At 42.2% G+C, this 72,089-nt stretch overlaps 1 protein-coding gene across 2 annotated transcripts; it reads right to left on the bottom strand.

Moving 5' to 3' along the window:
* Positions 1-29,239: 29,239 nt before the first annotated feature.
* On the bottom strand, positions 29,240-57,519 carry CYSLTR2 (cysteinyl leukotriene receptor 2). 2 transcript variants are annotated; one of them, XM_004577665.4, is made up of 2 exons: positions 57,466-57,519; positions 29,240-30,480 (listed from the first exon to the last, which is right to left on the bottom strand). In XM_004577665.4, exon 2 carries the CDS (start codon positions 30,477-30,479, stop codon positions 29,436-29,438), a length of 1,044 nt encoding a protein of 347 aa, XP_004577722.2. In that variant the 5' UTR covers position 30,480; positions 57,466-57,519; the 3' UTR covers positions 29,240-29,435. The 2 variants fall into 2 exon arrangements, with proteins under 2 accessions (XP_004577722.2, XP_058526755.1); XM_058670772.1 differs by having other exon boundaries at positions 57,397-57,505.
* Positions 57,520-72,089: the final 14,570 nt, after the last annotated feature.

The following is a 72,089-nucleotide window of genomic DNA, read 5'->3' as shown; positions in this document are numbered from 1 at the left end:
TTTGCCTAATATGGCTGGCAGGACGCTGGATACCTGATTCTGAAAGGAGAGCTGTTTCGTACAGAGAGGCTCTGACAAGGTGAGACTTCTTCCCCATCTTGCCTGTAAGTGGGCACTTGAGTGCCATCTTGGATCCCAGTGGGCAGTGACGCCCTGCGATGACTACAGGCTCAGTCACGCTTGTGCTAGTGCGCAGACCACAGCTGTGTGGTCATGATATCACGGTGCCACATCTTCCCATGGAGTGACCCCCGACACCCAAAATTTGGAAGGAGGAACCTTATTTTCCCTTTAAACATAGCAGCAGAGAAGAAGAAAACCACAGTGATGTGGTACATGGAAGGGAAGGCTCCCTGCTGGGTGCTGGTGTTCCAAAGCATCCTGAAGGCTGGACTGCTGTTTCAAGGAACATTATCTTGTGTCTCCTCATCACATCTGCCCTCTCAGGTCCCAGGGATCTCATGCCCTTGTTTAGGTTCTTCTAATAAGATATGGCAGTGGGAGCCCCTCAGTCTCCAAGGCTGTGGCAGGGACCATCTCCCAAATCCTGGAGAGGTAAAAACTGCATGGCCCCTTGTTACAGATGATGGGAGGATCTGGTACCAATTTTTCCATTCTCCACCTGGTATTTGGCATCTGTTTAAACCTAATAGTTATGATACTTACAAACGTAGATTCAAAGTTCTGCCACTGGCTGTTTGAATGATATTAAATCATTTACTCAAAATATTTGGCCCTCATTATCTTCACTTGTAAAATGATGTTATAGTGAGTTTTGGGTTTGTCCTTAGGATTAATGACTATACAGCACTGAGAAGAGTGGTTAGCCCAGAGAAAGTCCTATTGAGCACTTGCTTTGTCCAATAATTATTTTTCTGATCCCCTATCATCCCTCCAACTGTGACCAAAGTCACGCTTACATCTAATTTAAGTAACATTTTTTTTTTTCATGCAAGTAGGGTACTAAGATGTTCACGGTATCCATTTGGGAAATAGATGCCTTTGAAGCAACTTCCTAAAGATATGGGACGGAGGAGATACACTTGGATACACCAGCTGCTGACTCGCACCTCCTACCATTCTCCTCCATGAAACCACACTGGGCCTTCCCTGGGCTTTGCTGCAAACGCCCAACTGTGGACACCTCAGGCCGCTGTGCATGTCTCTTCTGGTGCTAGCTTTGGGTCTTCTCACGTAGTCTCAAGCAGCCAACGTGTCTAATGTTAAACCTTATAACTCATGCTTACAGATCAACCTGCATTATTTTAATGATTATTTTTTCATCTCTCAGTCAGCGCTGCCTACTTATAGGTTTTTGAATAGAGATTGGATAGGCATTTGCCTTGGTGGTTTTCAGTGACTTCACAAGCCTGAGTGAAAGCCCACTATGACACACTCATCATTTGCTTCTCTTCGGCAACTGCTTTGTGCAATAATAACATGTTATTGTTTCTTAGTGATTTAGGTAAATTTTATCCTGCTGGAATAAGAGGTTATTTTTCTTAAAAACAAAGCTCTATTTCTTCAGGTATGATCTCATTTGTCTTATTCTTCATGGATATTACATTTTCATCTTGTCTTCTCCAAATTATGACAGAGGTCTCTCTGCCTATCAGCCAGAAGATGAGATCTTTCTTAACACAAAAATTCTTACTACTTGATTCAGTTCTATATTTTCAAAAGGCATACGAGACAACATGACCTCTTCACTAATGTTAGCTCCTTCAGCCTTGTGTGCAATGGAAGTGACCACAACAGACTTAACTGGAAGACATATCCTGCTGACTTCTTGATTGGGAGAATGGTAATTGAATTTGCTCTTCATTTTTGTTCACATCATGACATTTTGGCGTGAGTAGAAGTACTCTGAGCTGATTGAGAAAAGCACTTTAGCTCTGGGGGTATGATGCTTGAGCCAACTGCCGTAAACACACTCTTCTGGGTAGAATCTTTAGTTGTTGGATAATTTCAAATGCATGTGTATCACTTTCCCACAGTCAGATGGGAATCTCGCTGGAGCCTTCTTGGTTAGAGGGCGTATGTATCAGGTGCCTCACCCTGGGCTGGCTGTGACCTGGTTGTTCCTTGGCAACCCTGTGAGGTGGGAGCAGGCTGTGGGGGACACCCGACATTGCTCCCAAGAGCCCTTCACCCCAGCTGAACCGCCTTCTCCTGCAGAGTCTCTTGCTGCCCAGAACATGATGCTGCTAGACTTCACTTCCAGCTCTTTCTCTTTTTAATTCCCTGAGGTGAAGGAAAGATAAATAGGCAGCATTTTCTTTTCACATCTGGTTTCATTTTGATACTTCTCTCTCTATGCATCCATGATCTCAATGAACTTTTTTAAATACAAAATAAGATGTGGATGGGCTTTGTGCACAGTCTTTTTAAAGCTCATAGAAAATGCATATGATGAAAAAAAAAGATTCATGGATTTCATTTTTTTGGTACCCAAAATAAGCTTTTTTTAAATTCATTTTTCCATGAACTTTTTGAGGTGTCTATATTTACCAGAAACTATACAATTCTGATGAAAGAAATCAAAGAAGATCTAAAAAAGTGGAGGGACACATGATCACGGATCGGAAGACCCAACATAATGAAGCTGTCAGTTCTTATCAAACCTTCTGATTTGTAGGTTCAATGGAGCTCCTCTCAAAATCCCAGCAAGGTTTTTAAAGTAGCGATCAATGAGTTTATTCTAAAATCCATATGGGAAAAGTAAAAGATTTAAAATAGCTAAATTAATTTTGAAAAATAACATGAAAGTAATCATACTTGATTTTTTGAGAAGAAGTTTAAAAATATTTCATTGGAGAGGCAGAAACAAATAAAGTGTCTTTTGCTGATTTAGTTCCCAAATACCTGGGATATTGGAACTCAATCCAAGTCTATCATGTGAGTGGCAGGGTCTCAACTACCTAAGCTATCACTTCTTGGCCCCAAGGATATGCAATAGCAAGAAGCAGGATTCATACCAGGTACTTGACAACCATTGCCCCAAACTGCCCATCCCACATTCTACTCAGTGTTAAAACATACCATATATCCCAGCAATTAAGACAGCACGATATTGGCACATAGGCAAAACACCCAGATCAATGGGACTCTACACAATTGATGGGATCATAAAAAATTGAGAAATAGACTTGTACAAAAGTACTCAGTGGTTGCAGGCATTTGGCTTAGCAGTTAAGATACCTGTTGGGATATCGGTATCTCATATCTGGAGGTCTTTGCTTAACTCGTGGTTCTGCTTCCAAGTCCAGCCCATGAGAGACAAAGCTGGGATGGCTCATGGGGGTAGTTTCCCATCACTTTGTGGGAGACTCTAGGGTGTTCCCAGTTCTTTTTTTGACCCTTTGCTGTTGCAGGCATGTCTCTCTGTGCCTCCCTAATAATTAACTAAAATGCTCAACTGAGTTTTTGTGCTAAATAAAATATATCTGCAAAGTTATAGTCTTAATCCTTCTTAAGTGTGATTTAGTGGTTTGAAGTACTTTCACATGCAACCATCACAACCATCCATCTCCCCAACTCTTCATCTTTTAAAACTGAACCTCTGGGAGTCAATAAGCAGCCCCTAGAAACCTCTCTTATACTTTCTGTCACTATTATTTTGACTCCTCTAAGGCCATTTCATACAGTATTTGTTTCTGTGACTGATTTATTTCATCTAGCAAAGTAACCCTGAGGTCCTTCCAAGTTGTGGTGTGTCCTTCCTTTTAAAGGTTGAACAATGAGTTGTATAGACATTCTGTATTTCACTCATCCATTCATCCATTTATAGACATTAGAATTGCTTCAGTTTAGGGGATTATACATCAAGAAGTGGGATTGCTGATCATGTGACAATTCTATTTTTAACTTTTTGAGGAAATACCATACTTTTTTTTCTTCACCATGGCTGTACCAACTCTACAACACTTTATGTTTTGGTTTGGTTTGGGGGTATTTTGATGATAACCATTGCAATTGCTGTCAGATGGCATCTCATTATAATTGTCATTTGCATTTTCTGATTATATAGAGCATTTTCCATGGACTTTTCCGACATTTGTTTATATTCTTTGAAGAAATGTCTACTCAAGTCCTTTTCCCATGTTTTGGTAAGGTTGGCTTTGGGTTGTTGTTGAATTTTGGAAGTTTTTATGTATTGTGGATGTTATTACTTCATTAGATCAATTTGCAAATTCTTTGTCAATACTTTCTCTTTTGTGTTCGTTGCCTTTTGAATCACAACCAACTGATTTTTGAGGGAAGTACACAAGTAATTCAATGGAGCAGAGATGGTCTTTGTAAAAGAGAGAAAAGAGAGGAAGCGAGAGAGAAAGGAAAGAAGGAAGAAAAAAGGAGTGACCTAAACCTCACATTTTAAATTAAAATTAGCTCTTCAAAAAAAGATCATGGACTTTAATATAAGGTATAAAATACAAAATGTTTGAGTAAAAATAGGAGATATCTTCAGGACATAGAGTGAAAAGTTCTTAGATATGAGACCAAAAGCATGGTTCATAAAAGAAAAATATTGTTAAGCTGCACTTTGCCAAAATGAAATGCCCTTACTCTGAAGAACACTCTACTAAAAAATAAAAAGACAAGATTGGTACTGGAAGGAAATATTTTTAAACTATATTTTTGACAAAATATTTGCATTAAAAATCCATAAGGCACATTTAAAAATCATACACACAATATCCAAATGAGCAAAGATATTCCACCAAAGGTCATCTTCAGATGGTAAAAAGAAATGGGAAAATCTGTTCAACATCAATGCTATTATGGAAATACATATTAAACATCACTATGCACCTATAAAACAACTGAAACAAAAATATGATAATATCAGATGTTGGCAAGTGGACCACCCATAGATTATTTGTAGGAAGGCAAAATGCTACAAACCCTCTGGAAAATAGTTTGGTGGTTTCTTAAAAACAAACAAGCAAACAAATATCTGCTTACCTTATAACCCAGTAATTGTGCTCTTGGGCATTGATTCCAGAGAAATGAAAAGTTATACCACACAAGGATGTTTACACAAAAGGTTCACAGTGATTTTATTTGTAATAACCCCAAATTGGAAATAACCCTGGTGCCCTTCAATGGGCAAATGGTTCAGCAAACATGGTATCGCCGCAACATGAACAGCATACCACTCCGCAATAAAAAGAAACAAACTATTGATTCATGCATCAATTTGAATGGAGTTCAAGAAAATTAGCCTGAGTTAGAGGAGGAAAAAAGCTAATTTCAGTAGGTTACAGAGTGTGTAATTCCATTTATATAACATTCTTGGAAATTATAGAAATGGCAAGCAGATTACTGGTTGCTAGGGAACAAGGGATACATATGAATATAAAGTAATAACACAAGGGATTTTTATGGTGATGGAATCATTCTTTCTTAATATAGTGTTGGTTGCCTAAGACTATACATGTTATCAATTTACATGCAACTGTATACATATACCCACAAATGTGTATTAGCATAACACTAGTAAGATCTGAATAGTAACTATACACACTTAATTCAATTTCCCAGCTTTGGTATCCAATAATTATTGTGTAAAATGTAACCGTTGTAAAAAAGTGGATGAAAGGGACCCAGTTCACTTTTTTGCAACTTCTGCTGATTCTATAGTTATTTTCAAATAAAAAATACACAAGCAAATAGGGGATCCTAGCAGCCAATTATATAATACAAAAGCCTCCAAATAATGTGACACAGGACTGCCCCTCATCTGTAGGATATGGGTTCCCAATCCCCAAGTGGATGCCTGATACCTGAGACAGTACCGAGCAAACACTGTGTTTTGCTGTGACTATAGATTTCAGCAACTTCAGCACATGACTTTCTTCTTTCCTTATTGAGAGCTTACCCTTTTGCAACTAAAGGAGGCACTGGATGGCTTCCCTTTAACATGTCTCAACTGCAAACTTCACTACTCTTGAACTCCCAGGCCATTGTTATTTAAAATGAAGATGATTTGAACATAAGCATTGCAATACTGTGACAGTCAATCTGATAACTCGGGCAGCTACTAAGTGTGTAATAGGCGGTAGTGTAGGCTGAACACAGGGATGATTCACCACCAGTCTGAGACAAAGCGGGGGGAGGGGGCAAAAGAGTTTATTCCAAGAACGGTGTAAAATTTGAAACCCATGAATTGCTTATTTCTAGAATTTTCCATTAAATAGCTTTGGACTGGAGGTACCTGTGGATAACCAAAACCATGGAATAGGAAATCCCAAATACTGTGTCCTGTGTCAATTCCATTGCCTGATGATAACTGGATCCCTTTTGAAACTGTCCTTTATCTCCTATCAACACACACACGTGTAAGCTTCTGGTTCTTCTGTTTATTTTAAAGCTAAATGTATGGTAGATGCTGTCACCTGGTTCTCCTCCCTGCCTGGATTCTGATCTTGTTCACATTTACTGAGTCCTTCCATTTCAGTTCTAAAGTGAAGAGTTTGGGAGTTCAGCCTTCTGGATATCTGGGTCTTGCCCATATCCACTTGCTTGAATGCCTCTTATCAACATTAGCTTGAATCAATCTTGAGATCACTATGACAACAGAACGGCCCTTCTTAGGAGCTCAGTCATGGAGCCAGTCTTCTCCTGACATACACACCACTCTCCATACATCCCAACCCATCCTGCTTGTGGGAGTGCCGTGCCTGAAGATGAAAGCCCTGGGGTGGGCATTTGGCATAGAAGTTAAGATGCTGCTTGGGATACCTGCATCCCTTGTCAAGTGCCTGAGTTCTGGCTCTGCTCCCAGTCCCAACTTCCCACAAATGCATACCCTGGGAGGCAGCAGGTGACAGCTCAATTACTTTAGGGTCCCTGCCAATTGCACGGAGACCTGGTTCCCAAATACGCCTTGGCCCAACCCTGGCTGTTTGAGGGTATTTGGAGAATAAATAGGAGTTTATTCTCTCTCTCTCTCTCTCTCTCTCCTTTTCTAATTAAATAAAAAATTTTAATAAAAGATATAGTGTTTATATGATCTCAGCATCTTGATCTCCCTGACTTTTTTTCCAACCTCTCTGAGGAGAAAAGGGATTCTCGCTGACAGAGATTTGAGGGTACAGTTTTCCAAAGAACTGTAAAGAAATTGCACTGCAATATCTCATCTCTGAGAGTGGGTATATATGTAAATAGACACATCAGTTTCATAAACACATACAATTGCAGATGATAGATGTCTAATTATACAACACATAAATCTGGCCATAGATTTATCCTTTCACTTTGAAGCAATTTCCAGCACTACTGTTGGGACAGTCTAGGAATACATACAGTTGTCTAAATGGATAAATTCAAAAAGGATGAGGTCCCTCAAGTCAGGTCCTCAAAACCACAGCCAAGGTCCTGAGGTCATGGCTCCCCTGAAGGTAGCATGCCCTTATACCAGAGATCTGAAGGAGCCACAACAGGTATAAACGCACTCCTAGATCTAGGCTCCCCTTGAAGGTGACAGGAGACAAACCATTTGCCAGGCATAAACCCAGAGCGTGCCACATGCTTGTGGGCATGGATTGCTGCTTCTGCTCTGGGGTCTGGCAGCCCAGACCACCCTCGGGGGACCAAATGGCAAATTGCATCTTCCCGGCTCCCTGTCCCTCTGCCATCGGCTCCTTGTTCTTAGCATTCACCTGCTGGCTGCGAATTCCTGGGCTGTGTTTTACCAGCGATAGGCTTCCCTCCAGAGAGGCCGTTTCCTGGCACACACTGCAGTAAATCAAGCATTTTAGGATGTCAGCCCAGAATGCTTGATGGAACTGCTGGCCAAGTGGATACAGTTAGCAGCTATCGAGCTCTTGAAGTATGAAAATTAATTAAACTCAACTTGACAAATGAGAGTGATCACTTCAAAATAGGATAATGTGATAAATCACTCCATATAGCAGGAAAACAATCATTTCATGCCACAGGTGCTTCATTTTTGAAGACTAAAGACGTGCAGAAATCTAACTTTCTAAAGCGAATGATATAAATGATAATGAAAAGTCACTTGCTGGCTCTAACTTATTCCAGGGACAGACACCATGATCTACCAACTTTGTCTTCCAAGCCTCTGCCTGAGGCTGGGTCCAAACACGGATGATGGGAAGGGAAGGTCCAGGACGTTCACAGTACATCCCCTGCTGTTGGCTTCCAGCAGGTGTCCTCAAATCCCAGCTTGAGCATTTCAGTCCCTCAGCCTTTCCTGATATCTTCATGACCTTTGGGGGGATCTGCAGCCCCAGGGACTCCCCAGCTGTCAGACAGAACCCCATGCTACACAGAAATCCACCGGTCACAACTGCCTGCTTTAGACATGACTCACTGGACACTCCCTGGTCAGGTGCTGCATGAAGAGGTTTGTGTACTGTGCCATGGGACCCTCATCAAAATTTTGCTGAGATAATAATGAGTCCAATATGCCCTTTCTACAGATGAGCAAACTGAGGTACAGGCCAATGAGATGTGCTGTCTAACACTTCTAAGAGGCCTAGCCAAGACTCAAGCACAAGGCATTTGGACTCTCAAATCTGCACTTTCAGCTCTCATGCTTGTATTTCCTCTAAACGTGAGCATTTTCACGAGGGTAGAAAAAAAGAACCAAGTTTCACAGGGACTAAGTCACTAGTCCAAAGGATACAGAGCCGTGGTACCATGTTAGAACAGAGCTCGTTCTTTCTACAACAATTGATTTTTTTCAAATATGTATTTTATGTTTTAGAAAGACAAAGTGATAAAGAGAGGGAGAGATGATGAGAAAGAGATCTTCTGTCCACTGGTTGACTCCCCAAGCGATTGTAGCAGCTAGAGCAGGGGTCAGGATAAAGACAAAAGACTTGGAACTCTATCCAGGTCTCCCATGGGCATGACAGGGACCCAAGTACTTGGGCTGTCTTCCACTGCTTTTCTAGACACATCAGCAGGGAGCTGGATTGAAAATGGCCTACTAGCTAAAGATCGCACCTTGCATGTGAGATCTTTATGGATACCGGTTCTAATCCTGGAAGCTCTGCTTCCCATCCAGCTCCCTGTTTGTGGCCTGGGAAAGCAGTGGAGGATGGTCCAAAGCCCTGGGATCCTGCACCCATGTGGAAGACCTGGAAAAGGCTCCAATCTCCTTTTCAGCTTCAGATCAGCTCGGCTCCGGCCATTGCAGCCACTTGGGGAGTGAACCAATGAACAAAAGATCTTTCTGTCTCTTCTCTCTGTATATCTGATTTTCCAATAAAAATGAAAACAAATCTATTTTTTAAAAAAAGTGAAGCAGCCTGAATTCGAGCTGGCCCTCATATGGAATGAAGGCATTGCAAGCAGCAGCTTAACGTATTGCACCACATTGCAGGACCCAACAACTGATTTTTTTAAAAGTTACTTGTATGTCCTTATTTTGAAGAGCAGAGAGAACAAAACAGGCAGACAGACAGATAGAAAGATACAGCTTCCATCCACGGGTTCACTCCCCAGATGCCTGTGATGGTCAGAGCTGGAGAGAGCTGGAGCGACAGCCAGGAACTCACTCGGTCCAGAGCTCCTGCCACTTGTGCACTGAACCAGCACTACTGTCTTTTGAGGTCAACGTTAACAGGAAGCTGGAGTCAAGAATGGAGCTGGAGCTCAGATCCAAGCATTCCAGCATGGGCTGTGGTAATCTGAACTGCCAGGCCAAGTGCCCATCCCAAGCGTTGATTTTTAAAAGGAAGATTGGGAAAGGAGGCATTGAATGTGCAGAAATCCATATCTTGGGGCATGCATTGTGGTGCAGAGGGTTAAGAGTGTTTAGGACCAAGTCCCACCTCTGCTTCTGCTCCAGCTTCCTGCTTATGCACACCCCAGGAGGCTGTAGGTGAAAACGTAAGTTCTTGGGGTCCTTGCCACTCCTGTGGGAGACCCATTTATGTTTCATATATACTTTATATGCACAACCTTCAGGTAACTTTTGACATTTCTGTTGATTTTGTGTTTGGACTGCAACCTGAGATCAGGTGCGAAATGTACCATGGGTACCATGGAAAAAGTTTCATATTATGGAGTATTTTAGACTCTGGGTTTTTGGGACAGGGATGCTTAACCTGTCATAGTACCTCTTGGGACTGTTGTGCAGGATCAATGGGGAAAGGTGGGTAATGGCTTGTGGCTTGTGGCTGCAGGATGTGGTGAGTCATCAATGAGTGCCCACCATGGCTTCCGTTTGTCCCCTGGCTTACCTCTATGCAGTCTCCAGTATGGTCATGGCCAGCGAGGCTCTGTCTGCTTCCACCCAGATGGTGTCTGTCAACTCTAAGAACTCCAGTCCCTGCACTCCCTCCTTGCGCTTCACAGCCCATTCACTGCACCATTGCTCACCCGGGAGGTACTATCTGAATTCAGAGCACTGAAGTCCGTGTCCTCCCTGAGGCCATTAGAGCTTATCCAACTGGCCTGCTAGTGCTGAGGAATATGACAGCCAAGGGACTGCTTTAGGATGTCAATGGATTTGACCTAGCATGGCCAACATCCTCCACAGCTGTCCCACCTCCTGCTCCTTGCTGCTGAGTCTGCTCTCACATCCTTGCCCACTTGCAACAGCCTGATCCTCAGAAGCAAATACTTCTCTGAGACTCTGTTAGTTTCCTCGGGCTGCTGGGCACAACCCCAAACCTGGGGCTTCAACCAACACACATGGATGATGGTTGTGGAAGGCAGTGTCCAACATGGCTCTCCCTGGGCTAAAATCAGGTCATGGGCAGAAAAGCAAGGTGGAAGAGAAGCAGTTCTTGCACGTTTTCCCAGATTCCAGGGCTGCCTGCACACCTGGTCCCTGGCCTCTCCTGCTCCATTTGAAAGTCAGCAACCTGTCAACTTCAGGTCTGTTTAACACCTTTACCCCAGATCTCTGATATCACCATGGAATTACACTGAGGGCCCCAGGTAATCCAGGCTTTTGTCCCTATCTCAGATCCCTTAGTTTCATCCCATCTGACAAGTCCTTTTGCCACACAAAGATCCAGGGCATAGGACATAAATATCTTTGAGGATGGAGGCACTGTTATGCTTATAAAAGTGCTCTGCTTGCATACACTCCTGCCTGAAAGCCACCCAGAACAGGCTTTCCTTTCTGGGACCCCTGGGATGTGTCCCAGACCTGTGACTCAATCAGGCTGAAGAGGGGTGCCCCACAAGGCTGGTCCTTCACCCACAGGCTAAACTAATGGGTGCACATATTCCAGGAGAGAAACCCAACTTTGTGTACCCAGAAGTCATTTACTGGCAGGTGTGTCATGAGCCATTTGTCCAAAACCACAGGATGCGCAATGTCAAGGGGCAACTCTAATGGACACCTGGGACTCTGATGGGAATCCGTGGGTTGTAACAAATGCACCACTCCAGGCAGGTGTGTGTGCGTGTGTGTGTGTGTACACTTAGGGGGCATTGCACATCCTGTGGTTCACAGCAAAACTGAAAAATAGATGGCAGTGTTCTCTTAAAAGTGCTCTTGAAAATGGACCGTTTCACGAAGCGTATTAAGGGGCATGTGACATGCTCTAAGAAAGTTCAGGAGCCATTGGCACTCAACAGCAAGCCCCTTGAGAAGAGGCCCTGTGTTCTTTCACCCTCACCCTGCCGGTCAGCACAAGCACCTGCTTCCTGGTGGCAGCCAGAGGACCATAGGTGGAAGAAAACAGGCCGTGAGGTCCGGGCAGCCTCAGTCACTCTCAGCGGCAGTGACAGCTTGTGGCCTGGCAGTGGATGGCTACTCAGGCAGTCCAGGGAAAAATGCGGAATCAGAAACCTGCACGATTCACCTCTGTGCCCAGTGCATGTCTCGCTGCAGACCCTTGGTAATCCCAGGAGGCACCTATTCGTCTTTCTAGTTTAAATCTGCAAAGGACAGGGCTCAGGGAACTTGAGTATCTTGCCCAGCTAGAGGGCAGGGTCCTGGACTCGAATCTAGACTTGTAGGGGTCCAAGCTCCTCATGCCTCCTTCGCACGGGTGGTTCTGTGTGCTCTCTGAATTCATAGTGGGAGAAATAATGCCCGGAATATGGAGCTGCAGGCCAGAGAGGCTCCCAATCAAGGCTAGGTGTCGAAAGCCACCTTGCTTGTTTAGCTGAAAGGCTTGATACTGCAGAGGAATCCCCCGAACTGGTAAAAACGCGGATGGTGGTAGGGCGCTGGCGGGAGGCGGAGTCCAATTCAGCGGTCAGGCTGGACATAGCAGTGCCTGGAGCCAAGAGTGACCAGCAGAGGGCGCTGTACAGAAGTACTGAGTCCCGATCTTTCCCAGGGACCATGCTCCTTACTGTCCCACCAACGCCCTGAGCTGCGTGCAGCTGGAAGGGTGAACCTGGGGTGCGGAAATAGCTCTTTGAGAACTAAATCAGTTTATTTCCCTTGAGACTAAGGAACTCAACATTTTCCAGACAGCGTTGGAGAATGAAACTTGCCTCTTGGAAAAATCCGTAAGCATTGTGGCTTTTTTTCTGTTCCTTGTGCCTCAGTTGGTATCAAGGCAGTGCAGAGAAAGTGGGTCTTATCCAAAAATGGAGGGTGTACTTGAGACAGGAATCCATTTGCACTTAAGACCTGTCCCCTTTATATTGTTAAAAATCATCACAAACTTTTTGTTTATGCAGGTTCTAACCATCAGCTTTCCACACTAGAAATTTAAAATTTTTATTTTTCAGGTAAATATCTCATTAAAATACATATGTGGCTAATAGGAAAAACACAAGTCCACCATACAGTAATACAAAAACATTTCTAGGAAAAATAATTTTGTATTCAAAATTAGAAATATTTCCTTAGTTGAGTGACAGCATTTTGCAAATGTCTTTAACCACCTGACTTCAGAGAAGAAAGCTGGATTCGTGTGTTTGTTTCTCTGTTCAGCCTGCTGTGTTATCCCTGGAAACCACCTTTCACTCATGAAAGATGAGGATTGCAAATGCAAAGGACACTCCCAAATCGTGTTAGGGAGGTGGACTTCATCTCAAGTCACAAGGGTGGGCTTCAGGTCTACAACACAGGACATGCTAGGATGTTCTCCTCCCAGTTCTTTGGGGAACAAGTCTGATGTGAGAATAAGAGAGTTTGCACTCCAAATGCCAAGAACCTGCTGACAGAGTCATTGAGAGGACGATTCTGACGTAGAACAGCCGGAAGGCATCTGAGGTCACGGACTTTCAAAGTGATGACCACCCTCAATACAAAATCTTCAGACAGTAGTCAGCCAAACATTTTGTTTGGAATTAACGTAAGTCTGCCTCTCAGTGACTTCCTAGATGTATCATCTCCTCTCTGTGTTGATGGTGAGATTCATCTGCTGGGTTTCCATCTGTTCCACAGCAGGTGTCTAAGCCTGTGAATCTGGTGTTTGTACAATGTGGCCTCCTGCAGAGCCCTGCCCACCGCCCTGGCCAGTGTGGGCAGCTCCAGGCACTCAGGTACAAGGCACCGCCCCTGGTCTCCTTCAGCAGAGAACTCCGGCCAGCATGGTTGACATGGCAACAGCAGTACCAGGTGGGCTGTGTCCCTAGGTCTCTATTGAGAGTCTCTTCCCTGGGTTGCCAGGTTCCTCCTCCTGCCTTTTCTCTACTGCTAGTCCCTGGCCATACCCTGGATGACTGGGGAATGCTGGGCTCTCAACCTTTATATAAATATATATATTTTTTTTTTTCAGTAAAATCACTTGAGAGGCAGAGGGAGACCATCTGATGTTCACTCACCAAATGCCCGTAGCAGCATGTCTCTCTCTCTCGGGTGACAAGGACAAAGCATTCGGGGCCATCACCTACCACTTCCCAGGGTGCGTAGGAACTGGAAGCCAGTGACTGGAGTGGACCTGGGATCCAAACCCAGTCCCTCCGATGTGGAACGCATGCCTCTGAATCACTGAGCCCAACATTCACCCCAGTCTTCCTCTATTGTGTGTTGTGTTTGTAAGATTTTTTTTTATTTATTTCTTTTAAAGTCAGAGGCAAGAGAGAGAGAGACAGATTGAGAGAGAGAGAGAACCTCCCATTCACTGGCTTCCTTCTGAGGTAGCTGTACTGGGGCAGGGCTGAGTCAGGATGAAGCCACAAACCATTCTCCCATTTGGGTAGCAGGAGGCCAAGTACTTGGGCCCTCTTTAGCTGCTTTTCCAAGCCATTAGCAGGGAGCTAGCTCAGAAGCAGAGCAGCTGGGACACTAATTGACATCTATGAGGGTTTCTACAAAATAAATAACATTATCTCACGTTTTAGAAGAGAAAAAAAACAGTGTACAATGGAATCAGGCAATTGGGTCCCTTGCCCAGCTTTCCCTAGCCAGCTATTGATGGAACACAGTATGACTTTCCCCTTGGAGTGGGTGGCATTCATCACTTTGCTTTTTATTTTTAAGATGTTTTTAATCTTTATTGGAAAGATCAATCAGAGAGGAGAGACAGAGAGAAAGATCTTTCATTAGCTGGTTCACTCCCCAAATGGCCACAATGGTCAGAACTGAGCCAATCCTAAGCCAGGAGCCAGAAGACTCTTTTGGGTCTCCCACGTGACTGCAGGTGTTGGGCCATTCTCCACTGCTTTCCCAGGCTGTCAGCAGGGAGCTGGATGGGAAATGGAGCGGCCAGGAAACAAACCAGCACACACGTGGGATCCCAATGCTTGCAAGGTGAGGATTTAGTTGTTGAGTCATCACACTGGGCCCTGGAGACTCTTCTACGTAACCTCCTCACTTAATGTTGCTCCTGCTCACCTGTTCTGCCTTTGCTTGGTGCTGCCCAATGTATGCCCCTGCAACACACGGTGGAAACAGGCTTCATGTAGAGTGAGTGCCTGTGATGTGTTGTAGGCTCTGGGGAGCCAGCAATGAATGGGACCCATGTGAAGGAGCATCTTGTCTCTTCTTTGATGCATGGATGCTGGGGGCTCTTTCAGGTTTCTTTAGGCTCCTTCACTTTGGGTGCTATCTTCTCCCCTCACCCAGAAGCATGCTTCTCTTGGTCAGCTATGGCTGGGAAGGAATTTTGCTTTGTGCATTGTCTTTGGTGAGCCCCTCCCAACATCCTCTTGAAGGTCACTTTGCCGCCACTTCTCATTTTGCTCTGAGTCTTTAAGAGTGTGGCTGGCCACAGGCCACTCCGGTGGTCCACATCCGCATTCTTATCTCCTCCCAATGACGTGGGAAAGTTGTGCAACAGCACAGGACACCACCTTTCTGGACTTTCCTACTTACACAGACCTACCATGCATCGTCTACACAGGGCTGAGAACTGCCGTGGCTGCAGAACTGCAAAGGAGTGGCCTCAGCCTGAGATGCCAGAACTCTGCAAGGACATTAATGGGCCAAGGTCCCTGGGGGCCAGACCTGAGTCAGACTGGGCAACTGTAAGGCACTCCATTCATTCATTCAGTTCAGTTCATTCAACAAACTCATTGAATGTTTCTTTTATCCATGGGCTGTTCAAGGCATGGGATGCAGCAATGAATAAAACTGATGAATCTGCCTTTAGGAGCTTGCATTGTGTTGCATTGGGAAAGTCAAACCCTAAACAAAGGAGTACATACAGTATTATCAGATGGCAGTAAGTATTATAAGGAAAAGCAGTGTGTGGGAAGAGGTTGATGGAAGTCAGAAAACTTTCTGGAAGGAGTGGCCTTTAAAGTATGAAATGTACTTTATGAAAAGTGGTAAGGGAGTGTACAAGTAAATAGCTGTGTGAGAGCATTCTTGGCAGAAAAAGTGGCTATTGTGTAGTCTGTGAGGTGAGGTGTGCTGGCTGGTATTAAGTGGAAGCAGGAAACCCACGTTGTTGAAGAAAGTAAAGGCACTGCCCCGGTCACTTCGGGTTATATGAGCCATTGTAAGCAAGCAGTAGGGTAATGAACCCACACTGCCTCTTCAAAGTACTAGTCTAAGGGTGGGCACTGTGGTACACTGGGTGAAACCAGGGTACTTGCAGTACCAATACTCCATATCAGAGTACTGGTTGTGGTCCTAACTGCTGAACTTCCCATCTAGCTCCTTGTTAATGTGCTTGGGAGGACAGTAGAGAATGGCTCAAGTGCTTGGGCTACTGTCACCCACATGGGAGACTGGAACTTTAGCCATCCTGAGAGTGAACCAGTAGATGGAAGGCCTTTCTCTGTCTCTGTCTGCTATTCGGCCTCTCAGATAGGTAAATGGCCATTTTTTTTTCTTTAAAGGTTTGAAGATGAGCAAAAATAGTGATTTAAATTTCCTTGGCATTTGTGTTCATTTCAGCTTACTTATGAACTAATCAACAAGTAGCACCAAGGTCAACCACAAGGTGAGAAATAAAGGGACAGAGCTTGCTAACTCCTCCCCTATTCTCTGCAGAGGTGAACTTCAGGTTTTGAATCCATGTAGCCCATGAGGACTGAGCCGTCTGCAGTCGGGAAGAGCCCAGAACTGTGGGGTGGAGGAAGTTTACGTTGCCCTTGGGAACTCTGCCTTCGATGGAGTACTGCCCTCTGTAACTGCCTGAATGTGAGGCCCTACGCCTACCCTGTCCACCCTGAAGCCTGACTCCCATTACAGCCAAGCCTCCAGAGAGTAATGCAGGCTCAACTCAGTCAAAAGGGCGAGGAGAGGGCAGGTGTAATTAGAAGAGGAAGCAGCACCAGGAGCTCTCCCTGCCTCCAAGTGTGGCCCAGGAGGGAGCCCATGTGAGGACACATGGGGACAGCCTGGAAGAGGGCTCTCACCAGACACCAGCCCTGACAGCATCTTGGTCACCACAATTGTGAGAAAAGAGGTATCTGTTGGGGAAATGGCCCTTTGGTCTAGAGGTTACACCACTGGTTAGGACACCTACCTCCCACATCAGAGTACCAGGGTAAGTCAGATGCAGCCAGTTGCACCCCGAGCTGATGTAGATCCTCAAAGGCAGGAATGATGACTCAAGGGATGGGAGCCTGGATTGAGCTCTCAGCTTCTGCCTCCAACCCCAGCCAGGAGCTGATGTGGATATTTGGACTGTGGATCAACAGAAGAGAGCTGATTCTCATCTGCTTCTTTATCTCTCTCTTTGAAGTAAACACAACTTTTAAAAGGATAAATAACACTTTAGAAGACAAAATAAGCTGAAGTATCATGTATTAAGCAAAACACTTTATGTAAAATCCTTAATAAACAATGGTGTGTTATGCTAAAGATTGACTGGGGAGCCTGGCTGCAAAGTCTGTTTTGCTTTGTTGTTTGTTTGCTTTGTTTTGTTGTTTGTTTGTTTTGTTTTGTTTTGTTTTCCAGGTAACTAATTCATTTTGCTCTAGGAAACTTGATACAATTTTTAAAGATTCATTTGTTTATTTATTTGAAAGGTAGAATTACACATGGAGAAAAAAGAGACAGACAGAAACAGAGAGAAAGAACTTCCATCCACTGGTTTACCTGCAAAATAGCTGCAACAACCAGGACTGTGAGAGGCCAAATGAGGAGTCAGAATTACATTTGGAGTTCCTATGTGACTGCAGGGAGCCAAGCACTTTGAGTTGTCCTCAGCTGCTTTTCTTAAGTATGTTACCAGGGAGCTGGATCAGAAGGGGAGCCACCAGGACACAAACCAGCACTCAATATGCCATGCTGGTCTCAAATACTGTGTCCTACATGTTTTTAAAGACCAAGACCTTAAACCACAGATGCTGGCTCATGTCAGCCCAGAGGCAGTCCAACTTGCTGTGAGTGCTGGGAAGTGGACGAGTAGCTGGGAGCTTTATATTCATCTCTCTATGTGATTTTGTGCTGAAGCAACCTAGTGCACTCTCCAGTGAGTCACATCTTCCATGGCAAGCTGGGCCATGGCCCACTTCTCATCACACTGGGGGACAGGGTTCCTCCTCATTGCTGGAACAGGTGATTTTGTTTGCAAGAAGCTGGGGACAGGTTAAAGAGCAGTGGCTAGACTCCAAGGCACTTTTAAAAAATGTAGGCCTCTGTTCATCTACCAGAAAGAAAAAGTAGAGCCAGAGGTTTGGGGGATAAGTTTTAAACTTATTAAGAATTGCTGGCATTATCTATATACAAGGAATTGTGTTGGGAAGGATAGAAAGGCCAACATATATGTATTCCTCATGAGAAACTTTTCTCAGTGGTAAAGGATGTATAGCAAAGAGTTAGAAAAGCATTATGGGAATGTAACATTTTGGAACATTGAAGTTTTTCAAAAATAGTCTTGACAATCTTATTACCTGCTTAATAAAAAGGTGCTACTTTTTTGTGGTAGTAATACAGGTTGAGAAAGCCTAATTGAAAATCAGACATTCAAAATTCTCTGAAGCCCCAAATCTTCTCAACATCAACATATCAAAAGGTTTTAGAGTTTGGATTTCAGATTTCATCTTAGGGTGACTCGGCCACTAAAGTCTATACATACATACCAATTAACTTTTTTAACATCCAAAATCTGAAACTCTTGTGGTTCCCAACATTTCAGATAAGAGAACTCAATCTGTTGAATTCTAAGCAATTTTCTCTTCAAGTACTAAAACAGCTATAAGACTCTGACAGAGATCTGAATCCAACTACACCTTTGAAAGTCCTGAATTAAGATGGCAGTAGCTAAGGACTTAAGACAATTCACTTTATTAGTTTATATATTTTGGTTTATTCATTTATTCATTTATGCTGCAATTATACCATAATACCACCTGGCTTGACATAGGCTACTGGAGAGCACTTACGAGTCAAATGTACACAGTTATGAAAATGGAGCTGCCTGCATTCTTTTAGTTCCATAAATAAACCTACCGCTAGAACTCCCATTAGAAGTTTATAAATTAGAAATTCCTGGAAAAGATAGTGTTTACAGATAGAGAATAGGAATGTTTATAGCAGAGGATCTTGGAAAGATCACCAAAACTGTCAGTGGTGACTTCCACCCATAATTAATATGCTTCCCTTTGATGACAAACAAGTTCGTTGGCACACAAGCACGCCTGCCACTGTTGAACTGAGCTGGGAATGTTGTTTTTGTTTCCTCTCTGAAACTGTTTTTGCAGTCTTATAATATTCTGATTCTATAGGTCCTACTCATTACGAAACTAAGTAATATTTATGGAGTGCCTTCTCCATACTTTGTTAGTTGTTTTTATGTCTGTCATCTCATTTAATATTCACAACACTGTAAGGTAGATTTTACTTTTTGGAGAGAGATTGCTTCCTTTGCTGGAGAAACTTAGAGCCAAAATTCAGACTCAAGTCTTTTAGACTATGAGCCCAAAGTCTTCCCATCTTACTAAACCCCTTTCCAGAACCCTTAGCCTCTCCTATTTTGTGGGACCTGTGGCCTAGTTCTCAGAATTCTTGTGGCTTCCTCATTTTTGAGTCTTACTATGAAATTAAAAAAAAAAAACAAAAACAAGGTCGTGGGACACAACCGATGAAAGGCAGTGCAACAGATGGCCTCACTATTGACCAGAGCAGATAGACAAGCAAACTGAGCTGAGCTAGCATCATTGAACACCTTGCCAAGAAGCAAAAGGCAGAGTAGGACAGAGACAGACTGACTCCCACTGCAACACAGACTATAACCTGAGGGGCATACCTGTAGCGGCAGCCTTGTCTTAATTAACATGGATGTTGGCACATGCTTGCAAGGGAGCAGCAGGCAGAAGAGTAACAATATGGACCGCCATTCAAGAAGCATACTTGTCACTGCAGTATTTCCTCACTTAGGATGAGTTTCCTATGATCCAATAGGCTTTCTCAGGCAGGGTATTTGCATTTCTGGATGGAACAAGGGGACTTCTATCTTCCTGACTTGAAAGGCTCCATCCTGTGCCCTGATGCTACCCTCTACAATCAACACAAAATAAAACTCTGAACCTTCGATTTAGGAGGATGGATTTCAGCCATCCCTGAAGAGCAGGTGACCAGGATGGGGTGTGATCAAGCTTGGGTCATGTACACTTTCCAGCACATGGTATTGACAGTTTGAACTGTCCCTTTTGAGATTACAGCTCAATTTCCATATTTCTTAAAGTTTCATACATCTATTTATGTAAGGAGCTATTTATAAATGGCTGCTTTTCACAGGAGGTTAAGAAAACCTTGAATTGCTTTGAGTCAGAACAAATTTAGCTTCTGTGACATCACTTCTTACGCAGAGAGAATGAAAGTCATTTGACTGAGAAGACTCAAGAGGCTCCCTGGGGGAGCCCAGGATGCCCTGTGCCCCTCTTTGTGCAGTATTGTTCTTTACTCAGAACAATCACTGCAATCTTTTCGGCAGCGTCGTGAGCATGCTCTACTTTCTGAACACTCAAACTAGCAAAATTCAAACACAAAGAACAAATCAGATGAGAAGTTATTTGCTCTAAGATGTATTGATGCTTTCATTTGTGTGGTGATATTCTCAAAGGCATTTAAAATTTAATTTGAATAATAATGAAAACATTATACATAAAAATAGCAAGTCATATATGATAGAGATCATTTCTGTAGAATTTCCTAATTTATTTTTTCCTATGGGTGTTTTGCAAGATGGAAAAATATCATTATTTTTGTGTTTCAGATCAGAAAGCTAAGGCAAAGAGCACAGTCTTTGTCCAAATCAAAATGTTATGAAGTGTCAGAAGCAAAACCATGGACTGACACAATGGGTTAAGCCACCACCTGCCACACTAGCATCCCATATGGATGCTGGTTTGCAAGTCCCAGCTGCTTCACTTTCAATCCAGCTCCCTGCTAATGTGCCTAGGAAAGCAGTGAAAGATGTCCCAAATGTCCTGGACTCCAGCACTCATGTACGAGACCCAAATGGATCTAAGCTGTGGCCTACCCCCAACCATCATGGCCATTGGAAAGTAAACCAGCTGATGGAATATTTCTCTCTCTCTCTCTCCCACCTCCTCTGTTCCTGTTCCTGTCTTTCAAATAAATCAATTTTAGAGGCTATTGTTGTGACATAGCAGGTAAAGGCACTACTTGTGCCTCATAGAAAAGCAAGTTTGTGAACTGGCTACCCCGCTCTGATGCAGCTCCTTGATAATGGCTTGACAAAAGCAGAGGAGAATGGCCCAAATGTTTGGGACCCAACACCCATGTAGAAGGCCAGGATGAAGCTCTTGGCTTCTGACCAAGTGCTGGGTCATCGAGGCCAACTCTGGAATGATCCAGCGGGTGAAGATGATCCTATATCTCCTTTGCTCTCTGTAACTGTGACTTTCAAAATAAATAAAGAAACCTTTAAGCAAAATAAGTGATATGCTATAGATTTGCCAGTGAAGCTTTTTGTGTTAGTCAACATTCTCCAGAGAAATAGACCCAGTAAAGTATACCTGTATCTGTCATGCTCTTTTTGTCTCTGTGTAGGAGATTTATTATGAAGGATTAACTCAAGCATCTGTGAAGGCTGAGAAATCCCACATCACTGCATGCAAGCAGGACACCCAGGAAAGCTGAGTGTGGTTCTGGGTGAGTCTGAGGTCTTCAGCATTAGAAACACGCATGGAATAAGTCCCAGTTTAGGACAGAAGTCCACAGCATTCCAGCTCAGTCAGGTAGAGAGAAAAATCCCCTTTTCCTCTGTGTGTACTCTGTTCAGGTCCTCAGTGGACTGGGTGAGGCTCTGCTACTTTGGAGTTGGCCACCTGCCTCATTCAGTTCATTATTTCAAATGTTTATCTTGGGAAACACCTCACAGATACACCAGAACAGATGGTGACCCAGACACCAGGCAGTCTCTGGCACAGGACCCCATCTTTTTTTTTTAAAGATTTATTTATTTTACTACAAAGTCAGATATACAGAGAGGAGGAGAGACAGAGAGGAAGATCTTCCTTCCGATGATTCACTCCCCAAGTGAGCCGCAAAGGGCCGGTGAGCGCCGATCCCATGCCGGGAACCAGGAACCTCTTCCAGGTCTCCCACGCGGGTGCAGTGTCCCAATGCCTTGGGCTGTCCTCGACTGCTTTCCCAGGCCACAAGCAGGGAGCTGGATGGGAAGTGGAGCAGCCAGGATTAGAACCAGTGCCCATATGGGATCCCGGGGCTTTCAAGGCGAGGACCTTAGCCGCTAGGCTACGCCGCCGGGCCCTAGGACCCCATCTTGTTGACACACAAAATAAACCATCACACTTCAAATAACAACAGCAGTGGCAACTGAATGCACTAGGCTACTAATATGTTCACTAATGATTTCTAAGCATAAGGTCTTTTTTTTGTTTGGTTGGTTGATTTGTTTTAAGTCAAAGAGTTGAGTCAGTTAAAACAGAAAAACAATCCAATGTGTCCAGAGTGACCCACTCTGGGGGGACATGTGCTGAGCTATGGATTTTTAAAGAGCAACTTCTGTGCTCAAAGTATAGTATTTCCTTGTGGTTATTAAATTAATGTGTGCCTATCTCAACTAGCAGAGACAATGAACCCTTGGCAATTGAAAATAATCCAGAACAATTTTTGTTTAGCTTTAGAGCACAGGCCTACATTTATATTGAAAATTCAGCCTTCATTCCTTCTAGAGAGATGTTCCTCATGGATGGCTCTAGTCTTTATGCTCCCTTGCCAGAGGTCTTACATGACTCTCCAGTGATTGGCAACATAGTCCCTGGAACAGCATCCACGTCCTCCATGATCCCACCTGATTTGCTCTTTCAGCTTCTGTGTCCCCTGCCCAACATCTGCATAACCATACCATCATGCTTTCAGTCTCCAGAAAACACTAGTTTTCCCTTAGATCTTTGCCCATCTCCTCAACTGAAATGCCCTTTCTTTTCCCCTTACTATTTTTTTTTTAAAAAACATATTTACTTATTTGAGAGAAAGAGATCTCATCTGCTGACTCACTCTTCAAATATCCACAATGGCTAGTCCTCGCTGAATCCGGGAGCCAGGAACTCAGCCCACATTTCCCATGTAGGTGGCAAGGACCCAGACACCTGAATTACCACCATGGCTACCCAGGGTCTACATGCGCAGGCAGCTGGAGTCAGCAGCCACAATCCAGAATCAAACCCAACCACTCCAGTGTGGCACACAGGCTACCTATCTGGCATCTTAACCACCAAACGCCCTCCCTATCCTCAATGTTTCCATGTTAAAGTCTACCCTTTCTTTAGCCGTATTTTCCATGAAGCTATCACTTGAACTAAAAGCCTTCCTCCTGAGTGCTCCACTGATGCTTCATCTGTATCTCGCTTGTAGCAATCTGAGTCACATCTTGAGTCACCTTCTGCTGCGTTATGTATATATTTTAAGCCCTCTGCCAGACCATGTCTTATTCATCTTTGTACCCCAGATGGCCAGCACAGTGTCTGACACAAAGGTGGTGAGTACCTAGTAAAGCAATTTGTGCAGTTGAATTGCATATCAATTTTCATATTTTGGAAGTTTATTCCTAATAAAAACGATGATGGCTTCCCTTAAATGTCTGTCTAGGGAGAAGATGAAATTCTTTTTAATTTTCATGCCTGATAACTAACAATAACAAATAGGCTGTAGCCTATTGGGAAGTAATGGAGAAAGTGACCCAGTTACTGAGGTTGGCAAAGGAGGAGACTACCTTTGTTGACACTACTGGCCAGTTGTTACAAGATACTGAAGTTTGCAGAGAAGACAAAACAGTGAGGTGAAATGGTAAAATAATAAATAAGTAAATAAGTTATGTTCCTATTATTTGGATTCCTAGCTATTGATTAAGTAAAATTGGGCAAAATTTAGCTGCCAAAATAGAGAGAAGCAGAAGGTAAACAGGGCATGGAGTACCAAAGACACAGCTTTAATCTAGCTTAAGCTTCAAATTGATGAATTGATTAAACACACACACACACACAGCCAAATCAAAGCTTGTTTGGAGGAGTGTTCAGATACAAAGGAGGAAAAAAGCAGGAAACTGCTGTGTTGTAAAGCCTAAACAAGAAGAGTTTAAAGAATAAATAATGATCAATTTTGTTTCTCGCAACAGAGGCTACAAGAGGAGCCTTCTGATCTGACAACATAGTGCTCATTAAGGACTTGGATAAAGCAATCTGTATGCGGTGTTAGAAACAAAAGCTGGACTGAAACGGATGGAACAGTCAACGGGATAGGTGTTCTCGCTGGGAAAGCATGCCTCAGGTTCATATCAAATTCATAACAAAACCCTAAACGATGCTGAGTCTTATTTCAAAGGGAGAGAGAGAGTTTGTTCATCTGCCAGTTCACTTCCCAAATAACTGCTATTGCCAGTCTAAGCCAGGCCAAGTTTAGGAGCCAGTGATTACATCCTGCCTCCTTTATGGGTGATAGGGGCCCAGGTACCTGGGCCAATATCTGCTATCTTCCCAGATACATTAGCAGGGAGCCAGACTGAAAGTGGAGCAGACTTACTCTAATCAGTGCTCCAAGATGGAATTTGGATGTCACAGATGGAAGGGAGCTTAGGCCACTTTGTCACCATGCCAGATTGCTAAAATCTTTAATTTCTACGGAGGATAGTATTCCCTCAAATTCCTGCCTGATAAAAACCATATACTCTTTAGAGGACTTTCCCACTCCCCATGCAATTCAGCTCACGTTCGGGCTGTGTTTCTTTCATCTCTCGGTGAATTCTTATGCCAGTGCGATCATTAATTATTAGAACTTTAAAACACATATTTACATTCCAGCAATCCCTCTCTCACTCTATTTTTCCTTAAGGCTTTTATTAGTCTTAAATAGTTGCCTCCATCTATTTGGGGATGAAATGTCATTAGAGCAAGGTTCTGTTATCATCACATCCCTTGAATTAGCACTTGAACCCCAACCTTATTCTTCCTTAACTGGGTCTCTATTTTAAAAATAAATAAATAAAATTCCTTTCCAAAATTAAAAAAAAAAGAATTTTCTGTAAAAAGCCTTCTTCCCTGCCAAATCTACTGCCCTAATGCATTTTTTGCCACTCTACTTGAGAATAAATTGCAATTATTAAATGTAAAACAAAGGATTCAACACAATCACAAAATATAATGGAATCTGTATCCTAGGTTTCCTATGAAAAAGTAAAGTTCTAGTATCACAATTCTACCAAAGTTTATGTAGCAAAAATCCTTCCTCACAGTTGAACAATTCATGTATTTGCTTGAGGAAATGTATACTCTCAAACAAAAAAATGGTGGCTGAAACCCCAGGGTAGTTTTCCCTTTAACCTTGTGTAAATAAACACTTTCATTTGTTCGCTTCCTTCAGGATAAAAGCTTTCATCCAGACTGGAAAGTGGAAAAGTCTTGGGAAAAGGAAATCATTCTCTCTTTCTCTCTCTCTCTTTCCCTTTCTCTCTCTCACACACACACAGAAAGAGAAAGAGAGAGAGAGAGAGAGAGAGAGAGAGAGAGAGAGAGAGAGACTTAAAGACATCAGTGACTCATAACTCCGCTTCTCATCTCAAATGAGACTGAACTCATATAATGTATGGGCAGGACCCGCCTGTAGCCTGTCTCTCAGAACCCAAGGCATCTTTGTCCATTCTTTATCAAAAGTGATTTACTGAATACAGGGATAGTTACATCTGGCCTAAGTTCAAATCAAGAAGTCATTTGCTTCTCCTATAGCTAAAATCTTGGTGGCAGTATTGTCCAGAAAGGGCTGTTTTGGGGGGGAGATTCCAGGTCCAGTCAGGAAATTCCAAGTCCGTTAAAGAAGGTCGGTATCACTGGCATGTAACCCTTGAGGTCAACCGAAGCCCACCTGGCCATCAAAAATTATCTGTAGAGCACAGCATCACCTACCAGTCAAAGGAAGGTTACAGCATCACTGTCCAACCAGGAACCTGGAATGGGCTGACCTGTTTCAAGTGAAATCTGTAAGAAACATCAGCTCTAACTAGGCGGAGAGCTCAGGAACTAGCCAATAGCAGGCCAACACCTCGCTCTACACTCTGTTTCTTCCACCACTGACCTCCATGTCAGTGATTGGCTTTCTGCCTTCTGGTGAATGGACCCAGATTTGGGGGTTCCACAGCAATGCCTCCAACTAGCTTGGCGTTTTGTTCTGTAGCCCCAGGACTTTGTTTGGTTCCCCTTGATTATTCCAGTTTAATGTGGACCTTTCCACTTGGAAGGTAAAGGAGATTTCTATGAGCAAGGCTTCACAACAGAAATTTCCAGTTCATCTCTCACCCTTCCTTCTCAGGCTCATCAGTTTTCCCATCCTCTGAGTCACTTCCCTCCCAGATGAGATTCTAGCTGGTCCAATCCCAAGCCCGACTCCAAGCCCATGGTAACCTCTCCTTGCTTGGTTTAGTTTCAGAGTGGTGTGTAATAGTGGTTCCAACTGAAAGGAAACCCAGGACATTGGCTAAATGATTTGGATAGGAGACATCTTTTTTTTTCCTCCTAGGAACGGGTAAGGCAGCAGCCTGCAGCTGTTTTCATCTGGTTCCCCAAAGGGTATTTAGCCACATGGCAAAGCCTGCGAGGCCTGCTTCCATAGAGCCTGGAGTTCAACTTTTCTGAGCATGTTTCAGTCACAAAGGACTGTGATGTCTCTTTATTGTGCCAGCCGTTAGGAATTGGCTTTTCTGTTATTTATAATTAAAATACCTCGAGTAACATAGCAAACCATCTCTGATCCTCCCCCAAAGCCCTCAGAATTCATGAAAATTTTAAAATTTAATTTTAATTGAAAGTTTATTTTACTTTGTCAATGCACACAACTCTAAAAAAGAAAAGAGAAGTCCCCACATCTTTCCTCCCCTACCTTTTCTGCAGGGGTAATCTCTGTCTATTCTTTTTGCTGTTTCTGGTGTTCACCTCCTATTGGCACATACTGTTCCTAGCAACTATGCATCATCCCAGCTTTAGTTACTGCACATTTGCTTTGGTAGAAGATGGAAACTTAAATTTCTTATACCTTTCCCCCTCTGTCTCAACACAACACTCTCCCCTCATTTTCTGAAAAACATTATATTGCAATATTTCTCTGTCGACATTACTCTATGTCAATATTATTCACAGCTAATCCATGTAGTGTACTGTTGTTAAATTTTTCCTTTTTGTATTTGATAACTGCATTAAATTTTCATTTGCTTATGTATCTATGTGTTTATCATGAGTTCATCACAAAGTCTCCCAGTGAAATATAAATAACTCTAAAGGTGTATAATTCAAGTATTTTCTTGTTTCTCTTAGAAACATTCCTCATAGAGTCCTTGCAGATTCCTGTTTCCACTTGTGTGACCCTATTGCAAACTAACATCTTAGAATTATCTTCACCTTTCCCTGACACCATGATGAGTATCTCCTCCAGAAACTTTCTGATAAAAACACAAAAACTTTTTTTTTAAAGTTAATGTTTCTGTCCACCTTCTTGTTGATTCACTGGTGTCTTTCACATTAGGATATTTCCTCCAATTTAACAAAAAATGAAACTCTCCCAAGTTGATGAGCTGGACTCTGTGAGTGGAAGAGATTGGCCATGCACTAGTATTCACAAGTAGCTGAGTAATGAAGAAAACACCAGCATTCGCATTGTAAGATCCCTGACTGTCTGTATCTGCTAGCGCTTTTCCTTGGACTGGGCAGTTTGCCCATAGAAGATTTTTCTAGGGTCTTCCTTTGAAAAAGCCATCTACCTTGTTATCATTGTGAACGCTGGATAAGAGGACACTTGGGTTCTTGTTTACTATGAAGATTGGCTTAGTCCCTCCCTAGTGCAGAATACTCCACTCTTCCACCCTCCACTAGGCCACTGAGGTTCTTCAGCGAGAACCTCAATTGTCTGGTGAGAAGAGAAGTAGGTTCATACTGGAGGAAAAGGCTACCATTCAGACCTTCAACCCATCTTCATGACTGTAAGGGTAGCAGCAGGAGGAGCTCCCAGACCATGAAGCTGCAAGTAGTTTCCAGAACTCTAACTTGATATGTAAACTTGGATATATTTCTTAATTTCTTTGAGCTTTACTGTCTTCCTGTATTTGGAAACCCAGGGTTTTGGTGTGACTGTAGTGGGAGATTAACAAAAGTAAAGGGTCTGGCACAATCATCTCAATAAGGGTAGAACACAAAGTTACCAGCAAGACACACAGCAGTCATGGCGATGATGGCAGGAGGTGTGCCTGACCTTGTTCCAGTGCACGGAAAGAATCTCCTCCCATTGCCCACTGCTTTTCTATACTCTTTAAAAAAAATAAAAAGATGCATTTATTTTTATTCGAAAGGTAGATTTACAGAGAGAATTAGAGACAAAGAGAAAGATCTTCCATCCTCTGGCTCACGCCCCAAGTGGCTGCAATGGCCGTAGTTGAGTCAATCAGAAGCTAGGAGTTTCTTCGAGGCCTCTCACAAAGGTGCAAGGTCCCAAGCTTTGGGCCATCCTCCACTGCTTTCTCAGGCCATAAGCAGAGAGTTGGATGGTAAGTGGAACAGTTGGGACATGAATCAGAGTCCTTATGGGATGATGGCACTTGTCAGGGGAGGATTGTCCTACTGAGCTATCATGCCACCTCCCGTATCCTCTTTCAAAAGGGAGAGTGCTATCACACTACTCAAATCTTCCAAACTGTTCATAGACAGAAAGCATTTAGGAATACAACGAGCTTTGCAACTCATTCTCTATCCTACCTTTTCCCTGAGTGCCCAACCCAAGCCCTTAAAGCCTTTTGTGAGCCCTAGACCAGGATGGGGACTTTTACTTCTGCTGAGGGCCACTTGCATATTTACAACAGCGTTCTTTTGGCCATACAAAATTATCAACTTAAATAATCAGCCTGCTGTAGATTAAATGAGCTTCAAATTCCTCCCATGGTTGCCTTGGCAAGGCCAGACAGTGCCCATCCCTGCCCTAACAGCAGTGCCCTGGTCCTCCTTCTGCTCCTTTCCATTTTAACCCCCAGGCAATAGAGAGGCAAAGAAACACTCTTGCCTTCAGTAAGCTAAACCCCTTTTGACCAAAGCCAAATGAAACATCTCCTTCTGCCACCTACCGCTGGCGTTCTCTTACTTCAATTCTTCTACCTCTTTCCTCACACTGTCCTCATTTGGGGTCTGGACTTGCTTTGTTCTAGTGAACCCTCACTCTTCACAAAGTCTTCCCCTACCCTGTTAGGAGGCACATTTAATCTGCCCTGGGGCCTCCCAGGACTCGTTAACTGGCTGTATCTCTGGGAGTTGAGCAAGGAAAGGGAGCAGAAAGAGCCTGCACGTATAGTATATCTTTAGGTTGTGAGTCTAGAAGGTTTGAGGGGCCGGAGATCTGATATAGAACCTAGCAAAAAACAGGGTCCATTGTCTTGGCATTTTTCCCATGCTGACACTTCAGTGAGTGCAACTTCATAGTGCAACTTCCTACATCACTCCCATTTGGATCAAAGAACTGCAAATACACCTAACATTTTTAATGTAGGTCTTATTGACAAAAGTCATAATCAACTAAGTGTTGTGATAAGATATTTGTTGGGAAGTCTGTAAACACCAAGCCATCTGGAATTGTTGAGCGAACGGAAGTAAAGCCAAAGGTGCCAGAACAGGCCTTACCCAATAGCTCCTCACACCCCTGTTTGTTTCCTCAACCACGTGCAAACAGGAAAGCTGAACTTGGTCTCTGCCTCCTGAGAAGGACTTTTTCTGAACACAGCCCTTAGGCGGTCCTTAAAGTTCTCCCCAGCAAAGTAGTAGAGCAGAGGATTGAGGCAGCTGTTGGTGGCCGCCAGGGTCAGTGTGATGACCACAGCTTTGTGCAGTGCTTCTCCGCACATGCTCATCTTCCACGTGAGCAGATGGAGAGTCCTCAGCACATGATAGGGCAGGAAACACACGAGGAAGATGATCAAGGCTATGATGATGGTAATCAGTGCCTTCTTGTGGGAAGCCCGCAGTCCCGATTCTGGGATCTCCACCTTCAGTAGGACCCGGATGATGAGCAGGTAGCAGACAGTGAGTGTGCACAGTGGCAGCAGGAAGCCCACCACCAAAGCTAGGTGGTTCATGGTCTGCAGTTTATTAATCTTCTCGGGATTCAGCTCAAAGCACGATGTGACATTGCCTTTCTCCTCAGAGCCGGTACCTAGAAGTGCGATGGAGGCAGCCATGATGAAAAGCCAAATGATCCCACAAAGGATCCAGGCACTTCTGATGCTGGTGATGTGGAGAAGCCGGAAAGGGTGAACAGTGGCCAGGAAACGCACAACACTCAACACCGTCAGGAAGTAAATGCTGCTGTACATGTTGACGTACAAAGAGTAAGACATGATCCTGCAGGTCAAGTCCCCAAAGATCCAATTGGAGCCTCTGATATAGTAGTCAGCCCTGAAGGGCAGTGTGACGATGAACAGGAGATCTGAAATGGCCAGGTTTAGCATGAAAACGTTCACAGATGTGGATTTCTTATAAGGTTTCAGGAAAATGTATACAGAAAATCCATTTCCCAAAATTCCCCAGACAAATATTATCAAGTACACGATTGGATAAAAATCTTTCTTGAAATTTTTGATTGCGCAATCTCTGCTGCTGTTGTGACTGCTCAACGTGCCGTTTAGTTCCATTTCTGATACAAAGCTGGATGGAGGCACCAGCATGAGTCTTCTCTCCATGCTGGGAAGAAAACAAACAGAAAAAGTTGTGCTGTGCATTTGCCCCTTTTAAAGATTTATTTATTCATTTGTTTTATTTGAAAGGCAGAGTTCCAGAGAGAAGCAGGAAAGTAAGAAATAAACTGAGATTGAGAGAGATCTTCCATCTGTTGGTTCACCCCCAAAATAGCTGCAGTCCCCAAGGCTGCGTCAACCTGAAGCCAGGAGCCTGGAACTCTATTTGAGTCTCCCGCACGGGTGACAGATCCTGCAGCCTCAGTTGTAGAGAACTGCTGGCTTCATGCTCACATTGACACAAATGTCTCCCTCTGATGCTACAGTCCAATCTGCTAAACAGCAGATTTCTCATCAGAAACCATGAGGGACAGAAATAAATGACATGGCAACTTTTAAGTACTGAAAGAGAAGACCAACCAACCTAGAGTTTTAGATAAGTGAAAATATTCCTTAGGTAAGAAGGGACTATCAAGAATTTCTCAGATGATAGAAGATTAAGAATTTATTGCCAGAAGATCTGCTTTAAAAAGAGTAAGAGCTATGTTGTGACACAGAGGGCAAAGCTGCTGCCTAGCATAATGGCCAGCATCCTATGTGAATGCTGCTTGGAGACCCAGCTGATCTATTTTGGGTCCAACTCCCTGCTAATATGCCTGGGAAAACACAGGAAGGGAGCACAAGTGCTTGAGATCCTGCACCTGTGTGAGTGACCAAGATGGAGTTTCAGGTTCCTGTCTTTGAGCTGGCCTGGCTTTAACTGTTTCAGCCATTTGGCGAGTGAATCAGCAGATGAATGATCTCTTTCTCTTCCTGACCCTCATTCTCTGTGTATCTCTGTCTTTAGAGTAAATTTTAAAACTCAATGACTAAAGAAAAGTTTTCTAAATAGGGAGGGATTGATAAAAGAAGGAATCTTGGAACAACAAAACAGCAAAAACAAACTTGGCAACCGAGCATATGATTAAATACATAGACTTTCCTTCACTTTTGAGTCTAGGTTATGTTTGATGACCAAAATAAAAAATAACACTATCTGATGTGATTCTAAGTGGATGTAGAACAACTATTTAAGATAACTATATTTAAAAAGAGACATAATGGAAGTAAAGTTTCTTCTATGTTCCACTTTACTGGAAAAATAGTGATGCTAGTAGACTGACAAGTAATGTTTATATAATGTAATGCCTAAAGTAAAAGCTGATAAACCATTTAAATATAGCTACAGTAAAAAAAATGCCATAGATAAATCCAAATGGAATTTTAAAAGATGTACAGGCAACTAACAGGTAGGCAGGAAAAACAAAAACAGGTAATGCAAATAGAAAACAAAAAGTAGAATGGCAGATTGATTCCTAAAAATAATTACACTAAAGATAAATGGTCAACAGATATCAGTTTAAAAAAACAGATTGGCAGATTGGAGTATTTAAAAAAGATCCAACTGCATGAAAATCTGTCTATAAGGAAATCATTTCAAAAAGCAATATTGGTGGCTTGAAAGCAAAAAGATGGAAAAATATGGGCCATTCAAATAAAAGGAAATTATGAATGACTCTATTAATATCAAGGATTTTAAAAATCTAATTAGAAACTGTGGGAAAGACATAGAAGACATTTCAGAAGATTTACATATGGCAAATAAGAACATGACATTTGCTTAACATCATTAGCCACTAGGAAAACGTAAAGTGAAGCCACATTGGGATATCATGACATATGTATTTGCATGATAAAATCTAGCAACCTGACCAAATACGAGAACTGAAGCCATTCCCTCATTGTTGGTAAGAACATAAAATAGCAGCCATTCTGAAAAACAGTCTGTCAATTTCTTCAAAAACCAATTATTTAACTATAATGCAGTTCAGTAATTTTATCTCTGGGCATTTACTCCATGCAGGCAAAACCAAAAAAAAAAAAAAGAAGAAGAAGAAGAAGAAAAGAAAGAAAAGAAAAAGAAAACGTATGTTCATACAAAAACCTATATGTGAGTGGTTACACCATCTTTATTTCTACTAGCCCCAAAATGAAAATAACCCAGATGTTCTTCGATCATTAAATAACTGTGGTGCATTCATAGCATGGACTACTACTCAGCAATGAAAAGAGTAACCTATTACTATGTTCATAACTTAGACAAATCTCCAGAGAATTATGTCATGTGAACAAAATCAATCTCAGAAGATTACATACAGTGTGATTCCATTCATATAACATCCTTGAAATGACAAAAACATAGAAATGCAGAAATAGTACTTTCTGGGGATTAGGAAGAGAGTGAAGGTGAGAGAGAAGTAGATGTGGTTATCAGAGGACATCGTAAGGAAGCCTTGTGGTGAAGGAAATGTTCTGTTTCATAACTAAGCAATGTCAACATCCTGGTTGATACACACTAGAGCTTGGTTATCATTGGGGGGAAATACACCAAGCTTTCTTTTTACATTATTTCTTGGAATTGCATGAGACCCGATAATTATCTGAACACATAAACTTTAACTTTAAATGGAGTTGTGGCGTGGACGTTATGCCTTACGAAGATTGCAAAATTCCATCTAGAGAGAACTGCTTAAGGACGCTCATGTTTCAGAAGACATTTTGGTTTCACAAGACCGCTTTCACCCCACAGAAGGTGCCTCCCAGTTCTGTCTTCTCTGTACACCAAGAGAAGTGATCCCAGAGAAAACAGAAAGCTCTGAGCAACCTTGTTGTACTCGAAGGTCACCTTGTTCAATTACATATGTGTTTGTGGTGGTCCTGAACTGGAAGCGCTGATGGAAATGGAGCTTCACCAAGATTTGTCTGAAATCCTTGCTGCCTGAATCAGCACCTCAACCCAATGCTAGCACCTGTGTCTGAGATATCTGCCTGTTCCCCAGGGAATTGAGTTCTGATTCTCTGTGTGTGGTTGTTTTCCTAGGAACAAATCCTCTAAGACTTGCCAGTTATCTGATCAGATTCATAATCTGGTAAAAATCAGGAAGATTGTTTTCTAGCCTTCTTCCAACATCTGCTCCATGGTCTACTTATTGTCCCAAGCATCGTCTGTAGGGGAAGAATGAGCAAAAGCCCCAACGGCCTGTCCTCTGGCTGCCCCAGGCCCAGAGACGTCAGAAGGACTACCATTCTTTGGACAAATTTGGTTTGTTGGATAAATTTTGTGTCACCAATTTATTAGGATTTCCTCTGTGTTATATTTGCAACTGTGAAAACTACTTTATTTCATTTTTCAGCTCTGACAGGAGACAATTGGCCTTTGTTCAAATTCCATAGACGTAAGGTCAGGCTAATGCCATCCTTATAGATGACTGGTACTCTGTAGGCTCCATTCTGCCTAGAACTCTCTTCCTTCCAGGCCAGGCACCTGCTTCCCTCATACTGGCCCTCTGCAGTGCTGACATGTGTATGTGTCGCCACAACAGGCACAGTTTCATCACAGACGATCTGGAAATGGCATGAACTCTTTGGAGATCTTTCTGACATAAATCAGACTGTTGATTTGAAGGACACTTCATATAAAAGGGTGAAGAAACCTCCAAGAGATACTGTCTTTGGTCTAAGAGCGATTTTTGCTTAAAATTGAAGATAGAGTAGCCCCCGTTTGAGTAAGTACTAGCTCTTTAATTAGTTACGTTGATAAAATTGCCAAGGACTTCAATCAATTCTAAAGTCACTTTTTTCTGATGTATTTTAAACTCTGGCTTTCTCTGTATGAGCTTTCTTTTCAAAGGCAACATAATTAGCCTGTTTCAGTGTTAATTTCATGTTCAACTAAAAGCAGCTTCCCTTTTCTTTTTTATTCTCTATTCTTCTTCCTCTCATTTCTCCTCTCTTAGGAAACTAATGATTACCTTATCAAAAGAGCCACTCATGTTTTATGTGTACATTCTAGGAATATTTAGTCCAGAAAGATAGCCTGAAATAAAGAAAAGGTTATTAAACTGAGTTTTTTTTTGTGGACACTGAAAGTATATTTACATAATACCCTTTATCATTATAATTATAAGAAAAGAAGAAAAAGCACTATCTTCAAGTTAAAAGAAGATGAAATTTTTTACTTGAATCAGTTTCTTCAAAACATTAATTTGAAAACTAGTGTTGGCATAGAGATTCAGTTTGTCTGAAACCATAACTGAATTTCTTCTGATTAAACTGAATTTCCTAAAATGGTTGTAGGAATTAAGCAAGATTTCCCTATTTCCATCAAAATTCAAAACATTTTATAGCTTGCATAAAATTTGGAATTATATTCAATTGTACAATAACAAGCACCTAAAAAGGCTTAATTTTATGAAATTCTTATAATGCTACAAAACATAAGAATTTAGTGTATTAACTAAAATTGTATTTTCTTACCCTTATTTTAAGATCTTAAACAAATGATTAGTAATCTGTAGATGCCTAAATAACTTCTACATATGAAGCAAACATAGTCATTAAATATAATTTTAAGTTGGCTTCTTAAAATGGCAGTACATTAACACAATATCTGAATGTTTTGAGTGATATGTTTCTCTCTATAAAAACTGAATTGTATGAAATAAACTCTGATAGAAAAGTATATATACCAGGATCCCATATGGGCACTAGTTCATGTCCCCGCTGCTCCACTTCCCTTGTAGCTCCCTGCTTTTGGCCTGGGAAAGCAGTGGAGGACGGCCCCAAGCCTTGGGATCCTGCCACCCATGTTGGGGACCCAGGGGAGCCTCCTGGCTCCTGTCTTTGAATTGTCTCAGTTCTGGCCATTTTGGCCACTATGGGAGTGAGCTAGGGGACAGAAGATCTTTCTGTATCTCTTTCTCTGTGTATCTGCCTTTGCAATAAAAATAAATAAAGAAAGAAGAAGAAAAAAAAAAGAAAAGTATATATAAATAGTTTGGATTTTCTTTCCTATTTATTTTGTGCCTAGAGAAAAACAATGTCAATTATTTTTATTAGAGATGATAATTAATACAAATTATTAATATAAAAATAAAAACATATATGGGTTGAGTAGCATTTGCTGCTAATTTAATAACTTTTGAAATGCTGGAATAGTTTATTCAAAGGCTAAATCTGGCATGATATACCCATTATTGTATTTAATTGATTTAACCTTAAAGCCAAAAGGAAGGACAATGGGAATTAGATTTCTAAATAACTCTGAGTTTTAATCAAAATGATTATGAAAGCTCTTTTGCTTACCAAACTTAGTAACAAAAAAACTGATGGATTAAAAACACTTTTTTCCTGAATTGGTTATACTATATTTATGTAACTTATATTACCATAAATACCTTTTAAGATTACATACATTTTTCTGTTTGTTTCATTTACTTGGAAGACAGAGAAAGAGAGAACTTTCATCAGCTGACTTACTACCCACATTTAAGGCTGGCCAAGCTGAATCCAGGAGCCAGGAATTTCATCCGGGTCTCCCACATGGGTGGTAGGAGGCCAAGCACTTAAGCTATCATCTGCCATTTCCCAGGATGTAGTCTCATAAAGATGAATCAGAAGTGGAGGAGCCAGGACTCGAACCAGTTACTCTGATGACATGGGATGCAGGTCTTTTACACAATGGCTTCATCTGCTTTACCACAATACCCATCCTACACAAACCTTTTCTAAGTTAAAAGAAGCACTCAAAAAAAAAAAATGCATGCTCTTGTTTAAGTACAAAGGTTACCATATAACTATGCATCAAATAATTTTTCCAGATGCACAAACCATTTTGGAGGGGTGGGGGATGAGGGTGTCATGAGAATCCTGAAGGTATATACTGCTGCTCTTACTAACTGCATGGGACATGCCAGGCATCCATTGTTGGTTTCTGTCTTAAGTGCAGCAGCCTCTTGCAAAGCAACACTTGCTGTTGCAGCAAAGCTTATAGAAGCCTTAAGCCAGCTTATTTAATGGAAGTCTACAATCTCCACTAAACCCAGTGGTTTTCCAATCTTCTTATGGACAGAAATAACCCAAAACTTTCCAGTTGGTCCCCTGATCTTTTGTAGTTATGCTGGTTTCCTTGCAGATGCACCATCCATCATAGTGACTGTTTAACCTTAGCTATTGCTTGTCCTCATCTGCAGAAAATGAAGGCTGTGACCGGTGACCCTTACTGAGGACTCATTCATGAGGATCTCCTTGGAATATCCCTAAATGACCTCTGACAAAATGCAATAACTGTCTTTTTAAAATACATTTCAAAGGATGAGGCTTCTTTTACCTTTTCCTTCTAATGTGTAAGCTCTGTTGCAAAATTAATGCAGACTTCACATGCACAAAATATTCCTGCTGAGGTCCTTACATCTGTACTGCTGCACACTCAGCCCTTATGAATGGAAGCAAAGATTGGACTCCACCTGTGGTGCAGATGCCTGGCAGACACTTCAAGAGAGACATAGAGCAGAAGATACCCTGTGTACACTCAAGGCTGCACATAGGCCCGGAGTCCTGCAAAGATCTAACTCCAGAGTCTATGTTTTGTTGTCCCTTGGAATGTTGCCTAATGCCTTTCCTCCCACAGAAAACTACTTACTTACCCTTTGCTTGGAACGATTATGGGTTACTCTGACCTTGTGGAAACTCCACCAATCTGTGCTCCCCATACCTGCTTTCCCACCACACGCACTATGTTTGTGGAAAGTATAAAAACTCTCATTTCCTTTGTTTTGATGTGTGTCATCCTGTGAGACAATGGCCGCCCTGCTATAATAATAAACCATTCAGTTCTGCACGACCTCTTATGTTCTCTGTTAATTCATCTCTAATATCCTAATTTTAAAAAGTCACTTCAATTGCTCCTGGAGTTTTCTGCCTGCTTAGAAGACTCCTCCCTCTAACACAGAGGAAAGTCTGCCTACTGGACAAACCCTATGTGGATAATGGACTTACACACATCTGTCATCCACTAATTTATCTGGTACAGTTAGGAACCTTGTTGGAAAATTTTTTGAAAGATTTATTTATTTTTAATGGAAAGGCAGATATACAGACAGAAGAAGATACAAAGGAAGATCTTCAGTCTGCTGGTTCATTCCCCAAGTAGCTGCAATGGCCAGAGCTGAGATGATCCAAAGCCAGGAGCCAGGGACGTCTTCCTGGTCTCCCACATGGGTGCAGGGTCCCAAGGTTTTGGGCCATACTCTACTGCTTTCCCAGGTCACAAGCAAGGAGCTGGATGGGAAGTGGAGTAGCCAGGACACAAATCAGTGCATATATGGGATCCCAGCGCATGTAAGGCAGGGATTTTAGCTACTAGGCTATTTCCCACTGTTGGAAATTTTAATATGAACTACCAAGACTCCAGTGAAATAGATTTCCTTAAAAAGAAAGCAGGAACCTCAAAAGGTAGCACTGTGATACAGCAGGTTAAGCTGCTGCTTGTGAAATCCCATATCAAAACCTGGCCTTGAGTCTCAGCTACTTTTCATCCAGCTCCCTGCTAATGCTCTGGGGAAGACAGTGGAAAACAGCCAAGTTCTTGGACCCCTGGGACACTCAGTTGGAGGGCTTGGCTCCTGGATTCCACCTGGTCCAGCCTTTCTCTCTCTCTCTCACTTTTCCCTTCAAACAAACAAAAAAACAAACAAGCTTTTTAAAGAAGACAAAGACCAGAAGATTCCACCTGGTCCAGCCTTGACAAAGAGCAGACTACCTCCAGGAGCACCTGGAGAGAATTGTCTGGCTTGGTTGAGCACCCTGTGAGCAACTACTGCCACAGCTGTGATAATGCAACAGAAGAGTTCATCCTAAACCTGTCCCGGACCCCAATAGAGGCCTTGCCTCAAAGAACTTCTGCTCTGGAAGCCTAGGCTTAAATATGAATTCATTAGACAGAGTTGTCCCAGACAATCATATTATCCTCAACTTCTTATTTAACCAAAGAGAGATTGATGGTAAACACTTGTTGCTGTATACAGAAGGCTTTCCACTCACAGCCAAGAACTAATTGAAAACTGTGTCAAGCGTGAATAAGCCTTACTTTTTGGTAAAAAAAAAATGTGAAACAGATGCAGAAACAACATAAAATTGTAAGGATGTACTCTGCCGACAGTATGTCTTTATGCATTCTCATTAAAATCAACAAATCCATAAACCTCAACTTTGTTTAATCACAAGCATGAGTCTAACAGCCTTTGACTAGAAGACTTTGCCCATGTGAATCTGTATAATGATCTAAAGAATAAAAGTAGGAAAGTAAGCCATGCATTACCATTACTTACCCAGAGAGGGCTTGTAAACATATTTTTGATGCAGAAAGAACGGTTTTCAATTCTCCTTTGAAGATCTATATGAAATCATGTGAATGATGCCATAAAAAGATGAGCTTCTTTTTTTTCTAACTCAGTGTTTGCCCAAGTATCTTCCACAAAATATGAATTCCATGAGATGCCCTGGTGATGGGGGTGGGGGTGGGGGTGGGAAGGGAATTCTCTAGGGTCAAATCAGCTGAGAACCACAGCAAGCTCGTATTTCTTTTGGAGAGTTGTAATGCATTTTAAAGACCCTCTCGATTCCTGCAGGGAGAATAAAAATCTGACCTATGCAGAGTGGCCATCTCTCTCTCTCTCTCTCTATCTATCTATCTCTCTGTATCTCTTTTTTCTGTCCTGAAAACTTGCCTCTACATTAACACAGTCTTACACATCATAGAAGACTGTGTGTTCAACACATTCTTACTTGTGAAGTTCTGATGATATTATGCAATTTATCTAGAAAGTAACTTTGATGATCAAGAAAGGGAATCCTCATCCAGTGGATCAGGTCAACCCACAGCGGGTAAGGGAGTGTGAGGTTCAAGTGTTTGGAGTCAGGATCTCTTAAGCACTTACTATCGGTAAACATAGTGTTTCCGGGAATTTTTTTACTTTGTTTGCAAGATGAAGATAGTGTTAGTTCCTGTGGTTGCCTTAACAAAGTACCACAAACTGCATAGTTTGAAATAACAAAAACATATTATTTCACATCTCTGAAGACTGAAAGTTTGCAACTAAGTTGTTAGCAATCTATGCCTCCTTTTAAGAGTCTAGTTTAAAAAAAAAAAACTTTCTTGCCTCTTGGAGTTTGTGTTGGTTACCAGTCAACTGGCATTGCTTGGTTTGTTGGCACATCATTTCAATCTGTTGACTCAGTCATCACATAACTATTTTCTGTGTGTTGCTGCCTCCTCTTCTTACAGAACACTGGTTTTATCTAGCGTGACCATGTCTTAACATTACATCTGTAAATCTTAATTTCCAAGAGATCACATTCACAGCATTGGACCTGCTGTTTTGGAAGATGTAATTCAACTCACAACAGGAACATGTGCCACTGAGTTGATAGAGCTGCTATAAGAATTACACAAGAGACAGGGAGCACGTGTTTCACAGAGCTTTTGTCTGTGGGCAGATGGTCCTTCCCCAGCCCATCATTGTGAACAATTGTGATAAGGATGGTCTAATATCAAAATCTGTCATCCTGTGGATCACCAGAATGAGCTAGTGGCAGCAACTCTCACATTCAGGTGGCCTATAAAAAGGTAGGCCCCTTCTTGGGGGTTGCTAGAGAGAAATTCTCTACAGAAACTCTGATTACTCTTAGACTTTACTGATTTCTTTATAACAGAAACCTCTCATGGGCACTCTATTGCTTTGTTCTGATTCTATTTCTTCCAAGAAATCTTTTGGGTAGTTTCCTCCTCTAAAAGGAGACTGTAAATCATCTACTGGAGACCCCAACAAAGGGAAAACAGAACCCTTAATTATAATCCCTGTTAGAGATGATAAAATCTGGGTTAGAAATCAGCCCCCAAACCATTGTCATGGTACAACGGGTTAATCTGCCATGTACAACGCTGGCATCTGGTATCAACTGCTCCACTTCCCATCTAGCTTTTTGATAATGTGCCTGGGAAGGCAGCAGATCATGACCCAAGCACTTGGGTCCCTGACACTCATGTGGGAGATACAGTTTGAGTTCCCAGCTTCAACCTGGACCAGCCCTATCCATTGTAGTCATGGGAAAGCAGGTAGAGTGAGCAAGCAGTTGGGCTTTCTCCCTCTCTCTCTCTCCTCTTTCAGTCTGTCTTACAAGATAAATATTAAAGAGAAAGAAAGGGAGGAAATAGAGAGAAATAGAGAGAAGGAACTAGTCCTTTATGAATTCTGTGGATATAAATTCATCTCTAGAGAACTGGTAAGATGGTACTGAACACAATTACATAATTGTGTGTAAGTTGCTTATAAGTTTCATATGCTTTGTCTTTTTGGTAGTATTGTGATACATTTCCAGTGTTGGTGTTTATGTAGAGGTAAATAATGTGTTAATGCAAATGCTTGATTATTTGGATGCAACAAATCTGTGTAAAACTTGTTAAAACTCTCTTTACAAATGCAGAGCTAAGGGCCCAATATTGTTTCTGCGATGACTCTTGGGGCCTTAGTCCTGATTATGTGGTTCATGGCTCTCTCCATTTGCTCTATCTTGACAGCAAATCTGTAACCAATACTAGAAGGAAAATGATGAGACAGTCAGCTGGAGTGTCAGAACACACTCTGCAGCACTCAGACAGTAAAGCAGGGCTGCAGAAACAATTCAGCGAAAGAGTGGCAGGGAGCCTGACTTAGGTAAGGGAATACAGCAAACTGCAAAGCTGAAAGGCAGAGGGACTAAACACAAACTTCAAAGGCACTCAGTTGGAATACCAGGAGGCAACGGTGGTGTGCATAAACCAAACCCATGAAGCAAACAGAGAGCGGAGTTAATGTCACAACTGTGTGTCAGCTCTGAATTAGCAGAATATTAAACTGGAGTTAATATCCAGAGCATAGGGAACAAGTACTCAAAGACAGGAGGCAAACCTGGTTTGTAATCAGCTGGAGGGATCCTTTCAGTAAGGCTCTGTGGGAAGCCATGCAGTTGGGTCGGATGGCATGGGTGTGTGATGAGCACCGCTCCTCGGTTAGCAAGGCTACGAGGAGTTTCTGGCTGTGTGGCAAGGCCTGGCAGAATGTCTCTGGTCACCTCGTTGCTGCCCCACACCATTGTATGGACACTCGATCACCTCTCTGATGTTTCACAGAATTCTCCTAAGGGTGTTGTTGTTTTTCTGCTAATGTGAAATGATTTCTGTAACTGGTGTAACACCTCAAATTGATCAATCATGTTATGATAAAAACATCTTTAGCAACGTAAGGCAATGACACACAGCTAAAACCATACAATGGTACAATTGAGCTCACAATGTCTCCAAACATCCTGTTATGTGCCCACCTTTGTCCTGAAGTTTGCTCTAATATAAGTAGTGTTTTCCTTAAGAAATGGCTTGATAATATCTTGGAATAGATGGCAATCATGGAGGTACAAAGAGTGTTTACCATGTGCCTCGAACTGTTACGACACATGAAATGACACATTTTGGTTCCTCACCATGGAAAGCAAAGAGTATATGGGACATCTTCTAAAGTGAGACAAGTGTGAACCACCCCCAAAAATGGCTTAAAATTTCTTCTACCTTATATTGGCACTTATATTTAGGGAAAGAAAACAGTTTATAAAAACTTCTATCTTATATTGGCACTCAGATTTAGGAAAAGAAAATAGTTTATAAAGATAAAAGGAAGTTTCTTGTAAAGACCCTCTGTTTGTAGATTGGCTGAGTTGCCCTGATCCCTTTCACTGCCCTTTAACAAAATAACAAAAAACAATTGAATCACCACTAGGTGAAGGTGGTGGTAATTAATGTATGATCAATTATATTTTCAATAAAGAATCTATCTTATATGCTTTTATAAATTCCTTTCATTTATGATCTTTTCTTTTAACTCTGTACTCTTGATATTTTAAGTACCAATATGCAGTTGCGTTTAGTGGAAATTGATTTTGGATATAAGTAAACTGCTTGTCACTGTGTGCCTGCATGTGCTGACAACAGTGGAATTCCTGGCTTCAGCCAGGTCACTGCAGATTTGAGTGCGTAATAGCTTGCTGAAAATATTTTCTCTGAAGTAAAACAATAACAATGTTTTTTTAGGATTGATTTTGTAATCACTCTTTTATAATGAAGTAAAAATGAAATAACTGAATGTTGTGTAAAAGCTTGAGATGATTTATGTATAAAGAAAGAAGGCCCAGCGGCGTGGCCTAGCGGCTAAAGTCCTCGTCTTAAATGCACCAGGATCCCATATGAGCGCCGGTTTTAATCCCAGCAGCTCCACTTCCCATCCAGCTCCCTGCTTGTGGCCTGGGAAAGCAGTCGAGGACGGCCCAAGTCTTTGGGACCCTGCACCTGTGTGGGAAACCCGGAAGAGGTTCCTGGTTCCCGGCTTCGGATCGGCACAGTACTGGCCATTGCGCTCACTTGGGGAGTGAATCATCGGACGGAAAATCTTCCTCTCTGTCTCTCCTCCTCTCTGTATGTCTGACTTTGTAATAAAAAATAAATAAATCTAAAAAAAAAAAGAAGGCAACTTTTCTGAATTGTCCATTATGAGCATCATGCCATAGTGGTCCACATCTCGTCTCTTCTTTTTATCATCTCACCGATCCACACATCCTTTGCAAGCTCTCAAGTCAGTCGGGTCTGGTCTCCGGCAAGGCTGCATTTACAAATGGCACTTTTTATTTGAAAACAAACAAAAATATTCCTGTCCATTTATGTGGCCGTATAGAACCTACTTGGGTCTTCAAAGCCAGGATTCTATTAGAGGAAACTTACATGCCAGGAGCTAGAAAAGTGAGTGAAAAGATGGAAACAGACTTAAAAGCCATCAAGCGCTTCAACACTTTGACCACAATAACCAACACTTGCTCCATCTGAGACCAACAGGGCACATGAATTACCATGGAAGGACAGCGTGGGGTGTGACATGCCTTAGGACATGCTGGCTACAGATGCTGGGCAAAGTCCTCCATGAGAGTCAGGAGCATGGAATCCAGTAGGCATGACTCAGACAAGAGGCCACCAAAAGAAATACTAAGAGGCGGTCCACCAGAAATGATGGGGAGCAGGGAGCCCAAGGATGATCCCAGCAGCAGGGGCCCCGGAGCACTGAGGGAGGAAGGCAGGACTCACCAGAGAGGGCTGTGTTCATCCATCAGGCCACACTGCAAAGAGAGGAATTTGGATCTGAGAGGAACCTGGTCAGCGAGGGCAGGCCCTGGAGAGAGCCTGGGTGCAATACAAAGCCTTGGGCACAAATACACCAGCAAAGCCAGGACTAAGGACTGCTTCCCCCCCATGAAATCTCAGATGTGAGAAAGCAACCTGATTTTAGAACCGGGACACGTGGTCAGGCTCAGGTCATCATCCAGGAGAACACTGAGTCCCAGAGCTGCTTCCATTCTCCTGCCTGAGACTAGAGTTGTTCTGGATCCCACCAGGGATGGTTAGGGTGTGAGGAGTGGCCATGGTCCACAGCTGACAAGCAGCCCTATTTTTAGGGAAAGGATCTGGGGGTTTTGATATCACTGATATTTTATTTCCTGGAAGCTAAAACAAGAAAAACACATAATCACTCTTTCTAGAAGCTTCATTTAGTAAAAGGACCTGGGCTAAATACATCCCAAATTCCAAGTTCCATTTGATTCAACTTTATCTTGAAAACCCCTTCAAATACTTTGAATGCTCTTCTTCTCCCTGCTCATATAAAATACATTTGACTGCAATCCAGCACAATTTTTCACAGAACAAGAGAGAGAGAAGAACTAAAATAAACTGCCTGCTACACATGACCATAAAAATCAACAAGACCAATCAAAGCAACAAGAAGTTGAGAAATCTACGGAGAGGAAAATTCAAGAGGAAGCAGGAAAGCATTTGATAGCATGATTTCTACCACCTTCATAGGTCAGGTGTGAACATGTGCCAAGCTTCCTGTACTGTAAAAGAACTCAGAGCAAAGTGAAAATTAAGCTTTATCTCCTGCAGCTTTACTGGTAATTAAACCACAAAGAAGAAACAGGTAGTAACAGCCACCGATTAAGATGTTATAGATCTGAGCTACAAAGGAAAGCAAATATGCTGTGTGAGCATTTACAGTGTTTTTCAAAGATGTATTTATTTGTTTGAAAGGCAGACTTACAGAGTGAGAGAGAGGGACCTTCTATTTGCTTGTTCAAATGTATGCAGTAGCTTTTGCTGGACCATGTGGAAGCCAGAAACTTAGAACTCCATCCAAGTCTCCCACATAGCTGGTGTGCCCACAATCATTTGTCAACTGATGGTGGCAGGCAGCTTGAACCTGGTTGTCTGCCCTCAATCACAATGTCATTCTTCCTCTCTTGGAGCCACATATACTAAGCCTCTGAAGCCAAAGCCACAACTTATCAGGTTAAGCCTCTTCCCTTGGCACTGACATCCCATATAGTTGCCAGTTTGAGTTCCAGCTGCTCCATTTCCCATCCAGCAATCTGCTAATGTGCCTAGGAAAGCAGCAGAGTATGACCCATGTCCCCAAGCCCCTGAAACCTCATGGGAGACCCACACATTCTTGGAATCCTGCTTCAGTTATTAGGACCACTTGGGGAATAAACCAACAGCAGATGGAAGATATCTCTCCATGTGTGTCTCTCCTTCTTTCTGTCACTCTGCCTTTCAAATAAACATAAATACATCTTATAAAAATTGAAATGTCATTGCTGACCCACATGAACCTCCAACGTGGTAAATGTTAAAAGACAAAATTGTGCAGTGACAAAGACTATCAGAAGGGCAAGAACCCAATAGCTTACACCATCACCGCTGCCTCTCAGGTTTTGTATTAGTAGAGAGCTGGAGTCAGGAGCCAGGTGTTAACATCAAACACTCTGAAAGGGTATGTGGGCATTTTAATTTGGATCTTAACCACTAGGCAAAATAGCCACCCCTCAGACATACTTCTTAAACCACCCCCCCGAATCTGGTACCCATTTCTTTCTTTTTTTTTAAGATTTATTTATTTTTGCTGGAAAGGCAAATTTACAAAGAGAAGGAGAGACAGAGAGAAACATCTTTTGTCTGCTTGTTTATTCCCCCAAGTGATTCATTCCCCAAGTGACCGCAACAGCTGGAGCTGAGCTGATCCAAAGTCTGAAGCCAGAGGCTTCTTCCAGTTTTCCCATACAGGTGCAGGGTCCCAAGGCTTTGGGCCATCTTCCACTGCTTTCCCAGGCCACAAGCAGGGAGCTGGATGGGAAGTAGAGCAGCTGGGACATAAACCGGTACACAAATGGGATCCTGGCCCAGACAAGGTGAGGACTTTAGTCAGTAGGCTACCACATCAGACCTGGGTGTCTGGAGCCCTATGGTCTCATGGTTGTTCATCTGCTGATGGCTCTGCCTTCCAGAACACACAGTCATTTCTTTCTCACTCTATTGTGAATGCCTGCTAGAGCCCTACTCAGTTGCCTCTTTCTATTCCCACAAAGGACTCACCCAGAATAGAGACTGCATGGTCTCTCTGCCCTCACCTTCCAGCTGTGTCTTTTGACAGCTCATCTTTTCATCTCATAATTTGCAAAAAAAAAAAAAAAAGGAAGAAGAAGCAGCCTCAATTCTCTCTTGTTTGGCCCAACTATCTCTAGAGAGAGGCTGAGTTGGTATTATTTTTGCAATTTTACAAATAAAGAGAAAAAAAAATCTGAGGCCAGGAGAATTTAAGAAAATGTCCTGAATTTAACCTGCATTTTATCCCCACTCTTTCAGTTGCCTACAGAATAGTCTTATTTGATGATTCTGCTTCTACTTCAACCCTCACCTGTATTTATCCTTCTCTGCAAACCAGTTCTACTCAGCTTCTGACCACTGTTGGGATATTTTCATTCCTCTGCCCTCATACTGCATCTATGAATTGGTAGAGTTATTTCCTTTCTTTTTATTTGAGGTACCTGGTATTTTATTCTTTGAGCATAAGCACTATCATCATCCTAACCTGAGCTTTGTTGGTTGAGGCCTAAAAACCGTGAGCCTCTTCTGATCTGTACACCTTGGCTAGAGTTAACCTCTTAGAGGGCTATTTTCACTTCACCAGAAACCCATAATTGCTCATTAGACAAAAACCAAATGGCTCAAACAGAAATACAAAACATCCCACTGTATGCTATCTTACATGAGTCACCATCAGCTAGGGGAGCCAGACAGCATGGAGGAAGACCACAGACAGGACACAGAGGTCTGGCTCATGCTCTGGTTTCCTGCCTGGGTGGCCTGGGGTGGACCATCACTTGGCATCTTTGAAGAAGCTTACTTTAAAATGGGAATAACAATGCCCCAAGCCCACATCCAAGGAGGGCTCTGAGATAATGCATGGAAAAGCACTTTGACAGTCATCAAACTGGCATTCCTTTCTTTTAAAAAAATATTTATTTATTTGAAAGGCAGAAAGGTAGAGATCTTTCTTCTGCTGGTTCATTCCCCAAATGCCCACAATAGCCAGGGTTGACTAGGCTGCAGCCGGGAGCTGGGAGCCGGGAGCCGTGTGCCATGAGTTTCTTGTGTGTCTTTCACATAGCTGTCAGGGGCTGAAACACTTGGGCCACTTACTGCTGCTTTGCCAGGTGCATTAGCAGGAAGCTGGATTAAAAATGGCATAGCAGGGACTCAAACCAGAACCTGTATGGGATGCTGACCTCACAGGCTTAACCCTACTGCACCCCAACACTGCCCCCCAAAAGTGACATTCCTGTGATAACTACTGCTTCTACAGACCTAGCAGCCCAGTGTTGGGTTTGCTCTTCATAGTGTTGCTGTTCCTGCCACACCTACTCTCTTTGGTCACTGTCCTACCCCTCCTGTTCTCTCCATTGATTGTCGCCAGAACTGCAAGCTTCCTAACACTTGCCAAGCCAATTGTTTCTTCATCAGTGTCTACTTTGTCTTCTGCATGTCATCCTACCCAACTGACACTTCCCACAGTTCCATCTTATTTTGTCACTGCCATTCTTACAGTACTCAGGAATAAACTGCTGCAGGCTGATGCTCATTCTGCATGCGCTGTGACAGGTGCATGCTAAGCAGATACATGACACTGAACTCTTCAGTTGATGAGATGTATGAGAGAAAGGGCCAGCCTTCCGTGTATTTTGCATACCCCATCTGCCCAGTGCACATTTGAGGGCACTTGGTAAACCCTTCAATGATCAACAAATGAGTGGTGCCATGACAAACTCTTAAAGCCATGGTACAGCTGAATTCTTAGCTCCATTACCTTTTTCCTCCTCCTCACTCATGTCTGGCTAACCCAGTTACTGGGATTTCTAACTCTTACCCTTAGTGCACAACTTTGCCCACAATAATACTCCTCATTTTGTCTGATAACTTTATGACATGACTTGGGATTTTAGTTCCCAGAACTACTGCATGCTGTGGAACTGCCAAGAGGATATTTTTTTATAGTTCATAGAAATGTTTTGAGGAGAGAGGTGATGCAAGGTGCCACCTGCCATCTGTGGGATGGTGGGCAAGTATTTTTTCTTCTCTGGGTCTCAGTTTTCTCACCATTACAAGGTATAAGGCATGTGATGTGTTTCCCATAGGCTGAGTACCTGGTGATGTCAACTAGTATAATAAACCCCAAACTGGGGACCTCAGAGAAGCATCAGAGAGGCAAAAACCTTGCAAAGACATAATAAAAAGGTAAAAGTGAGGGCTGATAGATGATTTAATGGTATTAATAATAGTGAAAGGCATGATAGTGATAGCAAGGACAAACACAAACCCAGGGTTTAACCCCTATTTCGTTCAACTTCATGTCCTGTGACCTTGGGCATGCAATTTGATCTCCTTGCACCTCACTTCTTCATCTGTGATGTGGGGATGACAATAGTATAGTATGACAATAGTATTCCTTCCCTCCTGTGGTTGCTGTAAACAGGAAGTGAGACGACGCACAGCTGGTGTTGATGCCAAGGCCCCTGCTGAGCAAACCCCAGATAAGGTGCCCAGGACACTCAGGGGCTCACCCAGAGGTGGATGTGGCCCACAGCAGCAGAAGGCTCTGCGACACACTTGTCTCTCAGACCCTCAGAAGTCCTGAGACATGTTAGCATCACTGAGAGCCTTGTCTTGAAATCCAACTGACCAACTCAGATCTTGGTTGCCCCAGACCCCAGGATCACACCAGCCCTGTAATGGGACTTCTCTGGCCCACCGTGAAGAGTCTCATGCTGTTGGACTGCTTTCAAAGGCGTAAAGGGAACTGAGACCTTGGGGAGCCAAAGAGAAATACAGGTTTTTAAAAACAACTGAGATTGTAATATCTGCCATTGAGGAACTGAGCCGGCCTCAAGGTTTCCACAGGAGGCGGGTGGAGGCTAGCAAACCACACAGGGCTCCCCCTCCTGGCTCCCGGCATGTTTCCATGGCTTCAACGCCCTGGAGAATGTTGCTGCTCATAGCTCTACCCTGTCAGTCCCAAAGTATCTCAGAGTCCCAAAGTGTGTATCATGTAGTGAGTCACCAGGCAGATGACCCCTTGCTTTCTGAATGTTATTAGCATCCCTCTAGCTGGTAATTGCACAGTTGGCACTTTGGCCACTTGTGAAAGGGTTGTGAACAGAGGTGCTGTAAACCAGAACCCATGAACTCAGCAGGAACCGGAAGTCCCCGGGAGAGGGAGTTCTCCTGTTTGCTTTCTCAGCACTGCGGGCATTCTCTTCAGGGCCCTAGGCAGGGAGGGCTCACCCTGTAGCGAGGTGGCCCGAGGCCCAAGCTTCATGATCTCCTTTTTTGTCTTCTTTTTCAGAGTTTCTTTCATTAAGACACCACTTTCATCCACTGGGATTCCAAGTCCCAGAAGCTGGCGGAGAGGAAGTACAGTGTGTCACACACAGCATTCTGCAGAATCCCAGCATGGCTGATGCCCCTAAGAAGTTGGCTTTGAAACTGCCCTGCTTTCTGTCACAGGGAGGGACTGAGCAAACCCTTGCAACTGGGCTGGCATGACTTCATGAAGAGTTTCCACAACAGGCAAGGTCCCTGAGAAGACCAAAGGCACTTACAATTGCCTGATCTCATTGATTCCTTATAAGCAATGCCCCATCCTGACCTCACCTCTGACCTCTGATGCCTCTGGAGTGCACCAGAGCTGTAGGGGCGGAGGCAGAGGATGCTGGAATGGTAGCCACCTTGGTCTCACTAATCTGCCTCCCAGCCAAATCCCAGGATATCCATAGAAAAACTCAGGAACTCCTAAAATAACTTCTGAATGTCATGATCTTGGCTTCCTACATTCATTTCAAAGTCTATTCCAAATACTCCAAAGTATGTGATAAGTATTTTAATTGGAAAGTTTCTTAGAATCACATTGTCAATTTTTCAGTGATTTTTCCCACATACTGATTTACAAATGTCATTCAATGTGTATGTTTCTAGAACTTTTCTCTGACTTCCGAGGAACTCCAAGGAGCCACCAGACCCTTCCTTGCCTGGACTCTGCCTCAGGCTGCTATACCTCTTTAAACATTGACTATGGGGCCCGGGAAGATGGGGCTGCACAGGCCACATGCACCAGCCATGTCCTTATTCCACTGAAAAGAGGACTTGCTCCAGCCACAGAAAGCATGGTGGACTCTCCTCAGGTAGACAGATGGAAGAAGAGACACCCCAAGAAGATGTGCAATCACTAGGATATGTCGGAGCCATCACTACTGGCAGAGATCTGAATCAATGAAACATGAGTTTAGAAAGGATCTACAAGGCCACAATGTCAGGTGCCATAAACACAGCCACATGTCATCCACACTGTGGTAAATCATGGACAAAAGAGGTCTCACAAAATTTTATTTCCTATGACCTCTTGTGGCCTTAGTTTATGTAAGCAACTCTGATATTTGATGTCCCAGCTGAGGTGATATGAACCCAGACTTGTTTCCCAGAATGTGTCCCATTATTCAGCAATGCATAACTCCACTGTATTAGCATTGTTGATATTTACATTGGGATGTGCTGCTTGCACTGGTTTTGATGGATTGTTGGTTTAGCAAAGGCTACCTTTTCCTGTCTGCTAGCAATCCTTTCTCTATGTTGTCTTGACTGGGGAGTTCTCACATTCCTCATTGAAATGTCTTTGTTGAGAATTTCCCCAGGCAAAAATGAGTCTAGAAATTATGAGTACATTTGAGGATAACTATCCCCTTAAAAGTGTGGTCTTTCATGTAGTTCTTTGTGGCCAAATGAGCCAAACTAGAAACCATAATGCTAAGGGAAATGAACCAATCCCAAAAGGTTAGATACCACATGTTTGCCTTAATTTAAGATGCTATGATGTTAAGCATAACATGTTATGTTATGGATGTAATGTCATACGTCGTATACAAACTAAAATTGAAATGTGAATGGGGGGTCACAGAAAGTGGTTAAGAAATCGCATTTATTTTTAACATGTTGACTGCTCAATACTATATCAATTAATTCCATAACGATGTTAATTGTTGCAGATGGTATGTTAGTGTTTTTATTTGACCGGGATGATACTCTGCTGTCTCTGCCCTCAGACCAGAGAGGGTCTACCCAATAAGTAGTTGGACTTGACTGGACTATAAGATGTTGGACTCTATGCTTGGCATATACTTGCAAAGAGGGAATTTCAACTGAACTTGAACTATGGTTATGCAACAAGGTGGAGGAACCCACCATGGGGGGAGGGTGAGGGGAGAATCCCCGATTCTATGTAATTACAACACAATGAATAAATTTAATAAAAAAAAAGTGTGGTCTTTCACAGTGAACTCTTTCTTGTGTTATTTGAAGAAGACAAATACTTCCACCAAACAGCTCCTCCCCAGGGAAGTGGCAAGGATGGAAGCCTGGTAGTAGATTGACCTCCAAGCACGTGCAGACGTCTCTGCCTCCAAAAGCAGCTGCATGGCCTTATCTCTGACACCCTTCTTCCCAGCTCTGTCTCTGCTTTCTCTGGTATTTTCTAAGAGCCAACCTCTCTTCTGTGTTCCTTCTAAATACTAGCATCCAGTGACCACAATAAACAAACACCCAGAAATGCAATACAAAGAGAGCAGAATAAGTATATAGAGAGAGCTGAGCTCCTTAGAGATATAACTTCAGGTTTTTTAAAGCATTATTTTAACTAAGTACTCTCTTCTCTTAAATTCTCATTACTTTTGCCCAGTTCTTTTGGCATGAGTCTTTGAGGCTATGGATTTAAATAATATAAAATACTCAACAATTTTCCAGTTTTCCAAGGCACTCTATCAGTGTACAAAGAAAGTTTGAAAACTGTTACTGGCCCAATTTCTGATCTAAGTAAGGCTACAGGACTGTTCTACACCCTAGTCTTTGGTTCCCAGTCCTCTGCTTCTCCAGGCAGAGGAAAGACAGAAGATATCAACAAGCACTTTTCTCTGAAACTAAGACCTTGCTCATTCCAATAAATCCCTGGGGATAGATCAGCATCTGTGCATAGACAAGGTGACCAAAGGGCATGACTCAAAGTCTCCCCTGAAGCTCACTTATTAAAGTTAAAATTGTTGCTCTTTATCCTCTCTCTCTAACTAGACATTTCATATTTCACCGTTAAATTCAGTTCTGAGAGTGAAGGAATCATGCACAAAGGTTGTTTGTAAAATACCATATATGTTTCCTAAAATGAAATAGAGGCATTGTTATCTCATTTTTTAAAAAAAGCTTTGTGTGCCGTTTGTTTTTCTTGCTCAGGTTTTGTAATTTGATGGAATGTTTTTATTATAGTTTAATAAATGTTTGCTTTAAAAAAAAAGCTTTGTAATATATCTTGACTGGATTCAAATCCTCATTCTGCCCTTTGCTAATTGTGTGATCACCAATAAGGAATCAGCCTCTGGGAATCATACAGAGGATCAAAGAAAGTAGCAAGTGACAGCTTTCATCACTGCTTGGTGTAACATACATGTGTGATTTCCAAACAAAGAAGAAACCTAAGAACTCTTAGCTGTGCCAGAAAAAATTCAAAACTAAGAGAGCTGCCCAGGAAAGGACCCTAGGTAGCCTATGGTAGCAGGTAGCAGGGCAGTGGGTACCTATAACCTAAAGCGGAAAGCTGTATTTGGCTGCTTTATGTGAAAGAATACACAAGACTGAGTGATTTATGAAAAACACATGGCTTTGCTTTGTTTGTTTCATTTCTAGAGGATGGAGGGACTACATCTGAGCACCTTTTTGTTGCATCACCCCGTGGTGTGAAAAGGAGTGATAGAAAAGGGAAGGGTTCAAATTCTCTTGCCCATTCATTCTGAGTTTAAACTCATTATTTGGGTCTCAAGTTGCTTTGTAAATATCCCTTCTTTCACAAAAAGCCTCCTATAATCCCACCAGGTCTTGGTTATCTGCAACCCCATGGGTCTCCTGTCCCAACATTCCCTCCAGGGAGTAACAGCTGGCTCCAGACTATCTTTCTCCACTTACTGCACTGACTGTTTGCCCCTGAGGGCATAAATGGGATTCTCACCAACCCACTGCAGTATCCACATCTCTCACTACAGTGTGCAGCGCACATGAACTTAGATAATGATTGAAGAATGAGCTAGTGAAGCTATTAGCCACCCTCCTCATTTAATAAATCACAATGACTATCTGTATAGGAAAATGAAATTCCCATGCTCTTTAGCAATGAAATAATGGTAGCACATTTTTCCTTGCAAAATCTTTCTCTGGATTTCAAATCTAAGGGCTGGGTATGGAGAAACAGAGTCAACAGCATGGGATCAGGGGAAAGCCACGGAAGTTATCCACACAGTGCTGGGTTGTAAACATGGTAGGAAGTGGCATTATCTGTACCTTGGAGGGTGGCATACTGCCTTTCTGACTGTGCCAACCAGTTCCCAGTAAGAATTCATGCCAGTTGTAATCTATAAGGGGATCCACTCCCAAAGATTTACAAGAAAGCTTTGTTGGTTAGGTAAGACTCAAAAAGAAAGCAGTTTCCTTTTTTAAAAAAAAAATCTACCCTACCTTCAAGGACTCTTCAGACCATGAAGTGTTCTGTTCTGCAGGGCAGATGAAGTGAAACACTATGTGTGCAGTGGCAGGAGAAGATGCTTGCAGAAAAATAACCTTTTATTCCAGATAAACCAAATTCTTGTGTTCATAATGTACCCAAGAAATAAATAATGGTGAACCAAATTTGTTCACATTCTCCAAGCTTCATTAATCCTGCAGTGTCCAGAGTACACAGGCTCCCCCCTGATCCTTCTCTTCCCCTACTCTCCCCTCTCCGTCCTTGCTCTCCCCAGGGTCTGCTTTCTCCAGCTACTTGAATGCTTCCCTTGAGGATTGTCAGCAAAGATGCAAAAAAAGGAAAAAAACCTGCATCTGGCCTTAACTCTTCCAAAACACTCTTCCAAACTTTGGGATTTACTGGCTCCAACACACTGCTCAGACCCTCAATATGTGCCCCTCAAGTAATGGCCAGACTCGTTTGCCAAAGGTGTATGTGACCCATCCAAACAGAAGAAGTGGTCCTTTAAATATTGTCCAAGACTACCTTTTCCCCATGGTCTGATGAGTAGAAAGAGGTTAATAAAGTTCAAGAAAGAAAAACATAAGCTGTCGCTGAAGTCCACAGTCATTGATAAATTAAACAATTTACGCATTCTCATTATTCTCAATAGAGTGTGTGTTCTGGGTTTGATGGGAAAACCCCATTCTTGAGACTCATGGTCTGGTAGAAATATAAGCTGCACATAACTAACTGCAATACAACTGAGACGGGGCAGTACTCCCAGTAGAGTGCAAACAAAGTGCCGGGGGTTTCAATATGAATTTGGGAATGCTTCTAAGTGAAGTTGAGCATTACAGAAAACTGCCTGCCTTTCTTTGCATTAGCCAGCAAGAGGACTTCAAAAGCTCCTCAAAGGGGTTCAACATTGTGGCACAGTGGGTAAGCTACCACTTGTGACTCTAGGGTGCCATATTGGAATGCTGGACGGAGTCTGAACTATTTGCGTCCTTCCAATCAAGCCTGCTGCTTATGTACCTGCAGGTAATATCCCAAGAGCTTGGGCCCTTGCCACCCACATAAAACATCAAGGTGGAGTTCTTGGCTCCTGATTTTGACTGCCCAGAGCCAGCCACTGAGACTATTGGAGGAATAAATCAACAGATGGAAGATTCTCTCTCTCTCTCTCTCTCTCTCTCTCTCTCTCTCTACCTCCCTCTCTCCCTCCATCTTTCTTTCTATCATTCTACCTTTTAAATAAGTAAACCAATCTTTAAAAACAACTTCATGAAGGGGCAGATTATTTCCCTAGTAGTTAAGATGCCTACATCCCACATCAGAATACTGGGGTGTGGTACCCAGCTCTGCTCCACCCTGGACTCCAGATTCCTCTTAATGCAGACACTGGAAAACAACAGTGGTAGCTCTAGGTGACTGGGTTCCTGCTACACACATGAAAGACCTGGATTGGGTTACTAGCTTCTGGTTCAGACCTTCGCCTCCTTCCCTCCTGTGTCAATTAATCTTTCAAATTTAAGAGTTCATGAAAATACATATCACGAAAAAAATGCAAGGATTTCACTTTCTTCACAACATAAACACAACTTATGGTTTCATTTTCCACAAGCCTTTGAAAGTTCTCTCATCTTCCTCCCAAAGTGATGTGCTGCTTAGTGATGGGAGCTTCTCTTCCCAACCCAGGTGTATGGGAGACACACTGACAGGAAGAATGAAAGCACGTGCTTTCAAGTTACAAGGGACCTGGGCGCAAATCTCAGTTCTACCTCTTGTTCCCAGTTGCTGCCCTACCCCTCTGAGTGAAACTGGTGATCTGCAAAGAGAACTGGAGTAAGTCTTAATGAAGAAAATAGATGTGACGCGATTAACCCGATGTCTGACACATACTATTGGTGCTGGCTAACAACCACAGACAAAACCATGGAATTACATAGGAGGCCTCCTTGTGGCCAATGGAATGATCTTGGACCACATTCTCTGCAGAAAAGCCAACCAGAGTCAAACAATTCCACAGAATTTACTTTCATATTTTTAGTATAAAAGTAGTGTCTGGGATTTTAAAATAACAAGTTGATACAAGCCAAAGTAAACTTAAATGACAACTTTTACCACTAACTAGGTATTTCTAAATGTTCATGCATATGGTGCTATTTGTCTTCAAATATAAACAGATAGGTTTAAAAAATGGTGCCTATCATAATGATGTTTTCGCATCACTGTGTCATGATCTTCTTTCTTGTCCAACTAAGAAACATCAACACTATCACCTAACTAGCTAAAGAGAATTCCATCATACAGACATGAAGAAAAGTCTGTTTGATAGATGTCTTACAATAGCCACTCTTGAAACTGGAGGCCAGTTCTGATTCCACCTTGGGAAAGATCCCATGTTCTCTGGGCTCATCTTTAAAGTAAGAGCTACATCTTCCACAGCATATAGCTGTGGTATGGATCAAACTAGCTGATGTATGCAAATGCATTGTAGGAGTATTAAGCTACTGTATGAATTTATGCATTATCAAAGAAAGGATCAAGCACATATTCTCCACTGAGTCACGTTAGGAAGGAATTTGATTTATATGCCACTGATCAAAAATAAATTCCATTGGAGGCTAGGAACACAGCTGCAAGTTAGCTTCTCTGGTCTTGTTTTGTGCTTATTCCTTATGGGAAAAAATAGGACAACCTTGGCATAAGCTGCCCACTTTCCTTCCAAATCCAAAGGGTGCAGTGACTGGGGTTCTGATGTGGTATGGCAAATCAAATGCCACTTGCCTTGCCAGTATTGTATATGGGCACTGTTTCATGCCCCAACTACTCCACTTACAATCCAGTTCCCTGAGAAAGGACTGAGAAAAGCAGCAGATGGCCCTGAAACCCACACAGGAGAGTTGAATTAAACTCCTAGATCCCAGCTTTGACCTGGCCTAGCATTGGCCAATGCAACTATCTGAAGAGAAAACAAGCAGATAAAAGATCTCCCTGTGTATTCCTACTTCTTTTTCTTTAACTTTCAAGACAATCAAACAAGAGGTGCAGAGAAGGTAAGTGTCATATCAGTGGCTGCTGGAAAAGCCAGAGTCAGCATCCCCTAACTCCAAACCCAACCCCACCCATCTCTACTGTGCTTCTTGATGTTAGGGACTAGCCAGATTATTGAAGCCCACTTTGAGTTTGATCAACAGAAACAAATTCTGGCTGCCTTGGCTAATACTAATAAATAACAGGATTAGTTATGTAGTTGAAACAAATAATAGAAAAGACAGGAAAAATATTCCCAGTGACCATGGCAGAGGTTTTTATACTGACTACCCGTTATAGCCACCTGAGAAGTTTTTGGAACTCCAAACAAGTATTGCAAGTGATTGGTTGATTTCCCTAAAGGTCCGTTTCAATTAATGTAGGGGTACTTTTCTAATCTCTTCAAAATCAGATGATTTGGGATGAATGTGTAGCCAAAGTTGACAAAGAGAGCTTCAGTCCCAATCAAGTCATGACCTGATTATAAATTCACATTCTCACAAACTCTTAGACAACCTCACTGTCCCACTGTCCCTCAGAGCAAAACCACTGAAATACGCATCTTCAAATTTAACCTCTTAGGAAAATAAGACTAATTACCTTATATAACAAAACAACCTTCTTTGTGAAAAATAGGAAATATGCTCTCTGATTAAAAATAGTGGAATATTTATACACAATATAGTAAATCCCAATGCAATATTATGCAGCAAGTTTAAATGATGATGATGATGAATGATTTATAGCAATATGTGGGAAAAGTGCATAGGCTATATGTGAAGAAACGGAAAGAAACTACTGCATTAACATAGAAAAATCAAGCTAAGATTATATTCACATTTTTATAGAAAGAGTGGGGGAAGCACCCCAAAATGTTAATGCAGTCTCACTTGGTGGTTTTTTTTAATGCTTTCTGCTTCTTTTTTACACTTTCCCAATATTTTTCAAACTACCATCTATGTGCTAGAAAAGATATTTATAGCAGAAAAAAAATTTTACTTTTCAAAACTCACCCGTCTGACTGTGAAGTGGTAATCAAGACAAAGTTCTGAATGAATAAAAGCAAATATTAGCTTGCCCACTTGAAGTTTTCTGCCTTTCAGCTGCTGTGTCTTTCGTTTTCTGCCGTCTTGCCTTTCTCCTCCAACCAATTTATCTGGCTCATTTAACAGAAATGTGGAGCAGCCAGTTACACTTACACACAGTGTCAGCCAATAGCAGGAAGCGCTTGTTTCAGGGTCATCTGTGCTCCGTAGCAACTGCTGTGGGAGTTGGCACTGACTTCCTTCAGGAGAAGGGGAAATGTCCAGTGAGGGACCATCCATCTCTGAAAGGCAGAAACCTGGAGTGGCCCTGCCCCTCTAATGACTGGTTCTATCAGCATCTTTCCCAAGACTGCAGGAGGGTGCTGTGGGCTAGAGCAGGAGGAGGGGAGTTAAGTAGCTTTTAGTTCCCCTAAATGGTTTCTGTTTCCATGGCAAGAGTAACATCAACAGTGCCTTGCAGAACACATTTAAGAGTTGCCCCATCTTAGGCCTCCACTTGCTTCTCCCAAGGAGGCCTTGCCCATTTTGCTGATATGCTCCGTCAGGGACCGCTGATGACAGTATTTCTCACATAATGCATCTCTTCTCAATCCTCCTCTTCCATTCCCTCTTGTTTGCATGGTTGCCACTTACTTGAATTTTTCTCCTTGTCCTCTGAACTCCCTCATGGCTCTTTCTCATGCTTCAGCAGTTTTTTCTAAGTGTGAATTTTCCCTAGAAGTCTACCACCTGACCTTTTCCCTCTCTCTTCTCTGGCTTTTGTCTGTCTTACCCACAGCCATAGCCAAATTTACTATAACAAAAATAGGACTTTTCTCTTTCCTTCTCAGCCCTATACTCCCTGCATCTTCTGCATCTAAGACAATGATTCTACAATGATCCAATCAGTTCATCTGGTCAGAAACCTAGAAGTCATTCTTCATGCCTCTCTTTCTTCCATAACTCACATTCAAAGAGATAAATTATATTTGTTCTGCCTGCCAAGTATATTCCAAACCCCACCATTTCTCACTTGGTCATCTCCAGTCAAACCCTTATCATTTTCTAAATAGAAACCTGCGATAATGTTGGGAGGGGGCATACCCAACTGGAAAAGAAAGAAAGAAAATTATATCTGTTTGTAGATGATATGATCTTATATGTATAAAAATTCAAAGATTCCACAAGAAAACTATTTGAATTAACAAATGAATTGATTGAAGTTGCAGAATACAAAATCAACACCCCCAAAAAAGTTACATTTCTAGACAATAACAATGAACAATTCAAAGAGGAAATTAAGAAAATGATTCCACTTACAATGACATCAAAAAATATATAAAATACTTAGGAACTAACAATCAGGAAAATAGAAGATGTATACATTGAAAACTACAAAACATTGCTAAAATTAAAGAAGACACAGATAAATTGAAAGTATCACATATTCATTGATTGAAGCACTTCATATTATAAAAATGTCGATACTACCCAAACTGATACACATACATATTCAACACAATCTCTGACAAAATCCCAGTGATATTTTTTACAGAAATAAAAATGCATCCTCAAACCTTTATGAAATCCAAAGGACTCTCTGAATAGTCCAAATAATCTTGTAAAACCATCAAGATGGATGTCTCACACTTCCTGAATTCAATACTTACTATAAAACTATAATAATCAAAATAGAGTAGCCCTAAAAAAAATGACAAACACGTAGACTAAGGGAATAGAATGCAGAATCCCAAAAGAAGCCCTCGTATATACAGCCAAATGATTTCTAACAAAAGTAATAAGGCCGTTAAATGGGAAAGAGCAGACTTTTGCTCCAATTTTATGTTTTTATTTAATTTCTTTGAGAGGCAGAGAGACAACTCCTGTGTGCAAGTTTACTCCTCAGTGACTGCCATGACTGAGGCTGGACCAGGCCAAATCTGAGAGCTCAACTTAGGTCTCGCACATGGTGACAGTAACCCACTTACTAGACCCATCAGCATTGCTTCCCAGGGTGTACATCAGATGGGGGCTAAAGTCAGGAGCCAGGGCTGAGAACCAAACCCAGGCACTCTGATTTAGGATGTGGGATCTTAACTGCTGGTCTAAACACCCATTCCAGGAGAGTCTTTTCAATAAGTGATGCTGAGAAATTTGAATAGCCACAGACTTCACTCAAAATGAATAAAATACTTAGATGTGAGAGTTTAAACTATAAAACTCTTGGGAGAAAACGGAAGGAAAAATCTTCATGACATTGGATTTGACAATGATTTCTTAGTTCTGATATCAAAAGCACAGAAAAGAAAAATTAGGCAGGTTGAACTCAATCACAATTAAAAACATTTGTACATCAAAATGCACTAATGGGGTGAGCATTGCCGTTAAGTTACGGCTTGGGACTTCTGCATCCTGATATTGGCCCAGTTTCAGTCGATGCTACTCTGCATCCAGTCCAGCTTCCTATTATTGCATCCTTGGAAGTCGAAGATGGTTCAGGTGGCTACCACCTACATGGACCCAAACTGAGCCCTGTACTCCTGGCTTTAGTCTGTCCCAGCCCCAGCTGTTGCAGGCACTTGGGGAATGGACCAAAGTGATGGGGTGTGAATAAGCAGGCCAGACATGTTTGCATGAACTGGAAACCACAAAAGGCCCAAGTATAATTCAATACTCCTACTCGTCAATCAAAACTCCAGGACCTAAGGGAGAATGCCATGAAAATATAGAAAGTAAGTACCACATAGAACTTGTGGCGGCATCATACAAATCCCAGGTGACTTATGGACTGTAGAGGCACCATCTCCTACCTCCTACCCCCATCTCAAAAAGAAACCAGCATCAGGGAGAGGATCTCTCTCTCTCTCTTTCTTTCTTTCTTTCAAAAGATGGAAACAGATTTTTAAAGACTCACAGCCTTTTCAAAAGGGAATACTGAGAGTGGGGAAAAATATTTGCAAGCCACATATCTGATAAGACAATAATATTCATAACACATAAAGAACTCCTACAATCAGCAACAACAGAGACAAATAATCCAATTTAAAAATAGGTAAAGGATCTGAACACACATTTATTCAAAGATATCCAAATGCCTAATAAGCAGCACCATAAGGTGTTCAACATCACTAATCACCAGGGAAATGCAAACAAACAGTGAGATACCACTTTATGCCCATTAAGACAACCACAATGGAATAGAAAATAGCAAACGTTAAAAGGATGTGAAGGAACTGGAATTGTTACATGCTGCAGGTAGGAATGTAAAATGGCACAGCTGCTACAGATAACGGTGTATCACATTTCCAAAATGTAAGAGCAAAAATGGAACTACCAGTATTACTCAGCCATTCCATTTCCAGGAACACAAGCAAATGTTTACACATCCACATTTAGAGCAGTATTGTTTACAACAAAGTGTGGAAGCAGTGCAGTGCATACAATGGAATATTGTCCAACCTTAAGAAGGAAGGAAATTCTGACATATGCTACAATGTGAATGAATCTTGAAGACTAGATGCTACGTGATACAGGCTAGTCATCAAATGACAAATGCTGTATTATTCCATTCCTGTGAAGGACATGGGATTTCATAGAGACAGAAATAGAATGGTGCTTGCCAGGACCTGGGGAAAGGCTTGTTCAAATGATCAGTTAGGAGGTTAAGCTGAGGCAGTACAGCATCCTGCTATCCCGTGTGAGTGAACTAAAATTCATCTCCGTGAAAATCTTCCTCTTCTTCTATCCCAGTTCTTCTTAGTCTGATAATCTTATTGTCCAGTTAACTTTCTACTCCAAAGATGAAAAAACACAGCAAGACAAATGCCTTACAAAATTAGACGCTCAGTTCAACCACCTTTACATCTTAGCTAAAATCTGAGCTCAGAGCAATTTGCCGAAGTGTTCAGAACTCTCACCAGAGCATATGATCCAGAATTCCTTGATATTTACCAGGATGCGGTAAAGTCTGCGAACACACGGCTGAAGCCAATGAAATTTCTCTGAGAAACATTGTAGAAGCTAACATCACCAACCTTGGTAAGATTTGGACTCCCCTGACAAAAAAAGTGGGGGGAAAGAAACTAAAAATTTACCTTTGCCTGTGGTGACAGTGCAGCAGATACAGTTGCAGAACCGTGGAGAAAAACTTTCAGCAAGCCTTTGCATAAAGAACCTTGGCTTTACCTGCCTCGCACTCCCCCTGCCCTCACTCTCCCTTCTGAGGAATTTTCACATCCCACATCTTTAAGCTCCAACTGGACAAAAAACAGACTTTGCCAATACTGTACCTCATAGCAGCCAGAGATTACACACTTTTAACCACTTGGCCCTAGAAAAAACATTTTGATGTTACATTGTCTGAAATCACTGGCTTACCTCCATCCCTGAATTTGCATTTAGGATGTGTAGAGTCATGTGGCCTCAGTTGCAACTGCTCAGTTGTCTCATTATACCGACATCAGGTTACTAGACTGTCTCTGGATATGCAAATTGTCCCTTTGTTTTTTAAAACTGGGAGCACACATTTGATTTGTTCTAGAATGACTTTCCCCCAGTCTGCCGTTCAGTAGGAGTGGATGATATCAAAGTTCCAGGGGTGAACCAGAAAGGCCCTGGGAAGCAGTAAACGATCTCTTTAGAATCTACCCCCAATGTATTTCCTCAAAAAGATTGACTGGTCTGTTTTCAATTCTCTAAACAAGTAAAGGAAAAAAAAAAACCTGCCCTGTCTATAAGGAAGATTAGAAACAGTGCTTATAAAACATTTTGGTCTCTCCATTGCCAATTCCAAGCATTTCAAAACTGGCCGTAAAGGTTAATTAGCTCCACCCTAAATTTAGTAATGCAGCTGAAAAAAAAAAAAAAGGAGCTAGATTGGGAAGTCTCCAACTTAGCTGAATAAGCTCCCAAAATAAGCCTCTCTGGTTGTTTATTTTGAGATCTATTTTTTAGGAAGATTTGTTTTCATTTTTACTTTTTGTTTGAAAGGCAAAGTTGGCCCTGCGCAATGGCCCAGTGGCTAAATCCTCGCCCTGCACGCACAGAGATCCCATATGGTCACCAGTTCTAATCCCAGCGGCCCCACTTCCCATCCAGCTCCCTGTTTGTGGCCTGGGAAAGCTATCGAGGATGGCCCAAAGCCTTGGGAACCTGCACCCCCGTGGGAGACCTGGAGGAGGCTCCTGGCTCCTGGCTTTGGATTAGCTCAGCTCTGGCTGTTGCTGCTGCTTGGGGAGTCAACCAGCAGACGGAAGATCTTTCTCTCTGTCTCACCTCTCTGTAAATCTGCCTTTCTGATAAAAGTAAATGAATCTTTTAAAAAACAAAAGAAAAGAAATGCAGAGTTACAGAAAAAACTTCAACATGCTGCTTCATTCTCCCAAATTGTTATAATGGCCAGACCTGGGCCAATTCAAAGCCAGGAGCGAGGAGCTTTCTCTGGCTCTCCCACATGGGTATAGGGGCCCAAAAACTTGCAGCCTCCTCTGCCGCTTTTCCAGGCCATAAGCAGAGAGTTGGATTGGAAGTAGAGCAGACATGACATGAACTAGCACCAGCACTTTGGTGGAGGCTTAGCCTACTATGCTACAGCACTGGCCCCTTTGTCATTTTTTTTTGTAAGAGACATTTATAAAGAAGACCTCCAAGTACAAGGATGTCTTCCTGTCTTTACCAGGCTGGGGAACAGAACACATTCACTAAAGAACAGAGAAAGCATGGAGTTCAGTCTCCATGGCAAACCTCATATTTTCTAAGCTGCTCTTCTGGGCTATCTTGTCTTCACTGGGCCTTCAACTTTCCCTTCCTTATTTCAGCAAGAAATGAAATATAAGCCAGAAGTAAGAATTCAGTTTTTACTTTACCTCCTATTGGACCTGAGAGTTTGATATGCAAATTCTGAGTAGAGACCTCATCAGAATGATTCTAGTGGAATGAGCCAGCAGCTGGACGCTCTTTCTCTGTCACGCCACCTTTCAAATAAATAGCAATAAATTTTGAAAAATGAAATGAGTTAAACCAGATGTTTAAGATATTAAAACACTGAATCCCACCTAAGCACAAGCGTGAAAATGCAGGTGCCATTGCTTTGTGTATATCAATCACGTCAGTAAACATGATGATTATCTGATGTCCACAGTTAACTGGAAAGTAACTTGATATGAGGGTCAGCTTTGTCTAACATCCCATGAAATTTTAATGAATAATCCAAGAATAATTTTTAGAATAAAAGTGAATGACATAGATGTAAGTAGAATTAAAAAGTATCAATGAACTTCCAAACTATAATCAAGTTTTACAATGAGTTTATTTAAAAATCATTCCCCAAATGCCTGCCAATGTATCATCCTTAGGATTCTGTTAAGTTGAACGAAATGGTGAATATTCATTAATTACCATTTCTGAACAGCATTAAATACGGAAACATTAACTGTGAAAATAAATTTAATCTACTTTTGGTTTCATATTACCAAAGAACTGAAAATATTTAGATCTGTTAATAAATATGGCATTATTATATTGAAAAATCATATTAGAAGGAAGTTTAGTTACTGTTTCCAGAGATGCTAAAATGACAGTCACAGATTTGCCAAGCTATGGATTGCTGGTGTAGCAAAAATTATGGCCCCTTATTTCATAATTTTTCAACTAAAAGTAAAGGTTAGTACTTAAAAACTAATATGTGGCCATTAAAACTGCTAGAAATGGGTGCTAGTGTTGTGGCATAGCAAGTTAAGCTACCACATGACATTTAGCATCCTGTACTGGATTGAGAAGTCCTGGCTGTTCTACTTCTGATGTTCCCTGGGAATGCCCTTGGGAAAGCAACAGAAGATGGTTCGAGTGCTTGGAACCTTACTACTCATGTTAGGGACTTGGTTAGTATTCCAGATTCCAGGATTCAACCTGGCCCAGCACTGTCTGTTACAGCCATTTGGGGAGATAACCAGCAAATGAATTATCTCTTTCTCTCAACTCCCCCTCTGTCTATAACTCTGAAAAATAAGAAGAAACTGCTGGAAATAATAAAGAAAACAACTTTTTGTGCAAAGTATGCAAGAAAATTAGATGCTTTGGTAAAGAAAGGTACTTATCATGAGGATGTGTTAAGGAAAGTTAACAATATTTTGTAGTTCAGAGCTATTTAAATGTTGTTTTAGAATGAATGAAAGGCAAAATTAAATGTCCATGAAAAGTTGTGAAAGAAAGAATATTACATGCTCAAATAACTAGGACTGAATTTATTTTAAAAGTTTTATAACATGAGTGTTTTTAGTAAAAGTGTATAATGTAATATTAGAACTGACCTTCTCTATTAAATGAAGAAGACTCTCTTAGCATACTGATCCCCTCTCAATAAGGAGGAGTGAAAGGTCTATCTTCGCCTCTTACGTAAGGGACCTAGGAGATGAAGACTTTGTGCTCCCTCAAAATAATTGTCTGTTGTTCACATGATCTTTGTTAGGGCTTTGATTACTTACCAGAACTGCATTCTCCACATTAAAAATGCTAAGTTTTGTTTGTTGCTTTCTTTTTTGTGTTATATTTTTATTTTGAATTTTTGAAATTTGTGGCACAATTTCGTATAGACTGGGATTCCCCCCTAAACTCCCACTCCCCGACAGATTTTCCCCATGTTGCCACAGTATAGGCCCTCACAAGGAGTCACAATTCCATCAGTCTCCCATTTAAGTGTGCCCCAACATTGCTGGTACAGACACTGTTAGACAGTTCAGCATCCCGTTGTCTACACATCCAACAGTTTCACTGGGAGTCCATCTTTCGTCTGGAAGCAGGGATACATGTTGCATTGTACCCCCATAACTGGATATGGTAGAGTCCAGTACTCCATCACTATACATTTCCATAAATGAGAAGCCATGAAACAAGGTCAACAACTGGTATGAATTAGAACAACAGCCATAACAACAACAACAAATTACAGCACCATGAAGAAACGTGACACTGAGTAACCAACACCTGGGTGACAAAAAAGAAACACAAAAAATCTCTTGCAAAAAATGATGCCACTGTGTAATCCATAAACTAGTGATGAAATCGAGAAGAGAAAAGAAAGTATTTGGAATAAATAAAACTGAAATAAAAAACATCAAAACACATGGGATGCAGCCAAAAGTTTTTGTATGGATCGGGTTATTGAAGTTACACTTTCCATGATGGTTTCCTTATATTAGAACATATGGGGCTCGGCAGTGTGGCCTAGTGGCTAAGGTCCTCGCCTTGATCCCATATGGCCGCTGGTTCTAATCCCGGCAGCTCCACTTCCTCTCTATCTCTCCTCCTCTCAGTATATCTGACTTTGTAATGGAAATAAAATAAATCTTTAAAAAAAAAAAAAAAAAAAAGAACATATGGTATTTGTTTTTTGTGATTGATTCATTTCACTGAGCATAATGGTCTAGTTGGAACCACCTAGCTGTAAATGACATAATTTCATTCTTAATAGCTGAATACTATTCCATGGAGTAAATGTACCAGTTTCTTTAACCGCTCTTCTTTGGACGCACATCTGGTTTGTTTCCATGTCTTTGCTATTGTAGATTGTGCCGCTGCAAATATAGGATTACATATCTCCTTCTCATATGTAGATGTCATTTCTATTGGGCATATTCGTAGGAATGGGACAGCTGGGTCATCTGGCAGATTTATTTGTAATTCTCCAAGCACTCTCCATACTGATTTCCACAGTGGTTGTACTAGTTTACACTCCCACCAGCAGTGAGGAAGGGTACTTTTCTCCCTACATCCATGCCAGCAGATGTTATTAGTTGAGTGCTGAATGTAGGCCAGTCTCATTGGAGTTAGGTGGTACCTCAACCTGGTTTTAATTTATATCTCTGTTATGGCTAGGGAGCCTGAGCATCTTTTCATATGTCTGTTAGCCATTTGAATCTGTTCTTTTGAAAAATGTCTGTTCATTTCTGTTGCCCATTTTGTTACAGAGTTTCTGGTGTTTTTTGTTTGTCTGTTTGTTTGTTTGTTTGTTTGTCTGTTTTTTGTTGCGGTGGTCCCTGGGTTTCTGAAGCTCCTTGTAAATACTAGATATTAGTTCCCTATCACTTGTGTAGTTTGCAAAAATTTTCTCCCCTTGGGTGCTTCCGTACTTTGCTTATTGTTTCCTTTGCTATACAGAAGCTTTTTAGTTTGATGTAGTCCCATTTGTTCATTTTGGCTTTGATTGCCTTTGCTTTTGGCATTTTTTCTAAGAAGTCTTTCCCTGCTTGTTTTTTGCTCTCAACAATTATGCAACTTTCTGTGTTTACTTTTGAAATCACTCCATTGCAACTTTAATATTGTCTCATAGGGATCTGTCATCATATTAATCCAGTGTTTTAACCATTGCATATTTTTGAGAATTTCCCAACACCAAATTGAAAATCAAGGAATGTCATGGTGCAGCAGTCTATGGAACAGGGTTGTGGTACAATGTTTTAAGCCACCACCTGGGATGTCCACATCCCACATCGGAGGGACTGGCTGTAGTCCCAGTACTCTATGCTTCTGATCCAGTTTCTTGTAATGTGCATTTGGGCCATCACCCACTTCCTCCCAGAGTGAACACTAACAGGAAGCTGGATCAGAAGCAGAGTCATTAGAGCTTGTTCTAGCTTCCTGATAATACTCACCCTAGAGAGACAGTAGATGATGTTCTAGGTAGTTGGCTTTCTGCCCACCAATGTGGGTGACCTAAATAGAGTTCCAGGCTCTTGGCTTGGCCTGTCCCAGTTCTGAATCTTGCAGGCATTTGTGGTAAACCAATGAATAGAAACTTTCTCTCTCTCTCTCTCTCTCTCTCTCTCTCTCTCTCTCTCTCTCTCTTTCTCTCTCTCTCTCTGTTTGCCTTTAAATAAAATGAAAATTGAAAATAAGTGCTAATAAAGCCTGTCAGTGACCTTTTTTTTTCCACCCTTGAACTCCTCCTGCATTGCCAAGAGTTCCACATGTAGTCAAGTGGAAGCTCCAACTGTCCTATCTGCATCCTGAAAACGGTTACCTTTGGTCATTCCTAAGATACAGGGCTCCACCACTTGTATGCTCCAACACACCTGGAGAAGAGGCCACCCACACCCTGAGGACACCTGGCCAGGGAATTCTGAGGTATCCAAGGTACAGAAAAGGCAGGGATGTGAGAAGGGGCACACCTGTCAGCCCCACAAACCCTCAGTCCCCTTGGCATTGGAACAGACTAGTTAAGGAACTGGGAAGGGTCCTGAATGGCTCCTCATGTCCAAGTCTAAGAGTTGCTCTGCCTTCAAAGTTCTACCCCAGCCCCCTTTTTGCCACTGAGGCTAATGAAAGAGAGACTTAGCTCTTACTTTACCCTCATCAGGTCTCCTCCAATCCTAAAAACCACTGGTTCTAAGAACCAAAGCTATGAATTCTTCCCACCCCATCTGTAGCTTCCCCAAGTGCTCTATAGGTCTTCCTAGAAAATTCTAGACTACTGCAATGATGAAGAGGAAGGAAGCTCTTGCATCCATTGCATGCTTGCCTCATATTGGGTGGGGCATTGGAGGGGGATGATAAAGACTGGCTAGGACGAGTCACTGATCTTACCTTCACATGGGCTCTCGTTAGCGGCCTCCTAATGAATGTAGTAAATACTTGCCCCATCCTGACCCCAATCCCTTATTTTCTTTCTAACACTCTTAAAACACTTGATATTTTGTTCCCAGAAAATGTGACATGCAGGAGTTAGTTTTTAGACTACAGAGTGGAAATAACTTATACTTTGTTTTTTTTATGACATCAATATGACTCAGTTGACTATAGCAGAATGAAAACACACAGTGATTGGTTATGTAATTAAATATGCTTTCAAGCTATTTTTCCTAAAGAGAAAAGAAAAAAAGAATGGTAATCTCATAACATTTGCATATTGTGACTTTCCATTCATTTAACCATATTAGAACTAGATTTCCCAGCAAGCCCCGCCAGAACCCCTTCTCCATAGCTGCATAAAGAAGCCCCACAGAAAACTACCCTCTCTGTTAAAGTGGGAAACGCTTGGCAGAAGTCCTTCTAGAACCTCAGTAGGGAGCCCAGCCCTACACACACCTTGAATATGTACTTCTAGATTCTAGAACTTGAGAGAGTAAATATTTGTGGTTTTAACTGAAGCCACCAATTAGGCAGTGGCTTACTGTGGTTGCTCTAGGGAGCTCACTACCTTCCTCTTCCGATCATGAGAACTGAAAATTCAGGGAAGATGTTGATTGGCTGCCACCCAATATCCCACAGGATGAACTGATTCACAGGGGGCTTTCACACTTTTCTTTTAGTTTGTTTTTATTTTCAATTACTCATGTTTAATTCTCCCTTCAAAGAGAACAGCTTTCCTTCCACTGCTGTGACACCTCTTTGGGGAGGTACTGTGGCTGCAGTGAGCCTCAATGGCCACTCCACCCTTTCTAATCAGAGAGGAGGACAAAGGGACTGAAAGTGAACTCTACTGGGCATTGGATATATGACTCCACACACATTCGCTCTTATCCCCTGGTCAAAAACATTCTCTCTCTCTCTCTCTCTCTCTCTCTCTCTCTCTCTCTCTCTTAAGATTTATTTATTTTTATTGCAAAGTCAGATATACAGAGAGAAGGAAAGACAGAGAGGAAGATCTTCCGTCTGTTGATTCACTCCCTAAGGAGCCACAACAGCTGGAGTTGAACCAATCTGAAGCTAGGAGCCATAAGCCTCTTCAGGTCTCCCACACGGCTGCAGGATCCCAAGGCTTCAGACTATCCTCTATTACCCTCACAGGCCACAAGCAGGGAGCTGGATGGAAAGTGGGCACATTGGGATTAGAACTGATGCCCATATGGGATTCCAGCGTGTGAATGGCGAGGACATATCCACTGGGCTACTACACTAGATCCCAAACACTTTCTTTATTAATATTAATATTGTTTCCCTTCCTTGCTTGAATTGAGATTGAATGCAATGCTAGAGCTGTAAATACCAGTGCAGGAGATGCAAGGAGTCAGCACTCCCACAGTAAGACCCCTCAATGCAGGCTTGGGGGTCCCAGGGTCCCTGAGAAATCTGGCAAAGGATTTGTGCCCAGTTCTTAGCAAAGCAAGTGTGCAGTGACCCCTGGCCTCCTTGTGCAACAGTACCTGAGCAAAAGAGCAGTTAGCAAGGAGAGGGAATGGCCTGTCTCTCCTAGTTCCTATCTCTAGACAGGCAAATTACCCAGCTGCAGCTGAATAATCAAGATCATTTATGAAATGATAAGTTATGTGGAGGGTAGGAGATAAGGAAAAGACAGACAGGTTGGAAACAAATACTCAGTTGGAGATCTCTCCCAAGGTAACCCACATCACTTAGTATTTAAATCACCAAAGCTCCAAGGTCACTGGGTGGTCTTGACCTATTGCTCTCAGTTGCCTTTCTCTCCTCTCCCTTGCTCTGCTCTCTGTGGCATGGGAAATTCACCCCAAGGCTCATATTCCTTCCCAGGTTGGTTTAGCTTCGGGCTGCACTTGACCCTGGTGGAAGGTTGTAAAGTGGGAGAAACTGAGGAAGGAGCCAGTGTGTTTCTCCCTGTCTGCTCTGCAGGTGGCATTTATGATGGTAGTTATGTGCCCTTGGTGGCTCCAGCCCATGCTCACCTGGCCAGCTGTGACTCTGCGGTCTACAGGATGACCCCTGGGCTTGGGGAGCACTCTCTCTTCCTTATATCACTTCAGTCCAGATATAGTAACAGCTTATGCTGCATTAATCTGTGATGTAACATCAGTTACCTGCTTGGTCTCCATTCTTCAACCTCCTGTGCATGTCTGCCCCATTTAGATATTCAGAATCTATTCCAAACTTGCTGATTTAAGAGCACATGTTCTCCACCTCCAAAGGCCCCAACAGCCTGTTCCTAGATACTCTCTGTGAACCAGGCTTGGGCTGGGCACCTCATATATACCTCATGTAGCCATTGCAATGATCCTCCATTTTGGTTACTGCCGCTTTTTACAGCATCTAAACAATGAGGAATTTACATTTCTAAGATGCTGAGTAATCATGCATCCTCCTTCCATTAGCAATTGCACAAAATACAAGCTACAGATTCATTCACATTATGCATCCATTTCACCATAGTAGGGAATTTCTACTCACTAAGCATGGCTGAGCCTTATGTGACTCTCACATTAATTAATCCCTTCATTTAACTGGCTTCTGTCCAATTAGTGTCCCTGAAGATGGAAACAGAAGGTACCTCCTAAACTGAGCATGTACAATGGAATGGGTACAAGCGAATGGGCTGAGAAAACAATACCAAAAATTGAATCAGGCATTTAGTATCTAAGCAGTGCTTTGCAATGGCCTCAATAGCTGGAGACTTGAAAATTCCACAGAGCCCAAAAAATTAGATTACTTCATCTGAATCATTAGAGAGGCCTCAAGCACCAGGCCACTTAAGACTTACCCAGACAAACCAATTCACTTTACCTCTCCCAGTAGGAGCTCCAAGGCTCCTGTTGATGATGTCCAGGGTACAGTTAGTACTTCCCTGTGCTCAGAGGAAAGAGGATATGAAGGGCAAGAGGCTCTGACCAGAGGCCAGCCTGGCTTACATCGTGGTGGGCTTTCTGAGTGTTACAGAACAGGACGCATATGGGAAATCAGAAATCTTTATTTCCCGTCCTCTGTTGATGCTAGCATTTGTCGGCTCCTCCCATGATATCTAACACATATTTAAGCAATTACGAGCCTGGAATTTAAAAAAAAATGCTAGCAAAACCAGGAGAATGTTTTAAGGCACAAACTTGAAGTAAAGTTGTGGTTTCCTTTCTCTGTCTAAAGTGGCAGGTAGGAATCAGTGAGGTGGATTACTTAGTGCCACACGTAGGTTGCTCCCTTTCCCCTTTGTTTCTTCCATCCATTTACTCCACGAATATCAGGCAGAGGTGTGGCACTTCCCTCATTGGAATATATTGTAACATCTTGGATGTGGGCTTTGCCTTTAGAGTAAGAGGGAGGCAGGAGGCAAACACTCTTGATGCCTCACACTGCTAGAGCCTGAGGAAGGAATGATCAACTCCTGGGTCCATCCAGCTGCTACAGGAGCCTCCACGTGCAGAATGGCTGCTCTAGGTATTAGAATTTCAAAGTTAGCTGTAGTCTAGGATCAAGACTTATCAGTTGCCACAGAGCAGCTGCTGCGTATCCATCTCTTTGCTGCCTTGGTCCAGGAACAAGAGGCACGGCTGCTTTGGCTGGCCCTGGTCAGCTCTTTCCAAGGGAAAGCACATCAGTTTTCTCACAGGCACTGGGGTGGGAACTGGATCTGGAGAAAACACAATTGCCTTAAGTGGAGGGAGGGTGTTGGTAGCAGAGGATCTTGTGGGAAAAAAATACCAGAACATTCAGCAGACTGACCACTGGGCTGAGGCAACAGGCCAACTTGAATTCAAATCCCACATCACCATTTCCAGTTCTGTGTACATTCATGACTTACCCTCTCTACTACAAGATGTGTCTCCCAGGAATCCATATTTGAAATTCTTCCTTCTCAGGTAGGTATCTGATGCGGTAGTTAAGATCCTGTTTCAGATGACTGCATCCAAATCAGAATGCCTGGGTTCAAGCTCTGGCTCTCCTCTCAATTCCAGCTACTGGCTAACACAGACAGCAAGAGGCAGTAGGTGATGGATCAAGTACTTGGG

This window comes from Ochotona princeps, chromosome 12 (genome assembly GCF_030435755.1).
Source record: "Ochotona princeps isolate mOchPri1 chromosome 12, mOchPri1.hap1, whole genome shotgun sequence".
In the NCBI taxonomy this organism is placed as follows: Eukaryota; Metazoa; Chordata; class Mammalia; order Lagomorpha; family Ochotonidae; genus Ochotona; species Ochotona princeps.
The sequence above is the reverse complement of the archived record's forward strand: the minus strand, read 5'-3'. Positions and strand labels throughout refer to the sequence as shown.

Excerpts from the sequence above, each read along its gene's own strand:
- CYSLTR2 (XM_004577665.4), bottom strand. The coding sequence starts at position 30,479 with ATGGAGAGAAGACTCATGCTGGTGCCTCCATCCAGCTTTGTATCAGAA.